Source organism: Carassius auratus, unplaced genomic scaffold, assembly GCF_003368295.1.
Source record: "Carassius auratus strain Wakin unplaced genomic scaffold, ASM336829v1 scaf_tig00217496, whole genome shotgun sequence".
NCBI lineage: Eukaryota > Metazoa > Chordata > Actinopteri > Cypriniformes > Cyprinidae > Carassius > Carassius auratus.
Genome location: NW_020529095.1, coordinates 268,697 through 328,968, shown reverse-complemented (window position 1 = coordinate 328,968; position 60,272 = coordinate 268,697). Strand labels below are relative to the sequence as shown.

General features: G+C 37.6%; 1 protein-coding gene across 1 annotated transcript; it reads left to right on the top strand.

Annotated features, from left to right (window-relative positions):
• The first annotated feature begins 33,558 nt into the window (after positions 1 to 33,558).
• Positions 33,559 to 60,031, top strand: zfpl1 (zinc finger protein-like 1). Its single transcript, XM_026265548.1, has 8 exons — positions 33,559 to 33,719; positions 34,066 to 34,174; positions 34,573 to 34,684; positions 35,170 to 35,363; positions 35,656 to 35,731; positions 58,498 to 58,650; positions 59,105 to 59,228; positions 59,508 to 60,031. The coding sequence occupies exons 2-8, from the start codon at positions 34,073 to 34,075 to the stop codon at positions 59,692 to 59,694; spliced, it is 948 nt and encodes a 315-aa protein (XP_026121333.1). The 5' UTR covers positions 33,559 to 33,719; positions 34,066 to 34,072; the 3' UTR covers positions 59,695 to 60,031.
• Positions 60,032 to 60,272: the final 241 nt, after the last annotated feature.

The following is a 60,272-nucleotide window of genomic DNA, read 5'->3' as shown; positions in this document are numbered from 1 at the left end:
GCAGCACAAATAAGTATTTTTTTAAGAATTTTGTTTTTAATTCCTGAAAACTGTCAGAAAAGCGATAAGCCTAAGAGATTTCTTAAAGCTGTAATGAAAACAGCATGTTAAGCAAAGCAACAAAAAATAACAATTTAAAATAAACTTTTTTTTTCTGGTGATTAAAGAGAGATAAGTTATTCTCTCTCTCTCTCTCTCTCTCTCTCTCTCTCATTTGTGTCGCCACTCAGCTCATGCCCATCCCCCCTCACAGACACACACACACACACACACTCAGTCAGCACCACATACATTCCTCAAACAGAGGGACAGAGTGAGTTGAGATGTCTGACAGTTTTTTAATTTTCTTTTATCATACAGTGTTGTAAAGTCATGAAACTATGCATATGTCCTCAGAATGATTTGATCTCTGTATGAAAAATTTTTTTTTAAGTGTTTGGAAGCTGCAATTTAAAAATACAAGACAATTAATGATTCCCTTTTACTGTCATTCAAAAAATCACCACGACAAAACCGTTCAAGCTTACCAAAATCCCTTCGCAATTTAAGTTCCTCAATGTTTTTTCAACATGTAGACAAGTTTGGTGAGTATAGTGAACATTTCCTGTGAGGAGTATGCATTAAATCAGAGCTCAATTTAAATATTCAAATCAAAATAGCCGACTTCCTGTTGGTCGTAGCTGATGACTGTGAATTAGAAAGTTGTCCGTCTTGAAAAGAACAATTTATGTACCAAGTTTGGTGTCTGTAGCTAAAACTAACCCCCCCACTTTTGACAAAAGGTGGCGCTATAGAGTGCCTCCTTCACGCCCTTTTAAAAGCTTTTGCCATTGTCTAGCTATCACTAATACTGATATGTGTTTTGAGTTTCATGTAAATCTGAGCTTGTTGTCTGCCTCAAACTCACCATAACAGAACATTCAAGTTTGACACGTTGCCATGGCAACACTATATCAGATATCAATATCCCACAACAGATTTACATCGGCCGTTTTTGTCATTATTCTGATGAAGTTTTAAGTAAATCGAGTAAAAATAAGATGCTGAATTCAAAGCATTTGGAAAATGACACACTTCCTGCTGCCAGTTGGTGGCGCTATAACGTTGACTCTTAATAGTCACATATATACGATCGGTATCATACAACGAACAAACCAATGAAGTTTGATCAAATTCAGGAAATGTATGTGGATGTTATTAGACATTTCCTGTTTCTCATTTCTCGCCATAATTTCCACGCCTCGCCACGGGCAAACCGTTCGAGATATCAAAAATCCCCTCGCAATTTTTCATCCCCAATGTCTTGAGATCATGTTCACAGAGTTTCGTGGCGAACGGGTTGAAAACCTCAGAGGGAGTATTTCAAATTCCAGAGCATGCTTTTTTTAAACCAGCCCTGAATAGCTGACTTCCTGTTGGGCGGGAGCCTATAACATAAAGTGTGAAAGTTGTTCGGCTCAATGAGATCTATAAGCTGTACCGAGTTTCATATAGAATACATGCTAGTGTTGTGAGCTATGGTTCAAGAATTTCTGACTGTGTTCCAGGGGGCGCTGTAGAGCCCCTGTGCCACGCCCGGGTCCCAGGCTCCTGCAGCGTCCTGATGGCCGCAGATTCCAATGTGTGTGTGCCAATTTTCAAGAGTTTTTGAGCATGTTAAGGCCCCCAAAAACCCCCGGAAGGTTTAATAAAAAAATAAAAAAATAATAAGAAGAAGAAATATAGCTGCAAGCAGCGATGTCGGGCTCAAGCCATCAGTGCAACGCCACCCTGGTGGCATCGGAAAACTGTGCCCAGCGGGCATAAGCATTTACAGTAACCCTCTGACAATCAAGTTTTAAGGGATGTGGCAGTTAAAGGGTTAATCCGACCAATCTAGACTTTGAAATCACATACACAGAACAATATATATAACTTTAGTAACACTTTATTTTAAAATGTATAAAAAATGTATAAGGTGTGCATTGTAGCTGACACCTATATGAACACATTACAATTGTTTTGTGACTACAAGTCTTTTCTTCTCAAATGCTATTGAGTGGTCGCGAACGCGGGATGGGAGAATGGCGCATATTTGTTTTGTTTTTTTGAGCAACTGGTGCCCCCTCTGGGAGTTGGTGCTCTACGAAGGACTGCATACTCTGATATAGGGAGCGGCGGTACTATCTGGAAGATATATTCCTCAAACCATCGTACAAGTGAAGGTGATGCTAGTCCTTCAAGAATCGCTCAAAACCTTTTCAAGTGTACAGTTTCCTTTTATTGCATCTTGAAATAAATATTTCTGAATTCTGAATCAAACTGGGTTGTGTTTATTGATTTATTTTATAAGACAACTGAAACTTTAATCTCCTTTGTAATATATGTGCTTTTAAACCAAGAACAATGTAATTAGAGATGTATTCCTGCTTAATAATGACTATTATTAAGGGAAAAGGCTTATAATCATGAACTATTTACTAATGCTTAGCTAATGAGTGCAGTTATTATAAAGTGTTACCAATGCATTTACTAATGTTAACAAATTAGACATTATTATACAGTGTTACCAAACCCTTTAATAATTTATTAGTGTTTTGTAATGATTTTAATGACCTATAAGCATTTGTGAAATAGTTTTGCTTGCATTGCAGCTTAATCTGTCAGTTGAAGAGTTTTACTGTTACATCCATGAGATTTAATAAATGTCATGTCACGTCACAGGTTGTCATAGGTCAGTATCAAATGAGTTTGAAATTATAATTTGCAGCACAAATAAGGCTTCTTAGGATGTTTTTAAATCCCAAAAACTGTCAGAAAAGGATAAGGCCTAAGAGATTTCTTAACCTGTAATGAAAGGAAAAAAACACCACCATTAGCAACAACAAAAACAATAACAATTTAAAATATAGATTTTTTTTCCTGATTATTAAAGGAATGATTAGGTCTCTCTCTCTCTCTCTCTCTCTCTCTCTCTCTGCCAGACAGCCCCTCCCTACAATCCACACACACTGTCAGTCACCAAAGATTCACAGTCACCAACCCCCTCACACTCACACTCCCCCTCCCTCTCCCCCTCCCTTTCCTCACACAGACGGAGTGGCCAGAGTGAGATCATGTCAGTTGAGAAGTCTGACAGTTTTTTCTTTTCTTTTATCCATACAGTGTTGTAAAGTCATGAAACTATGCATATTTCCTCATAATGATTTGATCTCTGTATGAAAACATGCCTTGAAGTGTTTGGAAGCTGCAATTTAGACATACAATACAATTAATGTTTCCCCTTCTTACTGTCATTTCAAAAAATCACCACGTCAAAACCGTTCAAGCTAACCAAAATCCGTTCGCAATTTAAGTTCCTCGATGTTGTTTCTTCATGTAGTCAAAGTTTGGTGTGTATAGTGTACTTCCCATGTGAGGAGTATGCATTAATTCACAACTGTAAAATCTCAAAAATACACATTCAAATCAAAATAGCTGACTTCCTGTTGATCGTAGCTTATGACTGTGAATTAGAAAGTTGTCCGTCTTGATAAGAACAATTTAAGTACCGAGTTTGGTGTCTGTAGCTAAAACTAAATAAAATGCATTATTATTATTATTAGCTGTACACTTGCTAAACATTTTTAAATATAAACTTATGCAATTGTGTGTATATATATATATATATATATATATATATATATATATATATATATATATATAAATAAATTCAAGTGTACAGTTTTCTTTTATTGCATCTTGAAATAAATATTTATGAGTTCTGTGTTTGTTTATTTTATTTATTTTTATTTTTTATTTTACATTTTTTTTAGGGAGATTACAGCCTTTAATCTCCTCAAAATAAATGTGCATATAAACCATGAACAATTTAATTATAGCTGTATTTATAAAATGCTTACTAAAATATTAATTTTGGGAGAAGGCTATATAAAGCATGAACTGACTATTTACTAATGCTTAGCTAGGAATTGCAGCTATTATGAAGTGTTACCAATGCATTTACTAATGTTAACAATTGAGACATTATTTTAAAGTGTTACCAAATCCTTAAATAATTTAAAAGTGTTTTGTTATGATTTCATTAACCTATAAGCATTTGTGAAATAGTTCTGCTTGCATTAAAGCTTAGTCTTCATCTGTGAGCTGAACAGTTTTACTGTTACATCCTTGAGATTATGTAAATTCAAATAAATGTCATGTCACAGGGTGACAGAGGTCAGTATCAAATGAGTTTTGAAATTATTATTTGCAGCACAAATAAGGTTTTTTAGGATTTTTTTTAATCCCTGAAACTGTCAGAAAAGGATAAGGCCTAAGATATTTCTTAAGATGTAATGATAACAGCACAATTAGCAACAACAACAAAAAAATAACTATTTAAAATACAGTTTTTTTTCTGGTGATTAAAGAGATGTTTAAGTCTCTCTCTCTCTCTCTCTCTCTCTCTCTCTGTCTGTCTGCCACTCAGCTCACACCCCTCCCCCACTCACACTCACACACACACACAGAGTCAGCACACAGAGTGACAGAGTGAGATCAGATGTCTGACAGTTTTTTAATTTTCTTTTAATCATACAGTGCTGTAAAGTCATGAAACTATGCATATTTCCTCAGAATCACTGGTTTTCTAAATTAAAAATGTTTTTTAAAGGTTTGGAAGCTGCAATTTAAAAATACAAGACGATTAATGTTTCACTTTTTACTGTCATTTCAAAAAATCACCACGACAAAACCGTTCAAGCTAACCAAAATCTGTTCGCAATTTAAGTTCCTCGATGTTTTTTCTTCATGTAGACAACGTTTGGTGTGTATAGTGTACTTCCCCTGTGAGGAGTATTCATTAATTCACAACTGTAAAATCTCAAAAATACACATTCAAATCAAAATAGCCGACTTCCTGTTGATCGTAGCTGATGACTGTGAATTAGAAAGTTGTCCGTCTTGAAAAGAACAATTTATGTACCAAGTTTGGTGTCTGTAGCTAAAACTAACCCCCCCACTTTTGACAAAAGGTGGCGCTATAGAGTGCCTCCTTCACGCCCTTTTAAAAGCTTTTGCCATTGTCTAGCTATCACTAATACTGATATGTGTTTTGAGTTTCATGTAAATCTGAGCTTGTTGTCTGCCTCAAACTCACCATAACAGAACATTCAAGTTTGACACGTTGCCATGGCAACACTATATCAGATATCAATATCCCCACAACAGATTTACATCGGCCGTGTTTTTGTCATTATTCTGATGAAGTTTTAAGTAAATCGAGTAAAAATAAGATGCTGAATTCAAAGCATTTGGAAAATGACACACTTCCTGCTGCCAGTTGGTGGCGCTATAACGTTGACTCTTAATAGCCACATATATACAATCGGTATCATACAACGAACAAACCCATGAAGTTTGATCAAATTCAGGAAATGTATGTGGATGTTATTAGACATTTCCTGTTTCTCATTTCTCGCCATAAGTTCCATGCCTCGCCACGGGCAAACCGTTCGAGATATCAAAAATCCCCTCGCAATTTTTCATCCTCAATGTCTTGAGATCATGTTCACCGAGTTTCGTGGCGAACGGGTTGAAAACCTCAGAGGAGTATTTCAAATTCCAGAGCATGCTTTTTTTAAACAGCCCTGAATAGCTGACTTCCTGTTGGGCGGAGCCTATGACATAAAGTGTGAAAGTTGTTCGGCTCAATGAGATCTATAAGTGTACCGAGTTTGATATAAATACATGCAAGTGTGTGTGAGCTATGGTTCAAGAATTCTGACTGTCTTCCAGGGGGCGCTGTAGAGCCCCTGTGCCACGCCCGGCTCCCAGCCTCTGCGGCGTCCTGATGGCCGCAGATTCCAATGTGTGTGCCAATTTTCAAGAGTTTTTGAGCATGTTAAGGCCCCCAAAACACCCCGGAAGGTTTAATAAAAAATAAAAATAATAATAATAATAATAACAAGAATATAGCTGCAAGCAGCGATGGCGGGCTCAAGCCACCAATGCCATAACCCCCCCGTGGCATCAGGTAAACTGTGCCCAGCGGGCACATGCATTCACAATATCCCTCTGGCAGTGAGGTTTTAAAGGATACGGCAGTTAAAGGGTTAATCCGAATCATCTAGACTTTAAAATCACATTCACAGAACAATATATATATATATATATATATATATATATATATATATATATATGTATATGTATATGTATATGTATATGTAAATATATGTATATATATATATATATATATATATATATATATATATATATATAACTTTAGTAACACTGTACAATAAGATTTTATTTATAAACATTATGTTAACATGAACAATATTTATAAAGCATTTATTCATGTCAGTTAATATTCCAAACTTAAACATGAAAACATTGTTTTATTGTGATTTTTTTCCAAGTACATTTTACCAATTCCAAACCATATCAATCTTAATAACTACCATTATTTTTTATTTAATCATTTATGAGTGCTATACAATAGTCCAGGAAAGCTGGAAGAGAAAAACTCCTTGGGCCCTATCTTGCACCCAGCGCAATTGACTTTGTACACCGACGCATGTGTCATTCCTATTTTGCACCTGCGCAAAGCGCGCTTTTCCCTCCACAGAAGAACGTCGCTAAACTAGTGAATGAACTTGCGCTCCCTGGGCGGTTCAGCGCAAAAAAGGAGGCTTGTTCCGGCGCAAACAATCCCTGGTGCTATTTTGCTGTTCCATTAAACAATTGCGCCACTGACCAGAAAAAACCTAGTCTAAAGTCAAACGCGTTGTTCATTATGCTGTTTTAAGGGCGCATGCTTGACCATAATGTATAGCGTGCACAACGCGCATACACTTTGCTCATGTAATCTACACAGATGCAACAGTTATTTTTGCAAATCATAAATTGTTACACTAAAAAAATATTAACACATGAGATGACGGAAATCATGACGCTATTTTGGGTGGGTTTCTCCCATCCTCATACAACACAACTTCTCTGTCTTTCACTGCTCTTACAAGAACATCAGTCTGCTCGGCTGTGAACCGCTCTTGGCGTGCGCCTGGTAAATACGCCATAATAGCAATCCATAATGGAACTTGCGCACCTGCTTTTAAAGGGAATGTTGGATGACGCTCTGATTGGTTTATTTCACGTTACGCCCAAACCACACCTAAGAATAATGAAGCTACTTCAGACCAACCCATTTTAGATTTGCGCCGGGCGCAAGAGCCATTTATCCCGCCGGGAAAATAGCAACAGCGCCGAGACCCGCCCACAAAGTTACTTGCGCTTCGCGCTTTGACACTTGCGTTTCAGATCGTTTAAATAGGGCCCTTATATTCATGTGTGCAGAATTATTAGGCATGTTTTCTTTTACAGATGAAATGCGCTAAAATAGAGTTTTAACTCAAACTGTAAGGTCGAAAATTATGAAATACCCATGAGAAATATCAAACACAAATGCAATACAGAAATTGATAAGTTAAGACTTGACCATTGTACAAAAAATGCTGACTGGGTCATGAGGTCAGAAAAGAAGAAGAAAAAAGCAGGTCAAGAAGAACTGACAACACACACACACACACACACACACACACACACACACACACACACATTACCCACAGTGACAGTGGGACTGAGTGACATCAGATGTATGATAGTTTTTTAATTTTCTATCATCCATATAGTGTTGTATAGTCATGAAACTATGCATATTTCCTCAGAATAACTTGTCTTCTATGTGTACATTTTTTTTTTTTTTGAAGTGTTTAGAAGCTGCACTTTAAAAAAATAAAAAGACATTTACTGGTTCCTTTTTTACTATTATTTCAAAAAATCAACACGACAAAACCATTCAAGCTATCCAAAATTCATTCACACCTGTTGTGTAAGATTAATTCTTTAAACAGTGGTAAAAGAGGATGTGGTGCTGAACCTTCAAGAGTCACTCAAAACGTATCTGTCCATAAAGCCTATAAAGAATTATTCTTAATATACAGTTCACAATACTTCAGCTTGTTATTCTAATTAAGTGAGGGTCACTTTATCAGTAAAATACATACAATTCATATTATTTTTTTGAAAGATTTCTATAAATGATTTAAATTATACTCGTTTCTACAATAATTATTTAAAAGTAATCCTATAGCTCCCTCTGGTGGCCATTATTGGTACTAAGAATTGCAAGCTTGATTTATAAGTTATGATAGTTTTAATTTTATGCTGGCTCTTGAAAATGATAAAGCTATGAAACTTACTGTGCTTCCTTCAAATGATGACTTCTACTTATATAAAAAATTATGAAGAGTTAGAATGAAACATTTTAAAGATATAGTAAAATAACTATTGTATTTTTTATGTTACTTTAATAAATCTCTATGGCAACACCATTTAAGCTATCCTAAACCCATTTACAATTTCAGTATATTGGCATCATGTTGAAAAAGGAGTATGGAGTAGTATGAGGAGGAGTATGAATTCATTTACAGGCTGATTTTTTCATAAATCCACAATAAAATTTCTGATTTCTGTATCAATCTGTGTTGTTGTTTGTTTATTTTTATCTTTTATTTTTCATAGGAAGATAACTGACCCTTTACTCTCCTTTTTAATAAATGTGCTTATAAACCAAGGACAAGCTATTTATAGCTGTATTTATAAACTGCTTACTACTGACTATTAATATTGGGACAAGGCTTTATAAAGCATGAACTGACTATTTACTAATGAGTGCAGTTATTATAAAATGTTATCAATGCATTTGCTAATGTTAACAAATTAGACATTATTTTACAGTTATCAAATCCTTAAATGACTCATAAGCATTTGTGAAAGTTCTGCTTGCATTACAGCTTAGTATTGATCTGTGAGCTGAACAGATTTACTGTTACATCCATGAGATTTTGTAAATTCAAATAAATATAATGTTACAGGATGTCATAGGTCAGTATCAAATGAGTTTGAAATTATTATTTGCAGCACAAATAAGGTTTTTTTTAGGATTTTTAAAAATCCCTAAAACTGTCAGAAAAAGGATAAGGCCTAAGCTATTTATATGTGAGTGGCTAAATTTATTTTTGTTTTTATAATTGTAATACACAAACTATGAAATTATACAAAATGTATAAAAAGGTAAATAAATAAATTCGCACACATTAAAAAAGCAGCCAAGTCGAATGAGTTTCCTTTTTTATATAGATTAAAATTGAAGACAGAAGCAAGTGGTAAATGTGGTCACTTTAATATTCAAATCCAGTAGATCCACTTCAGATTTATTTCTCAACAGTTTATGTTCACGTGGCTGTTTTCGTTTATATTCGCCAAGCTATTTTGAAATAATCTTGTCCGTGATGTGTTCGTTCGTACGACGAAAGGCAGAAACCTGCAGCTCAAGAGATATATGTTATTCTGCCAGTCGCGCTTTCAAATAGTCTTGCACACTTAAACGGGTCACAAACACCTGCATTTAGCTCTTGTTGTGTTATAATCGGTGTATTGTGTGCATTGGTGGCAATATTTTATTTAAAAAAGCTCTTATACAAGAATAAATTAGTTTGTTTTCAGCTCGTAACACTATGCGCTGATCGGAGCGGTGATTTCAGATAGGCAGCCGCAAATATTTAATTTTTACACAAACAGTTCAAAAACATCTGAATTTAGCTCTTGGTGTGTTTTAATTGGTGAATTGTGTAATATCGCTGCAATATTTTATTTGTAAAAGCTATAAAACAAGAATAGACTCGTTTTTTCTGAGCTCGTCATTCCACACGCTCATGCTCAGAGCGGTGATTCATCTCTCGTGTTTCTCACGTATCACTGACCATACATCAATTATTAATGAGCCCTGACCCGGTAATAATCAGATATGTTGGTTTAGCTTGTCAGTGTGAATTAAATCTAAGTATTTATTTGTATTTTAACCAATTTAAAAGTGAAAGTAAAAGTCCGGGAATTGAACCTGTAGGGGCGCTATTTCTCTCAGACAATGGAAGTCTGAAGCACATATACTCAAACAGAGGGACAGAGTGAGATGAGATGTCTGACAGTTTTTTAATTTTCTGTTATCCATACAGTGTTGTAAAGTTGTGAAACTATCCATATTTACTCAGAATGACTTTTTTTCTGTATGAAAAAAGGTTTTGAAGTGTTTGGAATTTAAAAATGCAGGACAATTAATAATTCCATTTTTACTGTCATTTAAAAAAATCACCAAGACAAAACCGTTCAAGCTATCCAAAATCCATTGGCAATTTAAGTTGTTTAAAATGTTTTGGCATCATGTAGACAAAGTTTGGTGTGTATAGTGTTGCTCTCCTCTGAGCAGTATGCATTAATTCACAGCTAAATGTAAAAAAAAAAATCCACATTCAAATCAAAATAGCTGACTTCCTGTTGATCGTAGCTGATGACTGTGAATTAGAAAGTTGTCCGTCTTGATAAGAACAATTTATGTACCAAGTTTTGTGTCTGTAGCTAAAACTAACCCCCCCACTTTTGACAAATGGTGGCGCTATAGAGTGCCTCCTTCACGCCCTTTTAAAAGCTTTTGCCATTGTCTAGCTATCACTAATACTGATATGTGTTTTGAGTTTCATGTAAATCTGAGGTTGTTGTCTGCCTCAAACTCACCATAACAGAACATTCAAGTTTGACACGTTGCCATGGCAACACTATATCAGATATCAATATCCCCACAACAGATTTACATCGGCCGTGTTTTGTCATTATTCTGATGAAGTTTTAAGTAAATCGAGTAAAAATAAGATGCTGAATTCAAAGCATTTGGAAAATGACACACTTCCTGCTGCCAGTTGGTGGCGCTATAACGTTGACTCTTAATAGTCACATATATACAATCAGTATCATACAACGAACAAACCCATGAAGTTTGATCAAATTCAGGAAATGTATGTGGATGTTATTAGACATTTCCTGTTCCTCATTTCTCGCCATAAGTTCCACGCCTCGCCACGGGCAAACCGTTCGAGATATCAAAAATCCCCTCGCAATTTTTCATCCACAATGTCTTGAGATCATGTTCACTGAGTTTCGTGGCGAACGGGTTGAAAACCTCAGAGGAGTATTTCAAATTCCAGAGCATGCTTTTTTTAAACAGCCCTGAATAGCTGACTTCCTGTTGGGCGGAGCCTATGACATAAAGCGCGAAAGTTGTTCAGCTCAATGAGATCTACAAGTGTACTGAGTTTCATATAAATATATGCAAGTGTGTGTGAGCTATGGTTCAAGATTTCTGACTGTGTTCCAGGGGGCGCTGTAGAGCCCCTGTGCCACGCCCGGGTCCCAGCCTCTGCGGCGTCCTGATGGCCGCAGATTCCAATGTGTGTGCCAATTTTCAAGAGTTTTTGAGCATGTTAAGGCCCCCAAAAACCCCCGGAAGGTTTAATAAAAAATAAAAAAAATAATAATAAGAATAATCCTTAGAAGAACAATAGGGCTCTTCGCCCCTTCGGGCTTGAGCCCTAAATAATCCTTAGAAGAACAATAGGGCTCTTCGCCCCTTCGGGCTTGAGCCCTAATAATAAGAAGAAGAATAATCCTTAGAAGAACAATAGGGCTCTTCGCCCCTTCGGGCTTGAGCCCTAATAATAAGAAGAATAATCCTTAGAAGAACAATAGGGCTCTTCGCCCCTTCGGGCTTGAGCCCTAACAAATAATCCTAAGGAAAACAATAGGGCTCTCGCCCTCCAGGCTTGAGCCCTAATAATAATAATAATAATAATAATAATAAAAAATAATCCTAAGGAAAACAATAGGCCTCTCGCCCTTTGAGCTTGAGCCCTAATAATAAAAAATAATCCTAAGGAAAACAATAGGGCTCTCGCCCTCCAGGCTTGAGCCCTAATAATAAAAAATAATCCTAAGGAAAACGCCCTCGCCCTCCAGGCTTGAGCCCTAAAAATTAATCCTAAGGAAAACAATAGGGCTCTCGCCCTCCAGGCTTGAGCCCTAATAATAATAATAATAATAAATAATCCTAAGGAAAACAATAGGGCTCTCGCCCTCCAGGTTTGAGCCCTAATAACAAGAATAATCCTTAGAAGAACAATAGGGCTCTTCGCCCCTTCGGGCTTGAGCCCTAATAATCCTAAGGAAAACAATAGGGCTCTCGCCCTCCAGGCTTGAGCCCTAATAATAATAAGAATAATCCTTAGGGGAACAATAGGGCCCTGCGCCCATTGGCTCGGGCCCTAATAATAATAAACGGAGCAATTCCAAGAGGGTCCTCACACCATCGGTGCTCGGGCCCTAATAAACGGAGCAATTCCAAGAGGGTCCTCACACCATCGGTGCTCGGGCCCTAATAATAAACAAAGCAGATACAAGAGGGTCCTCGCACCTCGGTGCTCGGGCCCTAAATAGGATTTCAGTAAGTTGGCTTTCTCAAGCCAAGTATAAGTATGTTCATTTACTGTACTCAATATTTGGTAGGGGTTACTTTTGCTTTAATTTCTGCCTCAGTTTGGTGTGGCATGGAGGTGAATAGTTTGTGGCACTGCTGAGAAATAATAATAAGAATAATCCTTAGGGGAACAATAGGGCCCTGCGCCCATTGGCTCGGGCCCTAATAATAATAAACGTAGCAATTCCAAGAGGGTCCTCACACCATCGGTGCTCGGGCCCTAATAAACGGAGCAATTCCAAGAGGGTCCTCACACCATCGGTGCTCGGGCCCTAATAATAAACAAAGCAGATACAAGAGGGTCCTCGCACCTCGGTGCTCGGGCCCTAAATAGGATTTCAGTAAGTTGGCTTTCTCAAGCCAAGTATAAGTATGTTCATTTACTGTACTCAATATTTGGTAGGGGTTACTTTTGCTTTAATTTCTGCCTCAGTTTGGTGTGGCATGGAGGTGAATAGTTTGTGGCACTGCTGAGGTGATATGGAAGCCCAGGTTTCTTTAACAGTGTCCTTCACCTCATCGCAATTGTTTGGTCTCGTTTCATGTCAACAAATTAGAATATGGTGACATGCCAATCAGTTAATCAACTCAAAACACCTGGAAAAGTTTCCTGAGCCTTCCAAATGGTCTCTCAGTTTGGTTCACTAGGCTACACAATAATTTTTGGCCCCTGCCCGCACTGCCAAAAGCACCAAAAGTTGGTTAAATGACAATGGTGTTGGTGTGCTTGACTGGCCAGCAAACTCACCAGAACTGAACCATATAGATAATCTATGGGCTATTGTCAAGAGGAAGATAAGAAACTTGCAGATGAGCTGAAGGCCACTGTTAAAGAAACCTGGGCTTCCATACCACCTCAGCAGTGCCACAAATTGATCACCTCCATGCCCAGCCAATTGAGGCAGTAATTAAAGAACATTACATGTTCAGTATTTGAACATACTTTCCAGAGGGCCATAAATTCACTAAAATATTGAATATAGTATATAATGATAGTGAATTGGTGGGTTTTTTGTTAAATGTGAGCCAAAATCATCACAATTAAAAGAACCAAATACTTAAACTACTCCAGTCTGTCTGCATTGAATTTATTTAATACATGAGTTTCACAATTTGAGTTGAATTACTGAAACAAATTAACTTTTCCTCGAAATTCTAATGTATTGTAATGCACCTGTATAATAAAGAGATGCTGTAAATGTATCTTTTAGAGCAAATACTTGTACTTTCAAGACTTTTGATATGTTATAGAGGGTCAGATAATTATTTAGCTACTTGTTTTGTAACAGTGTGAGCTTCTTTAAAAAGTTTTTGAACTGAAGGGGGTATCTCTATGAAGAAAAACATACAGTATAATACAGGGACGCTGCAAATGTATCTTTTAGAGCAAATATTTGTTCTTTCAGTACTCCTGATATGATGAAGAGGGTCAGATAATTATTTAGTAGCTTGTTTTGTTTTGAGACTCCTTTAAAAAGTTATTGAACTGAAGATGTGTAAATAGAGAAATTGAATAAAGTGATGGTACTGTACTTTTTGAACATCTATACTAAATACTTGTACATTCAAGACTTAATGTATGTCATTGAGAGTCAAATAAATATTTAGCAACTTAGCACTAGGTTCCTTCTTTCAAAAGCTGTTGAAGTGGATTGTGGAAAAGTCATTGTGGAAACCCATAAAAACAGTGATGGTACAAATTGTATATATATATATGTGAAGCACAAATTCTTATAAATTATCTTGAAGAAAGTTTTGCCATAGTTTTAGAAAAGTTAATCCTAAATCAACATTGTGTTTGCTGTCATGATTTCTGAGTACTTGTCAATAATCTGATAGATTCAGTAACATGCAAAGTGACATTTCTGCAGGAATGTAAACATTAATTAATGCACACGAATTGTGAGTTTAATGTTAAACAAAGATGTCATAAAACAGAAAACATAAAAGAGTTCAGCCATGTTTTTTTTTTCATTCAGCACCTGGAGAACACTGTTACACTGTTAAGTCTTTGTCATACTTAAAATCAGAAAAAACAGAGGTGAATAAAACAGCAAGACATGGATTGTAGTATGTTCTCTAGGGTCCAGGGCCCAGACTAGATGTTCCAACTTTCGTCAGAGAAGTTGACCCATGCTTTCAAAACCTATTGAAATAAATATCATTGTTAAAACCAACAAATCAACACAGTTCTAATTCATTTGGAGGCAAATAAATAAATAATAATTTGTAGATAGTCCCTCAGATAAGCAATGACGTCACGACACTCCATAGAGGTAATCGTGTTAATCGGCTTCTTTAAAATTTAGAGTTTGACATAAAAATGTGTTCTGATTTGTGCTCATCATGGTCGGTAATGATACTTGACCGAAAGTGTCTTTTTCAAGTGCATATAAATTGAGCGTCAGTGTCAGTTTTGGCAGGCCAGGTAGTCAAGACGCTGCTAATGCTATTTATCAATAACACTGTCCTGTCAGCTGATCTGCTCCAGCTGATCTGCTCCAGCTGGTTAACTCCTCTCGCTGCTCAATGGCCAAAGCTCAAACAAGGCGCCCTATTTAAAGCACTTTCAGTTGCTCACACAGGCTGCTGCTCGCTTCTGCTGATCTATCGCTGGTAAATCATTCATGTGGTCAAACGCAAAAGTACTGATTCTACTCACCCTATGGTCGGCTATGACTTCCGCCACTGTCGAGGAAGAATGGCAAGACTCCTCTGAGGAAACCCGGCCATCACCATTCCAATCGAATCAAGGGCAGGATGCCTGCCCAGAAGATAACACTACCGTTCGTAGGAGTTCTCGGCGGTTAGCGAATAAATCCTCTTCCCAACCATACATCGGCGATTGGCCCATGGCAAAAATACTGGAAACCCTATTCATATGTGACATCCAGCCTCCGCGCGGCGCCTCTCACGAGGACCTATTCGTCCTCCTCTGCGATTCTCTAATCATCCCAGTTGTTGAATCTCCGCCGGTGCCTCCTCCCCAGCCCTCTGGGAAAAAGCACACCTCAAAGCGAAAAAATCCTGAGATGGCCATCAAAGCCCCAGCACAAAAACGAGCCAGCTGCTCTGTTCGTCCGGGCCCAAGTGCTTCTTCAGGAGATGATCCAGTGCTTCTGGCACTTTCTGATATCCAATCTTCTCTACTCGACATGTCCGTTAGGATATCAACACTGGAAGACGGCTCCATTTCCAGACCTTCATCAACCCCCATCTCTGCTCAATCGACATCCACCCCAGCTTCAACCGCCGCTGCTGTCTCCGACCTGCATCACCATCCACGCCAGCCTCAAGTTGATGACGTCACCATGGAATTTATACCTAAAAGGACCCTAGCAACCGCCGTACCTCTTTCCTCTGGCTCGCCTTTTTTCCCACCAGCTGCTGCCATCTCTCATCAGCTGAGGGGACAGATATTGGCAGGTAATGACATTATAGTAGACTGTGGTGACATACATGTCGAGCTAAAAGATGGGGACCCTAGACTTTCAAAAATTCTAACTTTTCCCGAGTTCTGTATCGCATTTGGAGTTTACAGGGACATTATTTGTGAGGTCCAACCAGCGCGCAGAGACGAACTAGATACCTATCTGGACATAAATTCTGACCTAGCTTTGCAATCTATTCAATAAAAATTCTAAATTATTTTTATTGTCTGTGTTCTCTTGACTTAATGGACCTGACAGAAACAAAGTTATTGAACGTGGAAGTCTGAATATAAAACCAACTTTACCTAAGTCCGGTGTCTGTGGTTGACTAAGCCCCTTTTCAAGTTAGAAGCAAAAACTGATGTGTGAAATCCAAATAGTATCCAAGAAGTAACTTGACAGTTTCTATCTTTTCTTTATCTGTACTAGCCACCTTTCCATCTTCCTCAATTACAGGAATTTATTTATGAGTATTAATACCATTAATTTCCCTTATCATTCTCCATACCACATGAATTCCAGTCTCTCTCCCAATTGTGTTTACAGAACTCCTTCCATGCTTTTCTCTTTGCACTTTTAATTACCCTTCTTGCAGCTGCCCTTTTTTTCTGATAATCTATTACTGTATCTTGAGTTATTAACCTTTTTAAGAACCGGAATGCCTTGTACCTTTCTTTACTTGCCATTGTGCATTCTTCAGACCACCATGGAACAATTTTCTTTCTTTTCCCATTTCCTTATTAATGGTCTAGATATATTCGCTGCTAAAATAATTCCATTTACTACTTTTGTATATTTCTCCTCAACATTCCCTTCTAGCTCCACACATAAAACTCCTCCCACCTTGCCTGTTTAAATCCCCACCTTGCACACTAGTTGACACTTTGAACCTCACAAACTACAGGCCAGTGATCACTACCCAAATTATCTTCTTGTACACTCCAAGTGCACTTACCTGCTAATGCAGCTCATGTTATTGTGAGATCTAAACATGACAAGCCGCCTTTAACTATATCCATTCTTGTTGATTCCCCATCATTCAAACATACTAATGAGTGTTCTTCTATAAATTATTCTACAACCAACCCATTATTGTTTGTATTCTTACTACCCCATAGACCATTATGTGCATTCCCCACATATAATAATTTTACCCTTTGAATCACCCTTCTAGAATCCTTTTTTTTTTTTTTGCATGGGTTATAATAGTTTGAAATTCTAATTTCTTCATACCTCCGAGTAGTCTCTTGGATGCACATGATGTCAGATGCCTTTTCCATTTCTGAGATGTTTTTTAAATTCTTCACCATTTGCTATTAAACTCCTAGCATTCCAATGTAGTAGTGGGAAAGACATCTTACAGTTAAGGATTATTACTCTGAGTCATATCCATGGCAGTAGTTACTTCTTCTGCTTTCAAAATCCCATGCACCTCCTCAGCTGAGACTCCTGTTAACTTGAGAAATTTATTAGCACATCCTACAATTATTCTTAATTTGTCAGATTTCTTTTCCATTTTTGTGGTACCATTCACGACCACACAAATAAATGCCACAAAGTCAATTTTGTTTACTGTGATATGCAGATCTGGCTCACTCCTCTCATGATTTAATTCTCTCTGAGAATAGGATTCTAACCTCTTTCCACGCACATTATTTACCTTCGGTTCAGCTTTACCTTTGTCTTTTATCTTGCGCATAGCTTCTGCATATGTTAAATTTTGCACAGTTTTTATTGTTTGTGCTTCGTGGGCTTCTTTTTGTACAGGACATCCTGCGTATGCTGTGCTATGTCCATCGCCACAGTTACAGCATTTAATCACTACACCCTCTTCACACTTGCCATATTCAGATTTCCTTTAATATCATCCACACTTACATATAACCCCTCTGATTCCATTACCTTCTGTGCATGATATCTTTCCTCCTGCCAGCGTTTCCATTTTCAGAATTTTTTTGTTTTTGCTTTTCATCCTTACATTTAATCATTATTCTTCCATTGTTTAGACAAGCTACAGCTTTCACTGCTCCTATCTTTTTATCAACTACTTTTGATAATCTAACAGGATGAGTTTGTTGTTCTGACTGCTTAGCAAAAGTAATTAGGACCTTGATTTCTCTTTCCCCCTCTTTATCATCTCCACTGCTCATTTGAAATAATTGTTCGTTCATAAGTCCGATCGTGATAATAACTTTAGATCAGGCATTTAAACCAGCTACTACCGCCCTGGGGCCTACTGGACCCGATTTAAATTCCAGGGGTTTCATTACCATGACAGTAAAATGGGCGTTTCTGAAGATCTTAGTAAAATGCCCTCTTTCAAAAAAAAAAAAAAAAAAAAAAAAGGTTACCACCGATTATGCGCAGTATGATGTTCTTTTTTTTTTTCTTTTTTTTTTTTGGAGTGAATCCTAGGATCAACTCCATGGATAATATAATGGAGAAATTCAAGCATACCTAGCCTGGATAATGAAGGAGAAAACAGTCATACAGGTAGATATTATATTTCATATCTTGTTTTATTATTTTACAGTTAAGCAATTTTCAAAAACAAATAAACAACCAAAAAATGTAAAACGTGCCGTAACGTTAGTACTCTACATGCTGTATGTTTTACTACAAACCAAACATGGTTATTGACGTCCATGGTAATCACAAAATAATCATGTGTTTGATAAGCCACTCACATTCAGACAGGTAAAACAGTGTTCCTGTTCACACCTCCTCACACCTCCTCAAACACTTTATTATGCTCTTATCTCTTTCTCTGTAGTGTGACACTTCACTTTTCAGAAAAGTGATGGTTTGGGAGATAATACATCAGAAGATCCTGTAAGCCCCGGAGCAACCAGTCCTTCAAACATTATCAAACTAAATATGTTCTTTCCAGAGCTGGGTAGATTACTTATGAATTGTAATCAGTTACTGATTACAGATTACATGAAAAAAATTGTAATCAGTAATATAATCTCTTAGATTACACATTTTTGGTAACGTAATCTGATTACTTTTGGATTACATTTAGATTACATTTGTGCTAACCCTAATTTGATATCACATATATTCAGTTAGCCTGATCTTGTACTTTTTTGCAAAATTTATATATATATATATAATTCAGCAAGAAGAGCCACAGTAGCTTCTTTTTCAACTGCAATATATGGAGAGTTAAGACTTACAAAATACTAACACTAATTTACCTTGCTGTCAGAGTTTGCTAGTAACACTGAAAAAAAAAAAAAGCTTTTACATGTCCTTTGTACAAGTAAATCAATCATGCACTTGTCAGAGTAAAAAAGTTACTTTTTTTTTGCACAAATGTAATTTATTCTGAAGCAGTCTAAATCAGTAGCCTGACTACGTCAGACCTCCTACTTCCGCTCAATTTCATTTAGCTTCTGTACTCAGTCTGATACAGCATCAGAGCTTTCTGTTTGCCACCGGTCTGAAAACAGCCGGGCCAATCAACGAGCAGAGGGCGGGCTGAGAGCCGTGACATAGATGCTAAGCACCGAGTTTTAAATTGTAGGTTAGAGAAATCGAAAACCGAAACGACCGCGGAAATGGGAAACGAGACACGGGATGCAATTCGCTCTGTTATGGAGAACATTCAACTCTTTTTCAAACTGAAGCCAGAACAAGAAGACTGTTTGACAACAGGTTTACAGTGGAAGTTCAATCATAGATTTGAGTTCGATGCATGATGTCTGTGCTTCGATGCGGCTGTACCATAGACAGTAAAAGAAATGGACACAGCGACCCCATTGGAACTCAATTGAGACAACTGAAGCCCATTTTTAGCGTTTTTAGCACTTCCGTTTCTGACGCGCAGACTCAAACGAAGCTTGATGACATCAGTAACCTGTCTGACAGATTTAAATCTTCTAGTAGCTGTGCGTGAAAACTGCCATCGTTAATCTTGCAGAGACGGCGAGCTTGAACGGGGAGTTCTTTGGCGTGAGTGAGCAGGAGTAAGTATTCTGATTAATTATTTTGTATAGTATTTTGTAACGCCAGTACGCCATATTAAGTTAATTGCCTGCGAGCTTCTCCTCCTGTCTGTACAGTAATGCGACAGAGAGTCAAGTGGTTATGACGCAATCGTTAGCCTATTTTTTACAAAAACTGTTTCTACGGGGCCATAATGTAACATAGAAGGTAATGGAGCCCTTTATACATTGTCGTGTATCTTTAGAAATAATTAATGGACAAATGGAGTCTTTAAACGCCTCAGATGTAAAGTTATTCGCTGTCAAAGTGACGCCAAAATGAATGGGAGTCAATGGGAATGCTAACGCAAGTGAAGTTCTGCTAAAAGATGGCAGCCCCCACTAGACTTCAACCTCCGGTCGAGTTCCTTGCCCCCTGGGCTGTACAGGCGCATAACATAAGTCATAACTAAACGTATCTGATTGGCTTACGGGTAACCAATGATTTTAAACTTCAGACAAGCACCCCCTAGCGAGAGAGAAAACACTTCTCTATTATGCCATTCCAGACTCTGTCTACGAAGCAAAGTGAAGTAGCAGAGTCTGGTATTACCAGGCTACTAAATCAGTGCTCTTTCAGATATTACTTTAATCAGTATATTTTTTATATTTGCCTTAAATTGATTGCTGTTATGCATTTAACATAAAAAGATTAAACTTCCTAACTTTTAAAAGTTAAATGGAGATGTCTACATTTACGTTGAATTCTTACATGTTATCCTTACATTAAATTAGAATAATAAGACGTTATGGTTGTTATTATTATTAAAATGAAATCAGTATCAACAAACTCCATCTGTCCAACTGAATAAATTATGTTATTAGAATAATGTTACTTTTTTGACTTACAAAATATGAAATGCTAGAAAAGTACACTTATACTTTTAAATATGATATTAAACCACCAGTAGGTGGTGACAAGTCACTGTCTTAATGAGTGAATCGTTGATTCAACCGATTCGGTCAAACGGCTGATTCATTCAATAAATTAAGCAAGTAAACGTTTTTATGAATGGCTCACTGAATCATTGACTCATTTAAAAATTAATCATTTAGTAACAAAAGACTCTTACTCGCAGATGTCTGACTGTTCTGTTTTGGCTTTGCTTAGAACTAATTTTTGATTGAAATGGAACAAAAACGACCCATAATGTTTCTAAAATGTAAGTCATTTAATATTACTTGTTTATTTAACTGAAGATGTATAAAATCAATATCACATTTGCAATCGAGCTGAAATATATAAGCGGCAGGTTTATTAGGAAAAAATATAAACGTTAATTTTTTTTTTTTTAGGAGAGTCAATGAATTGTGAACGACTTATTACCATTGTGTAAATAATATGTAATCATGTAATCCATAAAAAAGTAATTGTAGTCTGATTACGAGTATTTTAAAAAGTAGTTTACTCTAACTACAAGTACTTGAGTTTTGGAATCTGATTACGTAATCCAGATTACATTTAATCCGTTACTACCCAGGGGTGCGTTTCCCGTACAACGACGTAGCTCGCAGAATAACCACCAAAGTGCGATGCATCGTTATGAAAATGAACGACCTAGTCACAACTGTTTCCCGAAACCATGGTACTGTCACACACCTGGACTCATTTAGCTTGTTTTTTCCCGTGACCCAGTTTCTGTCTTCCGTGTTTAGTTTGATTAGTTCCCAGGTGTCTATTATCTTCCTCATGTGTTCCATGTCCCTGTTAATTTAATGATTCCATCCACCTGTGTTTCCCCAATTATCTGTTGTACATAAGCCTTGTCCTTCAGTTCTGTTTGGTCGGGTCTTCTCACTTGTGATCACTTGCTACTTACGTGTGTCTACCTCTGTGCTCCATGTTGGATATCCCCTGTGTTGGATATATTAAAAGCCTTATCCCGTTTATCCTCGACTCCGTATTCCTTCAGGCAGTGTAAAACCGTGACAGAAGACCCGACCTAAAGAAGAAAATAGAAAACTGTGTGTTTTTTTTCCTCCGTTTTGTTTTTGTGTTTTCAAAGTCTTTTTGTTTTGTAGTGTTTCTATGGATCCCCTCTATCGTCCCGAATTCCTCATCCTTCTGCTGAAGCAGGAAGGACGTTCTCTCGAGGACCATACCAGACAGTTTCTTCTATTAGCTAATGCCACCAGCTACCCGGACGACGTGCTCTGCACCTTCTACAACACCAGCCTGAACTCCAAATGCAGAGCGTTGTCGTCCGAAGATGGTCCTCGAGAGGATTTCGCCGCATACGTGGAGTGGACTCTGGCGAGAAATGGGTCACCTCTCACCGTCTGCCCCATAGAGGACCTCGCCAGCCCCACTCCCGACCCAGAGACCAGCCAGCCACCATCACGCCGCACGGAGCCAGAGCCCACCGCAGCCGCAGAGCCCGAGCCATCCACTGACAGGGAGCCGGAACTCGAGAGCGCGACTGACCAGGTGTGTGAGCCGGCAACACCGTGCATCGTGGGAGTCCTCGTGGAGATCGAGGGCGTGGAGGAAAGCCCTGCCCACACTCCTACGACTGAGGGTGAGCTGTATACAGTCTCTGAAGGTCATATGGAGCAAGCTCTGGATCTGATGGACTGGTCTATGGAGGTAATCCCTAATTTTCCTGTTTCCCCGCTGGTTCCGTCCAGCCCTGATTCCCCTGTATACCCTCTCAGTCTCCCACTCCTACCTCCTCCAGTCATTTCCTCTGCTCCATTTCCGCTGGTTCCGCCCAGCCCTGAGTTTTCTGTTTCTCCGCTGGTTACGCCCAGCCCTGAGTTTTCTGTTTCTCCGCTGGTTCCGCCCAGCCCTGAGTTTTCTGTTTCTCCGCTGGTTCCGCCCAGCCCTGAGTTTCCTGTATCTCCGCTGGCTCCGCCCAGCTCTGAATCTTCTGTTTCTCCGCTGGTTCCGCCCAGCCCTGAGTTTTCTGTTTCTCCGCTGGTTCCGCCCAGCTCTGAATCTTCTGTGTCTCCGCTGGTTCCGCCCAGCTCTGAATCTTCTGTGTCTCCGCTGGTTCCGCCCAGCTCTGAATCTTCTGTGTCTCCGCTGGTTCCGCCCAGCTCTGAATCTTCTGTGTCTCCGCTGGTTCCACCCAGCTCTGAATCTTCTGTATCTCCGCTGGTTCCGCCCAGCTCTGAATCTTCTGTGTCTCCGCTGGTTCCGCCCAGCTCTGAATTTTCTGTGTCTCCGCTGGTTCCGCCCAGCCATGATTTTTCTGTTTCACCACTGGTTCCGCCCAGCCCTGAATCTTCTGTGTCTCCTGTATTCCCTCCCAGCCTCCCTCTCCCGCCTCCTCCCAAACCTGCTGGTCCCTCTACTCCTCTTTCGCTGGTTCCGTCCAGTCCTGATCCTCCTGTCCTTCCTCCCATCCTTCTCCTCTCTCCTCCTCCTAGACCAGCCAGTTCCTCGCCATCCCTGCTGGTGCCAGTCAGTCCCGCAGCTCACCCTCAGTCCGCGCCATCGGGGCGCGGTGGTTCGCCGCTGGACTGCCAGTCTCCAGCTCCGCCTTGGCGTGTTAAGGCCCTGTCTCCGCCTCCAGGCTCCGAGCCCTGGACTCCTCCTCGGTCCTTCGACCCAGCGGCTCCGCCTTGGCTCTTAGCTCCCTCGTCTCCACCGTGGCCTGTCATCCCACCTGCTCCACCGGGCTCCCTCGTCCCTCCGGCTCCACCTTGGTCAGTCGTCGACCATCCGCCACCTCGGGACTCCTCTCCTCTGGTTCCACCTCGTCACTCCATCCCTCCGGCTCTGTCAGGCTCCTCCTTCCCTCCAGTTCCACCTCCATCCTCGGTCACTCCGGCTCCACAGCGGTCTGCCAGGACCCCGCCTCTGCCTTGGTCGCCTGAGCCTTCAGCTCCACCTAGGCCCTCCGGATCCTCGACGTCACCCTGGCTCTGCGGCTGTGCTGCTCCATCTTGGGCTCCTCACCCACCGGTGCAGTCTCCGCCTGTCGGCCCCCTGGTGTCGTCGACCCTTCCTTCACCATGGCTCCTCCCGCCGTCGACCCCACCTTGGATCTCCGTCCTGGCTGGTCTCTGGTGGACCATCTGGCTCCTCCTGCTCCTGTCTCCTCCCTGGCTCCTTCCTCCGTCGTCTCCTCCTTGGCTCCTCCTTCTGTGGTCCCTGTCTGCTGGCCCCCTCCTGGGAGTCCGTCCTCCACCGGAACCTCCTCCCAGGTTCCCACCCATGCCTCCCTCTGTTGTTTCTACGGTGCGAGGACGCACCTACCGGGAGGGGGGAGTACTGTCACACACCTGGACTCATTTAGCTTGTTTTTTCCCGTGACCCAGTTTCTGTCTTCCGTGTTTAGTTTGATTAGTTCCCAGGTGTCTATTATCTTCCTCATGTGTTCCATGTCCCTGTTAATTTAATGATTCCATCCACCTGTGTTTCCCCAATTATCTGTTGTACATAAGCCTTGTCCTTCAGTTCTGTTTGGTCGGGTCTTCTCACTTGTGATCACTTGCTACTTACGTGTGTCTACCTCTGTGCTCCATGTTGGATATCCCCTGTGTTGGATATATTAAAAGCCTTATCCCGTTTATCCTCGACTCCGTATTCCTTCAGGCAGCGTAAAACCGTGACAGGTACCTTGTGTCGCAGATCCATAGTTCAAACTACGTTGGTTTGAGCCATCGTTCTTCTTCTTCTTCTTCTTCTTCTTCGATCTAATGGCTGACTGGAGACATGAGCAAATACCGCCACCTACAGTAATTTGGTTTTATTTTCTCTTTTCTTCGACTCGAATTACGCTTTTGAAATGATGTTACGTAGGAGTCAAGTAATAACAAATAATTTGTTTGATCTGCAATACATTATACACACACAGAGTTAAAAATTTGCTCTTTTCTGATCCCAATGTCAATACTTTCACAATTTCAGATAAATACCATTTCTTATGTAATATTGATAGGCTAACCACAATTGAAAAAAGATGGGTTTTGGAAAACTGTGATGTACTGTTGTGGATTGCTTATTTTGCTCAATCTTTCCTTTTTATGTCTTCTTACAATTATGAAGGACTTTTTGGAGTCCTTCATAACTCCAAAAAGTCTTTAGTTTTATTATATTTATAAGAGAAAGATAAGTCTGTACCGTTTTTTTTTTCTTTTGCGTTGAGAGCTGGAAGCTGTGACATTACCGTGAGGAAAAAAACATCATCCAAAACAAACCATGGCTAACAGTCAGATTCAGCCGTATATTTATGATCCAGAATATGATCCAGAATCAGATCCCGAGGCTGAAATTGAACGAGGCCTTTTGCCAGCAGCAACGACTACAGCAGGACGTCTCTATGTAGTATGTATTGAAACTGTATATATTTGCTTAGCGGTTTTGGAAAATAATTAAATTCCACTTTATGTCGTCTTTTTTTTTTTTTTTTAAGGTGTACATGTGGAAAGTGCAGTTTGATGCCAGCATCGCATGTTGTTTACTTGATGTTCTTACGCGCCGATAGCTAAGTTAACAACAGAGATATTTGAAGCAGTTTTACTCATTTACAGTTTTACTCATTATCCTTTCAACACACGATCGTGACCCTTTTTCATTGGGACTGCATTATCCTTAAGGAATAAACGATATGCAAATCGGGTGTCAAACTGGGCCTTGTTTGTAAAACAAGCATCTTCGAAATGCAGGGAACAAACAAAAACACTTGCACAACTCCGTCGATGCTCTGTAAAAATAAACTCCATCCACTGGTCCCTTAATGCTGTTTTTTTTTTTTTTTTTTTTTGGTAATCTGTGCAGGGTTGTCTTGCCCTGGCTGGCAACCAAAAACACACTTCTTTTGTGACATTTCGCTCTCGCTCTGATCAGTGAATTTCTCTGCTCTGCTCTACGGGAGCGTGCGCTCTTCCGGGAGAAGTGCCCTTAGGACCCATATAAAGAAATTCCGCTCCATCTAACGTCACACAGACCCAAACTCGAAAAAAATCTTTCCGAAACTTGTGACAAACCGGTACAACTTAATTTTTTAAACTTTGTCCATGTTTAGCATGGGAATCCAACTCTTTAACAGTGTAAAGAACTCAGTATGCATGAAATAGCATTTCACCCCCCCCCCCCCCCCCCCTTAATGAAAATTACACGAAAACCCCAATTTTGAAAGCTTTTGAAATTGCAGTTCTTTTCGAGGAGGTGGAACATAGTAAAGTCCAGTTATTTTCAAAGCTGAAAAATAGCATTACAAATGCTGACAAAAATGAAATCTGGGCAGAAATCACTAAAAAAAATAAACGATGGTAACTATGGATATGGACAAAGCCCAGACGAAGTCAGGAATAAGTGGAGGGACTTCGCAAGTGTGACAAAACAGAGGGCTGTGGCATGTAAGAGGGAAGCAAACAAGACTGATGGGGTATCAGTTCAGTTACTCCTGTCCCTACAGAGGAAGAGAAAGTTTTGGCCATCCTGGGGCCTGTTGCAATGGAAGGATCCTTGGATATATGGATACATGTGCATCAACCAGGCCTTTGCCTTCAAAGTCCTGGCCTCCAACATCAGGCCCTCTCCAGTCTGGCCCTTCAACATCAGGCTCCACATCTTAAGATGGCAATAAGAAGAAACAATGCTTTAAATTCAGTTGTTCACTACACTGAATTATTATGCTGTTGGAAATTTATGGAGGTGGTGGGTGATGGCCTGATGGGTGGGTTATGGAAGCACACATGCTTTTGTGTGGGCCACTTCTGCAGTTTGCAGGTGGCTGAAGAGGTTGCATGGCTTTGGTGACAGCTGGCTGCTGGAGACATGTCCTCTTAGCCCATACGTCCAATCACCTGTGCAGCATCCAGCCACCACTGCAGTTTAAACCATTTGTTTAAGCTGACATAATTTCTGTTAAATATTTGTGTATGTATTCACACACAAACACATTTGTAGAGAGTATTCTATATTCTAATTCTGTAAAAACAACAAAATCACTCACTTATTTATACATTTTTTTGTTACTTTATTTAGGTACATTCATTTAATAAAATTAAAAATTAATTTACTATAAAAATACTGTAATTTGAGTGTTAACATTTCATATAAGTGAAAACCTTTAACACACTGTTTTACCAATATTGTTATATGAGACATATGTATTTTGGAACGTTTTTACAAAGATAACACTCGACAAAGTCACTGTTTCTTCACACAAATGAAACAATGGCTTCGTTCTAATCGGCAAGATAATTTCTTTCAGAGGGCACTTCGAAGGGAGAATAATCGCGAGGGCCACGCTGCTATTGTTTCAAACTGAATTTGTAATAATAATAAAAAAGGCGAATTATGTAATAAACTTAAACCACAACTTTAAGTCTTTTAAATCACTCAAAGTGGATGGTGCAATCTTCTAAAAGAATAGGGCGCAGGGTCGATAACTCTGAATAGAACACAGCCCAGGTGCAGCGCAATCAATGTCGTCGACACAGCAAACTAACGACGAACTATGGCTCTAACCACAGGAGAAGAGCTGTTCCAACGACACAAGTTTGCGATGCAGTTTGCGAATGTTCGTTTGAACTATGGTTTCGGGAAACACCGAATCGTTGAACTACGTTGGTAACAACGGAACTTGCGACCATAGTTGGCTAACGATGCTTTTGGGAAACACACCCTAGCTCTGGTTCTTTCTGTGTAAATTAAATTTAGGATGTAATTATTAATAATTACAAGGGTTTTCTTTACAAGCAGTGGGCTTTGGAAAAGTACTGAGATGAATAAAATATGAGGTTTAACTGCAGACTTGTCTTGATAGAAATCATGATAGAATGAATGTGAAGTCAGTAAGCTTATTGAAGTGTGTAAGGGAAACAGGTCAATTTAGCTCAAAGGGAATCATTTAAGATTTTAAAGGGGAATTTGAACAGAATCACTGTTTCACGGCTGATCACTGAGAGATTCACTGAACAAGCCGTTTAACATCAAATCTGCGCTGGATATTAATATCCAAACTATAGTGAAACACTATCAGTTAGCACAGTAACAAGAATGGCAGTTTAAGACATTAACTTGTAAGCACAAAACACAAGATACTTCTCTTTTCAATATGAATAAGGCTTTATTAGATAAATCTAAGACGTATAAACTAATCTAACACATAAACGCACGCACTCACACATTCACACAAGTTGCAGGAAGATCGAAAGTTAGGGAAAGATTAGTTTGAGAGAATGGAAATATGGAATCCCAAGTTCACAGCAATACGTTAAATTGCATAAACATGAACAACCATCAATCACGTAATTAGCCCTCGCATTGAGTTCCTCAGTGAGGTTAAAATTATATTAGATACACCAGCACAAAAAATATCTGGGAATACATTGCCTTCGTTTCCTGTGAAAGGGACTCCCGTTGAAAGGGGTATCCCGGTGTCGCTGATTGACTGGAAGTTCAGTATTGGCTGAAGTGACGTCTTGGGAAGCCCGTGGTTGTTGGGCGTTGGCTGAAAGTGCAGAGTCGTGTGCGCTGGTCGAAGTTGAACGGGCACCCGAGGTCAGGCGTCGGAGACTCGACGTTACAAAACTTAACTCAGAACACAAAACTCTTAAACGGAAAAGAAAAGAAATAAAGTTTGACGAGGTTGTGTTCCTTCTCATCATGGCATAGTAGCAGCAGGCGGGCACGCTGGAACCGCGCTCAAATAACAGTGATGACTACACAGCATGGCTAGGAGCTACAAGCTAGCAGAAGCATAGCTAGAGATTAGAAACAAACATGGCTAATAGCAGCAGCATAGCTGGAGACTAAAAGCAGACTGAAAGCCCGCATGACTGATAGCACAAGCAAGACTAGAACTAAAAGCAAGGCATGACTGATAGCACAAGCAAGGCTGGAACTAAAAGCAAAAGATTTTACGATGTCCTAGGTATTTAAACTGGCCTGTTGGCCACACCTCAAATGTTGTCTTGACCAATCAGATATTGTCTTTTTTTGATACACGATTATGATATATTTTACAAATAAATGATTGTCAGGACAATATCAAGCAAGAAAATTCGATTATATCAATACTAGACATGACTATGTATCCTATAGTTATCAAAAGACATACACAATAAGTGATTATACATGATAGTCAAATGTGTGGGTTACACATAAATGAATATGGAGTTAAGCAATGGAATGATACATTTATAAGTCTTTTTGAGTTCATTCTGGTCCATATATATGTACAAAAGAAGTTTCTTTGCCATTCTCTGGCAAAGGACTTTTCTGTGAAGACAGAGGTTTAAAGCAACCCCCCCCCCTTAGGAATTTCAGTCTGGTTCTGCTAGGTGTGGGGGGGGGGGGTCAATGGGACTTGTGCAGTACTCTCATGGGTTTTCATGTGATGTCCAGCGTTGCATTTCAATTATGAACAACAAATTTGACAATCTCTTCTTCGAATTGAAATTGTAAATAATTGCTCTAGTGGTGTTCATGTTGAAAGCTGTTGTGTGAACAAGTTGGTTGGTCATCTTGCTTGGTTCTTGTGGCACTAGAACTGATATATGACTTCCTGAGGAATTCGGCTCTCGTGTTTCAATGCATACAGCTTTGATAGACTCTTTAATTTGTCTGGTTCGACTCATTTCTGTTACAAGTGAAATGGGTTTACCATAACTGAATACACTCTCAGAAAAGAAGGTACATAATTGTACCCTTAGGGGTATAATGGCTTGTCACTGGGGCTGTACCCTCAAGGGTACAGTTTTTGTACCCTTGGCATAGGGTACAAATTTGTACCCTTGTGATTTGTACCTTAAGAGACCATTTTTGTACCTGTGGTGGCAATTTTGTACCTTTATTTAATGGTACAAAAATGGACCCTTCAAAAAGGGTACAAAATTGGCTTCGACGGGGTACAATCCTTGATATGACATATATATATGTAATTTACACACACACGCTGAATTAAAATAAGAATTTATTCAATACTTTTCATTTTCACATTTCATTTTAAACGATGTCTAACTGTGACATATAAACGATCATCTACTGAGTAAGTGTATTTAACACCCCTGAGGTTGTTTTAAGTGTAATTAATCCTGACAGATTTACAGTTACACCTACGTTACCTTTAACTCACTTTCATGCGCAGCTCGGCACGTCACCCGTAGGAGAAAAACATACAATCCGTGGCGACGGTTTTGCAATCCGTCCCATCGGTTTGCAAACCGTACTCACGAATTCTGAAACTGTTCCCTCTGTTTAACAAACCGTGCCGGTTATGAACTGACAGGATGGATTGCAAACCGTCGCCACGGACTGTATTTTCTTCTCCTACAGATGCCGTGCCGGGCTGCGCGTACTTTCACGATACTTGCATAAACGTAATGTTAACTGTCTTAAGAAAAACTTGATGACAGCGCGTTTGTGTCTTGACGCAAATATGAAATGACAGACATGACATTTATCAAGGGAAAAGCAATCCAACTTACCGTCTCGGTGGCTTGAGGAAAGAATGTCATCCTTGCCTTGCAAGGCAGCCGTTACTGAGGGGCTGAGTCCAGACAATTCGGCGGGGTTTTTTTATTCCGCACTTTTAGTGTAAAAGTGAAATTACACCATATAACAACACTGAACATGATTACTATTTAACACTGTAGATATTTAATTAAACTATTTGGAAATTAATGACTTTTAACACTGCAAATATTACACTGCTGATTTTACTCAAAGCCCTGTAAGAACCATGCTATGACTTCGTCTCTGCTAAAAGAAAGACCGCGAACTGGACGTTCTTTTCAAATGGAAATCAAGCAGCCAATCAGGGCTGGCTCTTGATATTGTACCTTAACCTTTCAAAGAAATGGTACATATATGTACCTTTTAATGCTTGGGAACATATATGTACCTTTTTGACCCTCAAAAAGGTACATATATGTACCTTGAGGTCCAATAATAAGCCTTATGGGGTACATCAGTGTAGATTGTACCTTGGGGGACAGAAATGGACCCCTACTGTACCCCTATTTCTGACAGTGTAGTGTATTGTGAGCATGAAACGATCAGGACAGGCCCTTATGAAACAAAAATATATTGCAGTATATTGGAACATATCATGTAATATATTAGGCATATATTCTATTTATTTTTTCCAATATATTGCAATATATTGAAAGCAGCAATCATTTGTATATTTTGCAATATATATAATATATATCATCATCATCAATATATTATTAAATGAATTCAAATATATAAAATATTAGAAAATAAAAAGGGAAAATAATATATTACAATATATCACAATATATTTTAAGAAATATATTGGTAAATATATTTTCCTTTCGTAAGGGAATAAAGTTATAACTTATATGAAGTTATAACTGTATTAATACAATCTGACATGAAACACCTGAGATCAGGACAGGGATCTGAAGCCATAACTGTATGAATATAATTTGACATGAAACACCTGAGATCAGGACAGGTATTTAAAGTTCTAACTGTATTTATGTAATTTGACATGAAAAACCTGAGATCAGGACAGGTATTTAAAGTTATACCTATTAATGTAATTTGACATGAAACAACTGAGATCAGGACAGGGATCTGAAGTCTTAACGGTATTAATGTAATTCGACATGAAACACCTGAGATCAGGAGAGGTATTTGAAGTTATAACAGGTTAATGCAATTTTAACAGTATGAATGTAATTTGACACGACCTGCGATCGCGCAAAGGTTACCTTATAAGTTGTAACAGTATGAGTATAATATGAAAAACAGCCACGATCTCAGAGAAGTAACACTATTTGAAGCAATTTTAGCAAACGGATTTCCTCCCCAATCTGCGCATGATCGTTGACCTATGCAAATTAGCAAATAGGCCACGCCTGCTCAATGACGCAATGTCTTTTACGCTGATCTGAACATAGTTCAGAACCAGGCTACATCTGAGGCGTTTAAAGACTCCGTTTGTCCATTATTTATTTTTAAAGATTTTTAAAGAGTCTGCGCGTCAGAAAAGGAAGTGCTAAAAAACGCTAAAAATGGGCTTCACTTGTCTCAATTGAGTTCCAATGGGGTCGCTCTGTCCATTTCTTTTACTGTCAATGGTTCTGAAATCCCTGGAAAAAGCGTCGACACTGTCAGTAAAAGGAGGAAAAAAGTGCTAGACCTTTTTTTATTATTTATTATTATACATTTATTTAAACTTCAAACCATACAAAACAGAAAGACATACCACAAAACAAACGACTGTCTCACATTACACCTTCATACAAAAAATTTTAAAAGAAAAAAATTCTCCCTAACCAAAAATGTAGTAAGCACCAGTTATTTGAACAAAATAGTTTGACCTTATCAGCTATAATGCATTTAAATTAATAAGTACATAAAACAATAACAACTTAACCAAAGAAATATAACTAAAAATAAATAAACATAAGAACAATTCAAATTCCCTAACATAGGGGTTTATATCAACTGATATTCTGATATAAGTGAGAAGAGGTTAATAGCAGGGACTGTATCAATTTCCTTTAAGGATTGACAAAATAAAGAAAAATAATTTTTTAATGCATTCACATTTGGAAGAGATTTTGTGAAACGACATTTGTGGATATAGAATTTAACAAATAGTATTATATTATTTATCAAATATTCAACTTTTTTATTCTTCATTAAAAGTCCATATTTGATCCCATTCCAGGAAAAAAAAAATCTATTTGAATAGACTTAGAAATCAGCCAGTAGTATTTCCTTCCACAAATTATGTACAATCTCACACTCAAAAAAAAGATGTTCTGTTGATTCTGACAATGATTTACAAAAATAACAATTCTCCGTTTCAAATTTGAATAATTTTTGAATAAATTCTGTGAAGGATAAATTTCGTTTACCATTTTAAAATGGATTTCTTTAAATTTAGGAGGAATAGGAAATTTCAAAAACTTAGTTCTAATTGATATTATTTCTTGTTTGTTTAAGTTTTTTAAATAATATGTTCTTTTAGAGGACCCAGGAAAGATCTCATCAATTAGAAATTTTCTCAGCAACCGGTTATTGCATTCTTTGTCATCAAAATTTATACCATTGATCTGTGCTTTATGTAATTTCGGGTTTAGGGACTGATCCAAATTATTCCTTATTATATTAATCATAGCCATTGGAATGTGATCAACTACATTTCTGTAGTCCTCCAGCGTACAAATTATTTTATATTTATTACTAAATTCATCACATTTTAATAGATTTCCTTCTTCATTCATCATATGAACAATGGACCAAATTTGTTTTTTCAACCATCCTTCCAAGTATATTGATTTCTTCCTTCCTAATATAAAATCACCCTGTTATTCCAAATCGGGACGTTATGTGGACTAAAGTTATGCTTGTAAACCATTTTCCAATAGAGCAGCACTTGTTGGTGGAAGGCAGAGAATTTCATGGGTAACTTTGAAACCTCAAAATCACATGTCAATAGAAAATCTATATCGCCTAATTTTTTAAACACAAACTTAGGTAAAGAGAACCACAAGTCTTCACTACAATTCAAAAACGACTGGAGCCATTTTAGTTTAAGTACACCATCCATGGTCTTAAAATCAATTGCATTCATTCCTTCCTCTTCATATTTTTTTATCATATCTGAAAAAAAAAAGTGCTAGACCTCATCGGCCCATCCTTTATGATGTTTATGCATCCGGGCATGTGCATAGCCATAGATATATAAATACCTAGACGCCTCATTGGCCGCTCGACCGCACCTCAACGATGATGCGTCTAGGTATTTTTTTTTTTTTCTATGGTGATAGCCATTATGTATATCTATGGTGACAGCCTACTTTTCAGCTTGATGGTGACGTAATCGCACTGCGACGGTAGCGGAAAAGACGTGGCAAAAATGCAACCTAGATTCTAAAAAAAATATAGATGATAGAACCTGAGAGTGTATAGTTCCATGCTAATATTTGCATCAGTTTGTGGTTGACTGGTATTTGTATTGATCTTTTAAGGTAAATATGGTATTGTTTCACTATTAATATGTTGATTAGGTGCGAGAAGTATGTTGCAGTTGAACAGCTAAACATCCGTGTACTGTCACTGTCAACTTGCTTACATTTACCTTCTGTCGGACTAAATAATGGCACAGTTTTATATATGTATTAACTACCGGAGTTGACCGTTTATATTCAAGCTATATTTTAAAGTGTCAAGAAGAGCTGCATCGGCTAAATGTTTTATATTTAAAACGTATGTTTGGGAGTATATAAGAATCCACCCTCGACTCAAGGTGGATTTAGTGTACTCGAGTTAACAGATATATTCTTGATGATTATATATTGATCTTTTCCTTGACAGAAAGACCATGGGTTTGTGCAAGTGTCCTAAGAGGAGGGTGACGAACTTATTCTGCTTTGAACATCGTGTCAACGTTTGTGAGCACTGTCTTGTATCCAATCACAATAAGGTTAGTTCTCTAATATTTAGTTAAAATTCATGACCGAAAAGGATAGTGTGCCTCAAAAAAATGGAAATTATGTTAGCCTCATATCATTATATTTCTTTCTTTCTTTCTTAAGTAGAATGTAAAATATAATATTTTGAAAAATGTTGGTAACTAAGCAGTTTTGGTTCCCATTGATTTCCATGGCATGGACAAAATTCAGTGGAAGTCAAACTACTTGGCTGATTGGCATTCTTCAAAATTATCATCTTTGTACAAACAAAACTGCATGAATTTGTAATGGCATGAGTGTGATTAAATGATGACAGGATTTTCACTTTTGGGTGGATTATCTCTTTAAGGAGAAAATATATTTTGAAAATGTATAAACACAAACACTTTGTTACTTTATATTTGTACAGTGTATTGTACAGTCATACCTACAGTGGCTACAAGACAGCGATTACAACCCAAACTGCAGCCTGTGCAGCCAGCCCTTAGATTCGCAGGATACTGTTCGGCTAGTTTGTTATGGTGAGTACAGCAGGCATAATGTTTTACAGTGAATTCAGTCTGAAAGTTTACAAAAGAAAAAAGTAGGCATTTTATATTAGGCTGTTTATTAAAAAGAAGTATTTTAAAGCTGTATTATGTGTGGAATTAAGCTGTATGCTTTGAAACACTTTATATGAGGCACTCTCAGCAGTCATTTTCACACAGCAGCAAACCCTCTCCTGTGTTTAATTCTAAGATGTATATTGATATATTTGTTGTTGTCCTACATTACATTTAAAAGTAGTTTCTATTAAATAGTTTTTCAACATAATATTCTGCACACACAAAAGTTCTGCACAAACAGTGGTTAAAACAACACTGCATTCATTTGGTCCACGCACAAACTGAACCAAAAGACCTTCAGTATACCAAATATATTTGGTACGATTGTGTATACCTTTACACCCCTAAGTGGAATATATTTTTTTTTTCTCTCATTACATCTAATTTATTTATCATGTCAGATTTATTCCACTGGTCATGTCTGAATGAGCTCGCCTCCCGTCAGCCTCTCTACACGGCACCAGCTGGGTACCAGTGCCCATCATGCCAGGGTCCTGTGTTCCCACCCCCAAACCTGGCCAGTCCTGTTGCAGACATGCTGAGAGAACAACTGTCCTATGTCAACTGGGCTAGAGCTGGACTGGGCCTTCCACTGGTGAGGGAGAATATGATTATATGGATTTGATACACTTACATCAAAACTATAGACACACACGCTCCTTTATTAATACTATTTAGCACATCTGAGTTAAATAGTAGGGCATTAGTAAACCTTAATAAACTAGATTTGTAAAGTTTGTGTACAAACTTTGAAATTGGCTTGAGAAAGCAACTTTTAAAGTATATATACCTTCATGAGTATGTTCAAGACATTTGCCTTTGAAAATGAATTAAAACTTATTTAGCCATTCATTTGCAATGATATAATGTTACTTCCTTCTATCTAGATTGAAGATCCACCTAAAAGTGAGGAAAGCACACCACATGACGTTACATGCTACTCTGAGTGGTCATCTTTTGAGAGTGAGTTTGACAAAATTGTAATTTACATTTTTGGTAGGGTTCCCACTTGTCTTGGAAAACATAGAAATCTGTGATGCATTTTTGCCGGCATAAAAAAATCGGTCATAAGTTTACATAAACCTACTAGAATCTGCAAATGATATGCATTATATTTAGTACGTTAATAAGCTATTTTATATAACACGTGTGCATATACATGTAGTACATACATAAGTGTAGTATTTGTTAAAAGTATTAACATAAACAGTGTTAATAAAAAAAAAAAATTGTTAATGAAATTTTTTTCTGTGACAAAGACAAGATTTTGACAAGCTAAAACTAATATCTGATGTTAAAAACTATGAGGAAATATACGGCACGTCTTCGTTAACAAGACGAGATGGGGACTATAATGTTATTTGAGGATTTCCTGACATTCAAAATGCATCCTATAGGCCAGTGGTTCCCAACCACTCCCCTGGAGGCCCCCCAACACTGCACATTTTGCATTTCTGCTTTGTCTGACACACCCAATTAAGGTCTAGGAGTCTCTACTAATGAGCTGATGATCTGAATCAGGATGGAAAATTAAATAAGAAATAAGAAAATGTGAATAATTGCTAATTAAATGTAGCCTTATAAATAAAACAATCATAAAATTGCCATTAGGAAAGAAATATTGATTACAAATGATTGATTATTGTCCAGCAGTGTATTTGATTTATTACAGCTAATTAAAAGTAATTAAAAAAGATGATAATTCCTTGTAAAAAAAAATAAATAAATAATAATAATAATAATTATTATTATTATTATATAGGCTACATACATAAAATGATTGTATTTGACATTTCTGTCACTTCTGAAATTATGGCTACGCCCCTGGTGTGACAAAATGTTAGCTTATACATAATACTCTTTAAGCTCTTTTTTAAAAACTTGGCTTACATACATTTTTACGTATGCCATGTCGCATCATTAAACTAGCATTTAACAATGGACAGGTTTTTTTTGTTTGTTTTTTTCTAGCCTATGGTTCTCTAACCATAAATGCTACTGTAATTTGCCCCCGACTAAGCATTTAAAGAATTTAGTAGAAGCATTTAAATAATCCCGTGAATGCACTTAAAGAATGCAGAATCGAAACGCTATAATCAAATCGAATTTAATTGTGAATCTAATTGAATTGAATCGTTCTAAATTTGCAAAAATCGTTCTTGATTCAAATCGAAAACCTATGAATCGTAATCGAATCGAATCGCTGCCTTGCCAAAGATACACAGCCCTACTTCTCTGTAGCCCATTTCCTGCACACGCCTGTGCACGGTGGCTCTGGATGTTTCTACTCCAGACTTAGTTCACTGCTTCCGCAGGTCTCCCAAGGTCTGGAATCGGTCCTTCTCCACAATCTTCCTAAGGGTCCGGTCACCTCTTCTCGTTGTGCAGCATTTTTTGCCACACTTTTTCCTTCCCACAGACTTCCCACTGAGGTGCCTTGATACAGCACTCTGGGAACAGCCTATTCGTTCAGAAATTTCTTTCTGTGTCTTACCCTCTCGCTTGAGGGTGTCAATGATGGCCTTCAGGACAGCAGACAGGTCGGCAGTCTTACCCATGATTGCGGTTTTGAGTAATGAACCAGGCTGGGAGTTTTTAAAAGCCTCAGGAATCTTTTGCAGGTGTTTAGTGTTAATTAGTTGATTCAGATGATTAGGTTAATAGCTCGTTTAGAGAACCTTTTCACGATATGCTAATTTTTTGAGATAGGAATTTGGGGTTTTCATGAGCTGTATGCCAAAATCATCAGTATTAAAACAATAAAAGACCTGAAATATTTCAGTTGGTGTGCAATGAATCTAAAATATATGAAAGTTTAATTTTTATCATTACATTATAGAAAATAATGAACTTTTTCAGAATATGCAAATTTTTTTAGAAGGACTTGTACAGTGCGCAATCAGTTCTCATTGCTCTAAAACATACACAGCAGTTCAGATTTCTTTCATGTAGAATATCTCATGTAAATACAGTTTATGGATTAAAGGGTTAGTTCACCCAAAAAGGAAAATTATGTCATTAACCTTTTAGCCTGTCCCCCCATTATGGGACTCACAGCTGAAAGTGCTCTACCTAACTTATAATTGTAACAGTTTCCTACTTCAGTGTGTTACAAACATAATTTTGGTGTCTTGGGAAAGAAGACCCTTTGGGCTTTACTTTTTATCAACCAAATTTCATAATGCTCAAAAATATTAAAAGTTATAGAAACTGAAGTGCCTTGATTTTTATTTTTATTTTTACCACACTTAAATATTTTATTTATTTGATATAAAAATACATGAAATCAGCCCGGGAGCAATCTAGAAAAGTAATGGGTTGAAAGTCACATGTCTCATGAGTTTCTATTTCAAATCTGAAGAAGATCTCATGAAAAATGAGACTCCTGCAAATATTTTTCTGAGACTGTCTAGACCCCCCACCCCCCAAATATAAGAAAATATATTTCCCAATAATATTGAAGGCTTTTACAAACTATTTAGTCATTAAACATACCACTGCATAGTTTTTTTTTTTTTTTCAATTATAAAACACTAGACAGAAACTTAGACATCATATAAGTGATTTATTTGAGCACTAGAAAAATACAAATAAAATAAGATTTAACTTTGTATGCCAATTACAAAAAATCCTGAGTTTGCTAGAAATGCAGCTTTTACAATGAATTGCAATGCAAATAAGTGCTGATGTGCTGATGGCCACTTATACAGATGGTAATAACACAAATGCGCCATAAAGTAAATAATCCACTCTCTCTATTCATATAGACACGTTAACTTTGATAGCCATGATCATACAGTAATAGCGAGCTGATTTGGGCTGATTTGCACTCAAACAGATTGTAATCATGCAGATACATTCACATTCAACATAAAACACACTCTCACATATATAAAAACTGTTGAAAAAAAGAAAAAAAAAAACAAGGAAAAAGGCGATCACTGTAAGTTCCAGCGAAAGGTGCGTCAGAGCACGTCACGAGCCATAACAAAGGTGCGGCAAAATTCAAATATACTATATTTCGCTTATCTTTCATTCACTTTTTTTTTTCGGTGGATCGTCTCATTCTGTTTGTGACACTGTACACTGCAAAACCATGCCATTTTTTTACTACCAAGTAGAGGTCGACCGATATATCGCTCGGCCGATATATTGGGCCGATATTTGTCTTTTTTTAAATATATCGGCATATACATGTTTAGTAGTGCCGATTTAAAGTCCGGCACGTCGGCGGGCAGCCCCGTGTTATTGGTGCGGTGGAAAGTGCTGCTGATGCTGCATGTGAAGCACCCCATGAATTTCCATGATCGATCGTCGTTTAAATTAATGATCAATTAATAACCTTAATGCTGAAAAACGCGTCTGCAGCGGTATTATGTGCAAAAGCTACTTGGAAAAAAAGCTTTCTCACCCAAATTAAAGGGGTTTTAGTCTGAATAAAATGCTAGTAGCAGTTCTGTAAAATGAATGTGATTATGATCATTTGATAAAATGAAGAGAGGGCGCCATATGTTTGAGATCATGTTACTTGTTGACTGTTTCCAGTCAAGGAGACCGCTGGCGCTGAATGCGCCCCTTTAAATGGTTTCGTGGTGCTCGTTGTTGTATTTTAAAACGCAGCTGCAATGTTTTCAAATGACACTATAGTAGTGGTGCAACGGATCATCATTGATCCATGTTCCGTTCTGATCAATATCTTTGGTTCGGCACGTGATCCGCGGATTAATTTATGAAAAAACAAAAATTAGCGCATGTTCAGTCCACACTCAGGTGGTCATGGCGAGCGGAGGAACGGAGGAGCTTGAACGCCCCGCGCATTTTGGCTTCCCTGTCAGATATAATGATGAAGGAAAAGGGTTAGAGTGAAAAGATTGTGCCAAATCTTTATGAACAGAAGAAAAAAGTTGTGGATGAACTATCCCGAGGATCCTCTGTTGCGCTCACGACAGAAGGGTGGACGTCCAAGGGGACGGAGATATATGTGACGATAACTGCTCTCTTCATCACAGCAGACTGAAAGATGAGAAGTCTGACTATTATGTTAAAAAGAAGATATTATGCCATGTGCACTTTAATTTGATTTCATATATTTTAATTTAATTTTAATTAAAAAAAAGACAAAACATATGTTTGTTTGTCTTGGCCTTTTTTTTTTTTTTTTTTTGCTGATCCGAAAAATGATCCGATCCATACGAGGATGAGCGAGCGCGGGTTTGACTAGATGTATTTGGAGGTTATTGCTCACGTCTCGTTCTGCAAATATCCAAATGTTTCCATATTCGCAATGTATCTAAATAAATAAAAAATATTATAGTTTAACATTCAATTTAAACAAGACGGAAAAGATCATCCTCTTCACATGAGCAAAAACATCCTTGGCATAACAGCAGAGAGGACCGGTATACTATGGTCTATTTAAACTGACCAGTGTAACCTTTTAAGTGTTTGGTTGACTGTACTTTATTTTAATAATGAACAGACTGCGATGTAAGTTTGAAATTAGAATGCACTTTAGATGTTCTGTGTCATTTATACCAAACACAAATGTTGCTGGTTGCTAGTGTGTTTGCAGCACTACTGTTATTTATTTTTTTATATATTTATTTTTTTATATTTTTCAGTTTAATTCATTTTTATTTCTAAAATTGTATTTAAATGTATATTTAAGTTTACATTTATGTTCCAACAAACTTGAAAAATTCTACTTGATAAATGCTCTAAAACTTTGTAAATGATTGACTATATATATATATATATATATATATATATATATATATATATATATATATATATATATATATAACCTGTTTTATATATCTTGGTCAGTTTATTGATTTGTTTGGTTAACTTTGGATACATTTTTTATTGTAATATTCGATAGATGGTTCGAGTCAGTGCTCAATAAATGATGGTAAGTTTAGAAATGTTGTGCATCCACACTCCCTCTGAATTAAAACCCCATCCGATGGCCGATATGTGCTGCCGATTTTTAGGGCCGATATCTTGAAGTTTTCCCCTTCATTTGCATGCTAAAATGTCACACTAATAATATTATTAGTGTGTGTATAAATTAGTGTGACATTTTAGCATGCAAATGAAGGGGAAAACTTCAAGATATCGGCCCTAAAAATCGGCAGCACATATCGGCCATCGGATGGCCCTGACCTCTAAACATCGGCATCGGCATCGGCTATAGAAAAACCCATATCGGTCGATCTCTACTACCAAGACTCAGTTTCTTACCATGTTATTCCATAACAGACACAAACAGATCTGTCGCTGAAGAACTGAATGTAAACAAAGGAATTATGATCCATATTACAACGTTATTGCTTCATTGGACTAAACGTGCTCCATGATATGTTGTTCAGTAGACCCTTGCCTTTCTAACTAAACTAAACGAGTCAATCTTTTGTTCTTTATCTGGCTCTGCTCCATGTTCATCTTCAGTTCTCTCTTCACAGCAGTTCAGTCAGTGTACTGTTTGAGTAAATGAATTGCTCCGGGATATTGGTTTGTTTTAATTCAGAGGGAGTGTCAGCCGCATTAAAGGTAAAAGCTTAAGTCATTTGTGAATTAATGTTTATTTGAGACGAGAACCGTTTCAAACGATTTAGCTCGATTTGGTGAACTGGTTCAAGAAGATCTGGTTACATTGAATGATTCGTTCGCGAACCGGATATCACTACACTGCAGTGAACGCACTCACAACAGACCCGGAAGAGAAGACAATGCTGAATAAAGTCATAGTTTTCTATTTTTTGACAAATGTATTTTCGATACCATACATAGATTTTCAATGGAGAGACAGAAAGCTATAGGGACTAAATCTAAAATATCTTAAACTGTGTTCCAAAGATGAATGGAGGTCTTAAGGGTTTGGAACGACATGAGGGTGAGTCATTAATGACATAATTTTCCTTTTTTGGTGAACTAACCCTTTAAGTGAACATGAACAGGTGGGTGAAAATTGAACGTGTGTCAGTATTACATGCATGCCATTCCTAGTAGGGCTGAACGATATATCGTTATCGTATCTATATCTAGATATGAACTTTCAAGATATTAATATCGAAAAAAGCAACAATATAGACTATATAGATTTCCCCTCTCCGCGCTCGCCCTGCATACAACTCTGGCAGTCACAACAAACATCAGTTTTACGAGTGCCTTTGACTGCACCGCTAAAGCCAGCGCGCACACACTAGGGACGTGGGAACTATATTGTGAGAGGGGGGGGGGGGGGTCGTTTCCATGGTGACGCGTCATTGCTTGTCACGTGATACACTGCAGCAGCAACAGCGCTGAATGAATGATGTTCTGCTTTTATATCATTTTTCCTTTTTTATTCAAAATATACACAAATGTGTTAGTTATGGCATGAAATATCTGATATTCCGATTGTTAAATACATGCAAGTGGAAGTATATTGTTGTTTAAACACCTTTATAACGATCGCGTTAGTTGAGCTGTATGCGCGATGGGCGAAGTTTACGCACGTCTGGAGGTCTCGCGGCGCAGTAGACGACTTATGAGTTATGAAAAGGACCATTGCAAGCTGAGAGTGACCGGCTTTTGTGGTGGAAATTGGCAGTAATACCGCCACCTTGCGCAGTTGTACCTGAGTGTCCCTGGGACATCAGTGCGGTCGGAGCGTGTCAATAAAAAACGTTCAATAAAAAAAACACACATGGCCTGTTCTCAAGTCCATTTAAAGTTTCATTTTTTGGACAGTTTTTTTTTAATGGATTGAATCATTATTAAAAATAATCTTGTAGATTTTTGAATTGCCTAAATCATAAATGAAGCCTGCAGTGATGTTTTTCTTTTGTTATGGCAGCCGTCCCCTCTGCATATATATTTTTTTGAGAATGTTGCACTCCTGTTGCCGTTTGTTATTCTTCACAAAAGTTCATGCCAATAAATAAGAAATATTGCTGACTTGTGCGTTTCCAGTGCTCTCTTTACGTTCGTCCGTTATTCGACGTTGAAAAAGGAAACTTTTTTTTTTTTTTTTTGACATGGAAAATCGATTTTACAATCGATTCAATGAACACTTATGTCTTAAAAATTGAAAATGATTTTTTCACAAAAGTGACAGCACTAGCTCTGAGCGCGCCTGTCTCTGCCCCCCACCCCCAAGCCCCCCCTGTTCCAACGTCTATGCACACTGTACAGAGACAGCAGATAAATTAGAAAGAAAGAAACGAGTGCGGGAGATAATGCAGCCGGTGGCAGTGCAGAATCTGACTTGGTGCCAAAACCTAAATCATCTTCCATAATTTGGAAGTATTTTGGATACAGAAAAGACGATGTAAACCAGAGTGACGTGTTGTGCAGGTCGTGCTTAGCAAAAGAACACGTTGTCATATCGTATCGATATCGAGATATCTGGCATGAAAATCGAGATATGAAATTTTGTCCATATCGTTCAGCCCTAATTCCTAGTTGTCTTTGTCATTATAATGTTAACCAACAAAAGATGTAAAACCTAATGTATGTGAAAAATTAGTTTAATTTGTATCTATTTTGTAAATATATTATTGTCTTATTCTGCTTATTCTTCAAACATTATATATTAAATATTATATGGACAACTATAATTTTTATAAGTTGCTCCCTTTTCACTACTGTTAAAGGGATAGTTTACAGAAAAATGAAAATGTCGTAATTTTATTCAAGGTTTTTTCCAAATTCAATCCTCGATTCAATTTTATCATAAGCTTAATTTCTTTGTCTAAAGAGAGAAGAATTAATGACTATTTTTGTTTGAAGATGATATAGATATGAAAAGTAACTTCTCAGATAAGTTGGTAACTGCAGCTGGACTATAATAATGCAGCGACTTTTCGATGACAAAAACTTTGTAAGACTCACATGACTAAAATGTGACTAAGAATTTTTTTTAAGTCTATTTACAGAAATGCAATATAATTGAATAGTTAAATATAATTCCATGATTTTTACCTTTGTTAAGAAATCGTATTGTCTTTACAGATGACATCTTTACCTGTGTCGGCCACCTAGCTTCTCTAAATGGAGGGGTGGGAGGGGGACTGAGCCGTTGGTTGCAATTTGCAACCTCACCGCTAGATGCCATTTATTATTTTTTAACTATAGTAATGTTGTGGTAAACACTCCTCTCTGTCAATACTATGAATATCAAACAAACATTCATCATGGATCATGAAAGTATATAAGTATACCCCCCCCCATATTTATATGGCTTGCCAATTTTTTCTGATCTGAGGAGTATGACCCACATGACTCCCATTAATGAATGAGTTAAACTCTAAAATGACATGAGTGCAAAATACACACACAGAAAGAGTGAGATCTGGGGGGTATTCCGGAAAGCACATTATGTAACATACCTGGGAATGTTTAACCCTCTGAAGTCTAAGGAGGGTATTTTTGGGCCTAGAGAAGTTTTGTCATGCCCTGACATTTGTGCTTTTTTCAGTTTCTTATAAATATCTAAATGGCTAAAGTCTAATCTCACTGTAATCAGCACAAACTGGGCTATAATAATATGTGAACAGCATGTATGTTCATACGGAAGTTCTAAGCGGCTATGCATTTGTAATAATAAAACCTTCGTATTCATTAGGAAGAAGGAGGCGGGAACCGGCGGACAATCAAATAACTTTTTAATACTTCAAAATAAACACAAAACAGTACACCAGCCCCTCACGGACGACTGGTGCGCTCAAATAAAAACCAAAACATAAAATAAGGCCCAGGCCTGGTCCTCTCTCGTCCTTCACTGTCTTTGCTCCATTTTTATATCCTTCCATCTCCTACGTGGGACTCGAGACTGGCGGTGGGGCGCAGGTGTCGCTGATTTCCCAATACTTCCGCCGGCCTCACTCCTTGTTCCCACGTCCCTTGGCCCCGCCCCACTCGCCACTGCATTATATATATTTTTTTCCTTCTTGTTTTCTCGTTATCTCGACATAACGAAAGTTTGTTTTATCGTTATAACGACATGACAGTTTTTACTGTTGCTATAGTAACAAACTCAACTTTGACAGGCATTTGATGGACACTTATGCAGGCGCTCTTACTTTAGCCTATTTTTCAGCAAATTTTACTTCGCCTAGGTAATAACGTCTACAATAATGTACATAAATAAAAGCTGATCAATCACTGTTGATTTTTCCAGAGACAGAACACCAAATGTTCTGTTTTTGTAATTAGCATGTGTAAATGGCAACACCACGAACACAGGCTGAGCGCCTTCAGAAGGATGCAGAACTATTCTAAGATCTTTTAGAGCTGCTTGGATTAAACTCTCTTTTAATTTTCCCTTTTTGAAAGAAAATTATATATATAATTTTGTAATTTTTAGTAGTCATTATATGCTGTGACCGATATCATGTGTGTTACAAGCTTCTGTTTGAAAAGAGCATTCATGTGCACGTGTAGTGTATGTGTGTGTGCAGAAAAAAAAGATTACAACAATATAGAACAAAACTGAATTAAATTAGCCTATGCACTTTACATATACATCACATTTCTCATCAATATGATTAACAATAAAGATTTATAATAAGAAAAAGAATATAACAAATAGCTTACATCGTTAAATCCCATCCTGCTGTAGATTAGGACAGAACTGAAAATCACCGCTTATTAACTACCTAATCATGTCCCTAAAAGAAGCACAAATAAAGATATAGGTGTAAACAGAATACAGTGACGTCAACCTTGGTTTTTATAAGCAGTTATTTTATGACACAGAACGCGTTGGTGAAACTCATGCATATAGCAAGAACTTAATACACAAAATAATCGTATTGATTCAAGCATTTAACATTTCTGAATTAATTAAATTTCAGTAATGAACAAGACTGCACAAATTATACCGATCACTTGGAAGGTCCGTGTACAGTGGATAGTGTACAACACCCCATCAGTTATATTCAGGTCTATAGTGCCACCCGCTGGCACAGTTTTGTAACTTCTTAGAGAAAGTTAAGTCGTTAAAATGAGAAAACGACTTTTGTTACGTCATTATAACGAGAAAACAAGAAGGAAAAAAAATAAAATATATGGCCGCATAGAACTTCCGTATGTACATGATTGTGTTTTTGAGAAAAAAAAATGTATGCGTGGTTACCGAAAATCAAAAAATCTTAAATCACGTGAATAAGGTCATAAAACACATACAGAACATTGGTTCCCGGGACTTTTTAGAACTGGAGATTGTAGCCTTGAATTTTTCTTTCTAAATTATCTGAAAATTATTGTTTACTCACTCACAGAAAACAATATATTGATTTAAATTTTCTAAGACACTTTTTGTTGGTAAAAGTCATATGCGTTAACTATCATGAAAATAATTGTGATTTACACCTTAGAAGACAAAGGCCCAAATAATGAGCTGCATAATGAGCCTTTCAGTCAGCTGTGTGACTGAAAGGGAAGAGTTACAAGAAAGAATGCAAGGACAAAATAAATGTATATACTTTTATGTTTGTAGTTTATTTAAAATATATATATTTAATTATCCCACAACATAATTTAATATTCATTTGCGAGTGCAGTTAAACAGTTTATTAGGATCAATCAAAGCTGACTTTCAAAGCTGAATTTTTTGCATCATTACTCCAGTCACACAATCCTTCAGAAATCCTTTTAACAATCTGATTTTCTACAAAAAAATTTGTTGTTGTTATTATTATTATTATTATTATTATTAGCATTATTATTAATAATAAAAATAATAATTTTGAAAAGAGCGGAGTTTTCTGGTTTTTCTGGGGGGGGGGGGTGGATAAATTGAAAGAACAGCATTGTTTCTTACATTTATATTATTAACATCAAGTTTTTGAATGGTAGTCTATATTGACATTGAAACTTCATAATGTTTCACTTGATTATACATTTAGTCCGGAATTATAGTTTGGAAAAAGTTGAACTTGTAAAATGTTTACACGTTATGTGAAAACGTGTGTGTGTATATATGTTTATGATCTCTGTTGAATAAAGCGCTTCATTCTTTTTTTTTCTGAGGAAATCCAAATCTCAAATCTTGAGGTCCAAATCAAATATTTTTGGGGTGAATTATGTCTTATTCCTCTCATTGCAAAGCAAACAGTAAAATAATTAAAAAAATTTGAACAGTCTCGCTGCGTTGTCTTCTGTTGTGTGGGCGTATTCAAGCGGCGCTCTTCAGTGAAACATTATAATCTGAATAGGGCGTTCAGTGTGGGGGCATGGTCGCATTAGAAGATAATGAAGGTAGATGTTAAGCCACAAAAATTGGTTGAAATATGAATCCTGCGTGTTCTGTGCACCTCTCTGTGAATGAATGAATGGCAGAGACATGCGGGTTTGTTTACTACATAGACTGAAGCGCGTGACGCTTGCAGTAATTTCAGCATCTGCCGTCTCAATGAGGACATAAAAACGTAAACTCCATCACCAGAACTGTTCTGAGTCACTTCACAAGCATTTTACAGTTTCATCTGAGTAAAATCTTTTTAAAAAATAAAAGTAGCCCGTCAAAATAAAAGTTCAGTTTTACATAAAGGCATTGTGCTAGATATTACTATTATTTAGTAGAATGTATGTGATACTGCTACTACTGTGGAAAAAAATTATAAAACTTCATTTTTTAAAGAAATAAATCACATTTTTTTTTTCCATGTTTAAAATTGAAATGTTTACATTTCATTAAAAGACAAATTAAATTTGGGTGAAACTTGTTTACTGTTTTTCATAATTATATTACTTGTAGAAAAACGTTAAACATAATTGTAAATAAGTATAAAGAAAGTTATTGGTTTTATTTTTAGTGATAAAAAGTTTTTTTAAAGTTTTTAAGTTATAGTGTTTGTGTGTGTGTGTGTGTGAGATTCTTGATTGTTGGTGGTTTTCCCTGTTGGGAAGAGGTAACATTCGTTATTTTTACAGTTGATCTCTAGGTGGGACCATAAACCCTTTGGAGAGGCCTGTGCAAAAAAAGTTATGTTCATAAATTTAATGCAAAGCAGATTTTTTTACAGGATTTTAAGGTTTTAAACTGGCTTTACCATCAAGAAAAGACAAGCATTTCACATATAGGCCATCTGTACTTTTCACCATCAAAAGGCAGCATGTGCATAAACACACTTCTTGTTTTATTGTTTACTCCATGTAGTTCTGAGAGCATGAGGTGCATATTTGGATTTTTTCCGTTACTGTACATCAAGGTAAGTGCACAAAGGTCTCTCTCACACCCTCTCTTTTTCTCTCTCTCTCTCTCTCACACACACACACACACACACACACACACACACACACACACACACACACACTATAATTTGCTATTATACTCCATATAACTCCATATACAAGCCAGAAAATAAGCCTTTTTTTGCACAGGCCTATCTAAAGGGTTAATGGTCCCACCTAGTGATCAACTGTAAAAATATATATTTTTTACCTCTTCCCAAAAGGGAAAACCACAAACAATCAAGAATGCATGATTATATGGTGTCATGGCTTTGCAATCAAAAAATGTCGTTATAATGGAAGTCAATGGGGCTAAAACAGCCACCAACAACTAATTAGGGAGAAAAGATTTAAATCTAATGCTGCACAAAAACTAACAATGCATCAAAGCCAATTTTGTTTCTAATCTTTGACATGCCCAAGACTGTGATAAAAGGTAAAAAAATATCCAGTCCACAATCACTTTTTATATTGAAAATTTCCCAAATCAGTGACTTCATTTATGAACTTGGTAATTAAAAAGTTAAAATCTTGGAATTTTTTCAAACATTTGGTAGTTTTGATCAGGACTGAGGTTAATAGATTTATGCAAAAAAATTTGAAAAAAATATTTATCTGGTACATTTTTACAGCAGTTTAATTTAGTGGATGTTTTCATCCACAAACAACTCGAAAGGGTAGTGAATTTGCCCAGAGTGTGCCGTTGAGTTTTTGAAAAAATTCAAAGCATTTTCCCATAATATGGGCCAAAATAAGATTTGTCACCAAAAATCATTCCATTAGCTCAAACACAGAGAAAGTTGTGGCCAAGATAAGACTCAACTTTACCCCCTAGTGGACGAAAACGTCCCCAACAACGCACAAGGGTTAATTTATTTGTTTATTAAAATATCTTTGTGTTTTGCTTCAGTACCGAAATTGGTACCGAGAACCGTGGATTTTCACTGGTATCGGTACCGAATACTGAAATTTTGGTACCGTGACAACACTATATGTGTGTGTGTAGTTGTGTGATATGTTAATTATAAAGCACTATTGAAAATAATATATAGGGTAATATTATATTAATATGTTATTATATTTTTTGTTATCATATACACTGTCGTCCAAAGGCAAAGCGCAGTTACTACACATCTGGTCAAAATTGAGTTAAGTACTAAAATGGGCTTTGTGACATCTGTCTTGTGACAAAAGTCTCCTGGTTCAATTTTGTCCCATTTCCAAGAAACGAGAGTGTTAAAATTGCAGAAATTACAAAATCCAAACTAATACCAAGGCAAACTGCAGTAAGTGAAGTTACTGAATTCTGGCTTTGTTTTCCCATTAGATTGTGTTTAAATGCAAATATACAAAGATGGGTAAGTTAGATTGCAAAAAAAAAAATAACTCATAGCAAGGCAAATGACAGCTTTATAATCAGTTAACATTAACTAGCCAGCAACTAGCAAATTAAACAGCCTACCTGCATTGCTTCATATCCACTCTGACAACTTAATAATTATTAGCATTTTTGTCAGTTTCATTGTTTGCGTAGTTACTGCACTTTGCCTTTGGTAGGGCAATACAGTGCCCTCCATAAGTATTGGAACAGTAAAGACAAAATTGCTTTCTCTGCTGTGGAGTCAAGACATTTGCAAATATAATTAAAAGATGAATATGCAACATAACTACAGAATGTCACATTTTATTATTAGGTCTTTCGACACACATGTTTACCAAATTAAAAAGGACAGAACTTTTAGAGTTCATCCCACTATACTATTTTATATTGTCTTATGCTTTGAAATGCTTTTCTCCAGCCTTTAATGCAGCCAATTCCAACTGTTGCTAGTTTTGTGGAGTTTCTGTCTTTATTCTCCTCTTCAGCTGGTGAAATGTTCATTCGGATTTAAATCTGGAGATTGATTCGGGCAATCAAAGACTTTACATTTCTTTACCCTGATAAAGTCCTTGACTGAACTGGCAGGGTTTTTTGGGTCATTGTCCTGATCCAATATTAAGTGCTTTCTAATGAGTTTGGTGGCATTTTCTTGAATATTAGTAGCCAAGATTATTTTGTACCCTTCCAAATTCATTCTGCTACTGCAATCATACATTAAGTCATCATTAAAGTTAAGAGGTCCTGTTCTACAGACAGCCATACATGCTCATGCCATGACACGACCTCCACCAGGCTTTACAGATGAGGTTGTATGCTTAGGATAATTTTCACTTCCCTTTTTTCTCCACACTTTTGCTTTTCAATCACTTAGATAAAGATTATCACTTTGTCTCATTGGTCAATCAACTCAGTTCCAAAACTCTACTGGCTCACATTTGTTAAGAAACTTGCCTTTCTATTTTTGGTGCTGATCATAGGTTTGCATCTTGCTGTGCAGCTTCTGTAATTCTGTGTCAAATTCTCCTGCGGACTGTAGATTGACAGAGCATCACCCCAGCTTTCTGGAGGTTGTTGGTGGTTTTACAGACATGTACTTTAGGGTTAATTTTCTCAACTTTTATGATTTGTCTATCATCAACTACTGTTGTTTTTCTCAGCCAATCAGATCTTGGTTTGTAATGTCTCCGGTAGTTTCCAAACTCTTGATTTCTCCATGCCCTTTGTTTTTCCCATAGTTCTTATTGTCGGCTTCCTCATCTTCGTCCTGGTTTGTGTGTGTCATCATCAAATGAAAGACTTAGAATGCAGAAGCAATGGATATAACTGATAAAATTCATCCCCTGCTTTTAAAATCTGAGGAAATAATGCAACAGGACACAGCTGAACATTTAGACTTTAATTTTGATTATTATAACTGACAACTAAGAAAAATTCCAAATTTAGTATATCAGAAAATTTGAATATTGTGAAAAGGTTGAAAAAGTGAAAATATTTGAAGACACCTGGTGCCACACTCTAATCAGCTAATTAACTCAAAACACCTGCAAAGGCCTTTAAATGGTCTCTCAGTCTAGTTCTGTAGGCTACACAATCATGGGGAAGACTGCTGACTTGACAGTTGTCCATTGACACCTTGCACAAGGAGGGCAACACACAAAAGGGCATTGCAAAAAAGGTCCAAGCACATTAATAGAGAGGCGAAAGGAAGGAAAAGATGTTGTAGAAAAAAAAAGTGTACAAGGAATAGGGATTACCGCACCCTGGAGATGATTGTGAAACAAAACCCATAAAAAAATGTGGAGGAGATTTACAAAGAGTGGACTGCAGCTGGAGTAAGTGCTTCAAGATCCACTATGCACAGACATATGCAAGACATGGGTTTCAGGCCACTCTTGGACAACAGACAGCATCAGAAGCATCTCGCCTGGGCTAAAGACAAAAAGGACAACGCAGCCATATACCAGGAAATTTTAGAGCACTTCATGCTTTCTGCTGCTGACCAACTTCATGGAGATGCAGATTTCATTTTCCAACAGGACTTGGCACCTGCGCACAGTGCCAAAGCTACCAGTACCCGGTTTAAGGACCATGGTATCCCTGTTCTTAATTGGCCAGCAAACTCGCCTGACCTTAACCCCATAGAAAATCTATGGGGTATTGTATGTGATATGCCAGACCCAAGAATCCAGAAGAGCTGAAGGCCACTATCAGAGCAACCTAGGCTCTCATAACACCTGAGCAGTGCCACAGACTGATCGACTCCAAGCCAGGCTGCATTGCTGCAGTAATTCAGGCAAAAGGAGCCCCAACTAAGTATTGAATGCTGTACATGCTCATACTTTTCATATTCATACTTTTCAGTTGGCCAAGATTTCTAAAAATCCTTTCTTTATATTGGTCTTAAGTAATATTCAAATTTTCTGAGATACTGAATTTGGGATTTTCCTTAGTTGTCAGTTAAAATCATCAAAATTAAAATAAATAATCATCTGAAATATACCAGTCTGTGTGTAATGAATGAATATGTGTGTAATATACAGGTCCTTCTCAAAAAATTAGCATATTGTGAAAAAAGTTCATTATTGTAATGATAAAAATTAAACTTTCATATATTTTAGATTCATTGCACACCAACTGAAATATTTCAGGTCTTTTATTGTTTTAATACTGATGATTATGGCATACAGCTCATGAAAACCCAAAATTCCTATCTCAAAAAATTAGCATATCATGAAAAGGTTCTCTAAACGAGCTATTAATCTAATCATCTGAATCAACTAATTAACTCTAAACACCTGCAAAAGATTCCTGAGGCTTTTAAAAACTCCCAGCCTGGTTCATTACTCAAAACCGCAATCATGGGTAAGACTGCCGATCTGACTGCGTCAAAGCAACTGAACAACATTCATTTGGAAAACAGTGTCTCAATAATGCTAAATTATATTTAAAGGCAGTTCATCATTGAATTCAGTTATGTCATCTCTGTTCAGTTAAATAGTGTATGTGCATTTATTTGCAATCAAGTCAACGATATCGCTGTAGATGAAGTGACCCAACTAAGCAAGCCAGAGGCGACAGCGGCAAGGAACCGAAACTCCATCGGTGACAGAATGAAGAAAAAACCTTGGGAGAAACCAGGCTCAGTTGGGGGGCCAGTTCTCCTCTGACCAGACGAAACCAGTAGTTCAATTCCAGGCTGCAGCAAAGTCAGATTGTGCAGAAGAATCATCTGTTTCCTGTGGTCTTGTCCTCTGAGACAAGGTCTTTACAGGGGATCTGTATCTGGGGCTCCAGTTGTCCTGGTCTCCGCTGTCTTTCAGGGCAATAGAGGTCCTTTCTAGGTGCTGATCCACCATCTGGTCTGGATAAGTACTGGATCCGGGTGACTGCAGTGATCCTCTGATCTGGACACAGACTGGATCTGGTGGCCACGGTGACCTCGGAACAAGAGAGAAACAGACAAATATTAGCGTAGATGCCATTCTTCTAATGATGTAGCAAGTACATAGGGTGTTATGGGAAGTATTTCCGGTTCCGATTTACCTAATTAATGCAGCCTAAAAATCCTTTAGAGGATTTGGATATTAAAAGCATATTAGTATTTTATGTGTATGCCAGGTTAAAGAGATGTGTCTTTAATCTAGATTTAAACTGCAAGAGTGTGTCTGCCTCCCGAACAATGTTAGGTAGGTTATTCCAGAGTTTAGGCGCCAAAAAGGAAAAGGATCTGCCGCAGTTGATTTTGATATTCTAGGTATTATCAAATTGCCTGAGTTTTGAGAACGTAGCGGACGTAGAGGAGTATAATGTAAAAGGAGCTCATTCAAGTACTGAGGTGCTAAACCATTCAGGGCTTTATAAGTAATAAGCAATATTTTAAAATCTATACGATGTTTGATAGGGAGCCAGTGCAGCGATGCCCTGGCTAATATGGTCATAATACCTGGTTCTAGTAAGAACTCTTGCTGCTACATTTTGGACTAGCTGTAGTTTGTTTACTAAGCGTGCAGAACAACCACCCAATAAAGCATTACAATAATCTAACCTTGAGGTCATAAATGCATAGATTAACATTTCTGCATTTGACCTTGAGAGCATAGGCCGTAATTTAGATATATTTTTGAGATGGAAAAATGCAGTTTTTACAAAAGCTAGAAATGTGGCTTTCAAAGGAAAGATTGCGATCAAATAGCACACCTAGGTTCCTAACTGATGACGAAGAATTGACAGAGCAACCATCAAGTCTTAGACAGTGTTCTAGGTTATTACAAGCTGAGTTTTTAGGTCCTATAATTAACACCTCTGTTTTTTTCAGAATTTAGCAGTAAGAAATTACTCGTCATCCAGTTTTTTATATCGACTATGCATTCCAATAGTTTTTCAAATTGGTGTGTTTCACCGGGCCGCAAAGAAATATAGAGCTGAGGATCATCAGCATAACAGTGAAAGCTAACACCATGTTTCCTGATGATATCTCCCAAGGGTAACATATAAAGCGTGAAGAGTAGCGGCCCTAGTACTCAGCTTTGAGGTATTCCATACTGCACTTGTGATCGATATGATACATATTCATTCACTGCTACGAACTGATGGCGGTCATATAAGTACGATTTAAACCATGCTAATGCACTTCCACTGATGCCAACAAAGTGTTCAAGTCTATGCAAAAGAATGTTTTGGTCAATTGTGTCAAACACAGCACTAAGATCCAATAAAACTAATAGAGAGATACACCCAGGATCAGATGATAAGTGCAGATCATTTGTTACTCTAAGGAGAGCAGCCTCAGTACTATGATACGGTCTAAATCCTGACTGGAAATCTTCACATATACCATTTTTCTCTAAGAAGGAATATAATTGTGAGGATACCACCTTTTCTAGTATCTTGGACAGAAAAGGGAGATTCGAGATTGGTCTATAATTAACTAGTTCTTTGGGGTCAAGTTGTGGTTTTTTGATGAGAGGCTGACGGCTGAATGTTTGCAATTTTATCTCTAATAGTATCGATTTTAGAAGTAAAGTAGTTCATAAAGTCATTACTGCTGTGGTGTTGGGAAATGTCAACACTTGTTGAGGCTTTATTTTTCATAAATTTAGCCACTGTATTGAATAAATACCTGGGGTTATGTTTGTTTTCTTCTAAAAGAGAAGAAAAGTAATCAGATCTTGCAGTTTTTAATGCTTTTCTGTAGGATATGTAACTTTCCCGCCAAGCAATACAAAATACCTCAGGTTTTGTTTTCCTCCAGCTGCGCTCCATTTTTCGGGCTGCTCTCTTTAGGGTGCGAGTATGCTCATTATTCCATGGTGGCAAACTGGTTTCCTTAACCTTCCTTAAGCGTAAAGGAGCAACTGTATTTAAAGTGCTAGAAAAGAGAGATTCCATAGTTTCTGTTACATCATCAAGTTGTTCTGAGGTTTTGGATATGCTAAGGAATTTGGATACATCAGGAAGATAACTTAAAAAGCAGTCTTTTGTGGTAGAAGTGATGGTTCTTCCATACTTGTAAAAAGAAGTAGAATTTACAATTTTGGCTATATGAAGTTTGCACAGAACTAAATAATGATCTGAAATATCATCACTTGGCTGAATAATTTCAACACTATCAACATCAATTCCATGTGACAGTATTAAATCTAGAGTATGATTTCGACAATGAGTAGGTCCTGAAACGTGTTGTCTAAGTTCAGAATGTCTATAAATGCTGATCCCAATGCATCTTTTCATTATCGACATGGATATTAAAATCACCAACTATTAAAACTTTATCTGCAGCCAGAACTAACTCGGATGTAAAATCACCAAACTCTTTAATAAAGTCTGTATGGTGGCCTGGTGGCCTGTATACAGTAGCCAGTACAAACATAACAGGGGATTTATCATTAACATTTGTTTCTCTGGATAATGTTATATGTAGCACCATTACTTCAAACGAGTTATACTTGAAGCCTGCCCTTTGAGAAATCCTGAAAACGTTGTTATAAATTGAAGCAACCCCCTCATTTAAAATAATGTAATCATCAGGTTTTAGCCAGGTTTCTGTCAAACTGAGTACATCTATATTTTAATCAGTGATCATATTATTTACAAAAAGTGTTTTCGTAGAAAGGGATCTGATATTCAATTCGTGGGGAAGTCGTGGCCTAATGGTTAGAGAGTCGGACTCCCAATCGAAAGGTTGTGAGTTCGAGTCCCGGGCCGGCAGGAATTGTGGGTGGGGGGAGTGCATGTACAGTTCTCTCTCCACCTGCAATACCACGACTTAGGTGCCCTTGAGCAAGGCATTGAACCCCCAACTGCTCCCCGGGCGCCGCAGCATAAATGGCTGCCCACTGTTCCGGGTGTGTGTTCACAGTGTGTGTGTGTGTGTGTGTGTTCACTGCTCTGTGTGTGTCCACTTCGGATGGGTTAAATGCAGAGCACAAATTCTGAGTATGGGTCACCATACTTGGCTGAATGTCACCATTTGTTTATCCATATTGCATTTGTTTTTTATTTGTTGAACCTCAATTAAATTGTTAATCTTAACTTGGTTTGGACGTTTTTTTGTATTTTCTAGTTCGGGGAACAGACACAGTCTCTATAGTGTGATATCTAGGTGAAAGAGTCTCTATGTGCTGAGAATTAACTGAACTCTGTGACGGGAGACAGCTAGCAGATGGTCGGTTTAGCCAGTCTGTCTGCTTCCTGACCTGGGCCCCAGTTAGTCAAGTATAAATACTAAGACTATTTGCCATATTTCTAGAGAGAAGAGTGGTGCCACCTCAGGAGGGATGAAGAAAATCTCTTTTCAACAGGTCAGGTCTGCCCCAAAAGCTCGTCCAATTGTCTATGAAACCGATGTTATTCTGTGGGCACCACTTAGACATCCAGACATTGAGTGATGACAATCTGCTATGCATCTCGTCACCACGGTAAGCCCGGAGGGGACCAGAGCATATTACAGTGTCTGACATCGTGCTTGCAAGTTCACACACCTCTTTAAAGTTATTTTTAGTGATCTCCGACTGGCGAAGTCAAACATCATTTGCGCCGGCATGAATAACAATCTTACTATATTTACATTTAGCATTAGCCAGCACTTTTAAATTTGCCAAGATGTCAGGCGCTCTGGCTCCTGGTAAACATTTGACTATGGTGGCTGGTGTCTCTATATTCACGTTCCGTACAATAGAATCACCAATAACTAGAGCACTTTCATCAGGTTTCTCAGTGGGTGCATCACTGAGTGGGGAGAACCTGTTTAATGTTTTGATCAGAACAGAAGAGCGGTGTTTTGACCCATGACTACGCTGCCTTACCGTCACCCAGTTGCCCTGCTGCAGGGGCTCTGTTTCCGGAACCGAACAATGCACAGGAATCCCTGAGGTAGACGCATCCAAAGCCGTATCTTGAGCCCTAACATTCTTACTGTCCTCAATTCAAGTTTGGATGCATGTCTCTAATTCTGAAATCTTCTCTGTCAGCCTAACTATTTCCCTGCATTTATCACATGTGAATCCATCATCAGCGACAGAGATAGATAAACTGTACATGTGGCAAGAGGTGCAAATAACGATAGCAGGAGAAGCCATTACTCGCCGTGCTTGATGAAATATTCTTACTGCGGTTGTTTGATGAACTTGTGAAAAACTGGAGCGAGGGAGAGGAGAAAAGAAAACGCTAACGAGTCCTAACGCTTTGCAGGTGTACTGCACTCACGGATATAAAATAAAAGTGAACAATCAAAGTTAATCTGATAAGATTGATCGATAATATCAGAAATATGGTGTGAATTAAGTTATATTTTACCACTTAAAAAAAACCGAGAGTGATAGTAAGATAAAGATTCTAGAGAAAAAGTAAAATAAAAACAGCTACACAGAGCTACGATTAGCTACAGAAGGCCAACAGGAAGTAGAGAAAACTCTGTCCAACACAGACCCTGAAGGCCTGTCCAGAAGGCATCATTGACACCCTCAAGCGAGAGGGACACAGAAAGAAATTTCTGAACGAATAGGCTGTTCCCAGAGTGCTGTATCAAGGCACATCAGTGGGAAGTCTGTGGGAAGGAAAAAGTGTGGCAAAAAACGCTGCACCATGAAAAGAGGTGACCGGACCCTGAGGAAGATTGTGGAGATGGACTGATTCCAGACCTTGGGTGACGAGATGAAGATTTCGTTTTTCAGCACGACCTGGCACCTGCTCACAGTGCCAAAACCACTAGTAAATGGTTTACTGACCATGATATTACTGTGCTCAATTGGCCTGCCAACTCTCCTGACCTGAACCCCATAGAGAATCTATGGGATATTGTGAAGAGAAAGTTGAGAGACGCAAGACCCAACACTCTAGATGAGCTTAAGGCCACTATCGAAGTACCCTGGGCCTCCATAACACCTCAGCAGTGCCACAGGCTGACTATCTCCATGCCACACCGCATTAAAGCAATCATTTCTGCAAAAGGATTCCCGACTAAGTATTGAGTGCATAGCTGAACATAATTATTTGAAAGTTGACTTTTTTTGTATTAAAAACACTTTTCTTTTATTGGTCGGATTAAATATGCTAATTTTTTGAGATAGGAATTTTGGGTTTTCATGAGCTGTATGCCAAAATCATCAGTATTAAAACAATAAAAGACCTGAAATATTTTGGTTGGTGTGCAATGAATCTAAAATATATGAATGTAAAATTTTTATCATTACATTATGAAAAAATAATGAACTTTTAACACAATATGCTCATTTTTTGAGAAGGACCTGTACAAGGTTCACTTTTTGAATGGAATTAGTGAAATAAATCAACTTTTTGATGATAGTTTAATTATATGACTAGCACCTGTATACTTAATATTAAGTTGTCACAGTCAAAGAAGTCTATTTATTACAATGGGCACTAGACAGAACCATTTAAAAAAATAAATGAAATATTCTAATAAATAAAACACACAAGATCACACTATAGCATTGCAGCAAAGCCATCCAATTATATATATAAATAATTATTATTTTTTTTGTAATTACCACCACAATGTAAATTAAAAACAGATTACAATGTTAATAACAGAATAATTCAAAAAAGAAATACATTAAGTTTTGTTCAAACATTTTAAACTGATTTAATATATTCATCTGTGGTCCAGCCCCTACAGTGGATTTAACTTCAAACCTCACACCCACCAGTCTACCACCTGATCAGGATGTGGAACACATGCACAAAAATGGAGAAATGAGTGTCCAGAATAACTCTGCCATCAGTATGACCACTACCACCGATACAATCACCATTAACACAGGTATACATCAGCACTGGCATATTGTCTTTTTTTTATATATATATATATATATATTTTTTTATATACAGTACAGACCAAAAGTTTGGACACACCTTCTCATTTAAAGAGTTTTCTTTATTTTCATGATTATGAAAATTGTAGAGTCACACTGAAGGCATCAAAACTATGAATTAACATATGTGGAATTATATATATATAGTAGTATAGTCGCTAATACAGGGGTCTCCAAACTCGGTCCTGGAGGGCTGGTGCCCTGTAGAGTTTTGCTCCACCTTGCCTCAACACACCTGCCAGGAAGTTTCTAGTATGCCTAGTAAGATCTTGATTAGCTGGTTCAGGACTGTTTAATTAGGGTTGGCACTAAACTCTGCAGGACACTGGTCCTCCAGGACCAAGTTTGGAGACCCCTGCTCTAATATAATATTTGCTAATTCTTTCCAATGTGTCTTCTCAGCTGTATCCCCAAGAAAGGTATACGACACGAGGGATTCAGGACACAGTACAGTGATGCAGATTGACTTTGATGATGACAAATACCGCAGACGGCCTGCACTTAGCTGGTTTGCACAGGTTCTAAAGTGAGTCTCCTTAGTCTTTGGCTCAAATTCATTTATTGAAAAAAAAGGAATGTCATATGCCATTATATATTTTCATTGGCAGTTTTACCAGCATTGATTTTACACAATTAGTATGTGTAACAACTAGTATGTGTAAATCCAGGATAATTGTATTAATTGCTACATATTTCACTAATTTAATTGATGTACTTAGTTATATTTATTAAGGGGAAAAATGTTTTGTATTCCCAATAAATGTAATAATATAATTGTATATAATTTGTTTTTTCTTTTTTTAAGGAATCGTACTGGCACTAAGAAAAAGACCCTCACACTGAAACAGCGAATCTTCATGTTGCTGTTGGTTGGAGTAATTGGTTTCTTTACACTCATTATAATCATGGCCAAACTTGGTCGAGCCTCGGCTGAGACCGATCCGAACCTGGATCCCATGCTGAATCCCCACATTAGGGTAGGCAACATGTGATGGATCCACTTCCTACTAAAACTCTGTGTGGATTCAGCCTGCAGTTTAACATTTTACTTATAAAACATGATTTGAAAAATCTGGAGAAAGAATCTTCCTCATCATTCTTGGACTAGTGTGAAACAACTGTTTGGACTGTGGAAGGAAAGCGTGACTTGGTGTCCAACCATAAAGAAGATAAAGATGGACATGGTCAAGTAGTTGTCACACAACAAATCTCCGATTTATATTGATTGAGATTATATAAGCTCTATAAGTGTGCAACTGTGTATTATTCTGCTTTGTAATTATTCCTTGCATACCCTTCTTAAAATTGGGATAAAAGATTTTGTCACTATTTTGAAATCTTTATTTTTTATAATATGCACATAACTCTTTAGGACTACACATGGAATTGTTGGGGTTATTGCTTCTCTGAGGTGTAAACATTTTGGTAACATTTATTAATTGCTGATCAATTAGCAACCCCCATTTGTGATAAGGATTTTGCATATAAATGGAATTAATTGGTATTAACTAAAGTTAGGGGCTTGGGCATGCCCAAACAATCACCTGACTTCTAAGAACCTCAATATATA

Excerpts from the sequence above, each read along its gene's own strand:
- zfpl1 (XM_026265548.1), top strand. The coding sequence starts at position 34,073 with ATGGGTTTGTGCAAGTGTCCTAAGAGGAGGGTGACGAACTTATTCTGC. Across the intron at positions 35,732-58,497 it reads TGAGTGGTCATCTTTTGAGA|CCCCTACAGTGGATTTAACT; the intron begins GTGAGTTTGACA and ends TCTGTGGTCCAG. Across the intron at positions 58,651-59,104 it reads TACAATCACCATTAACACAG|CTGTATCCCCAAGAAAGGTA; the intron begins GTATACATCAGC and ends GTGTCTTCTCAG.